The sequence below is a fragment of the Miscanthus floridulus genome, chromosome 10, assembly GCF_019320115.1.
Source record: "Miscanthus floridulus cultivar M001 chromosome 10, ASM1932011v1, whole genome shotgun sequence".
NCBI classification, from domain to species: Eukaryota; Viridiplantae; Streptophyta; class Magnoliopsida; order Poales; family Poaceae; genus Miscanthus; species Miscanthus floridulus.
In genome coordinates, this window is record NC_089589.1 from 19,163,995 (window position 1) to 19,236,083 (window position 72,089).

At 44.4% G+C, this 72,089-nt stretch overlaps 1 protein-coding gene and 1 pseudogene across 1 annotated transcript; one reads left to right on the forward strand and one right to left on the reverse strand.

The window, feature by feature from the left end:
• The first annotated feature begins 25,737 nt into the window (after positions 1-25,737).
• LOC136486326 (disease resistance protein RGA5-like) lies at positions 25,738-43,006 on the forward strand. Its single transcript, XM_066483194.1, has 13 exons — positions 25,738-26,009; positions 26,104-27,016; positions 28,143-30,212; positions 36,569-36,759; positions 37,014-37,117; positions 37,231-37,302; positions 38,074-38,335; positions 38,591-38,673; positions 38,772-38,876; positions 38,951-39,469; positions 41,021-41,397; positions 41,613-41,673; positions 41,794-43,006. The coding sequence occupies exons 2-13, from the start codon at positions 26,157-26,159 to the stop codon at positions 42,613-42,615; spliced, it is 5,526 nt and encodes a 1,841-aa protein (XP_066339291.1). The 5' UTR covers positions 25,738-26,009; positions 26,104-26,156; the 3' UTR covers positions 42,616-43,006.
• A 997-nt stretch (positions 43,007-44,003) lies between these two features.
• Positions 44,004-50,284, reverse strand: LOC136486327 (transcription factor LHW-like; annotated as a pseudogene).
• Positions 50,285-72,089: the final 21,805 nt, after the last annotated feature.

The window sequence follows — 72,089 nt, forward strand, 5'->3', positions numbered from 1 at the left end:
TATTATCTATTTTATTATGACTTATTTTATCATTAGAGACACTTTAATAATGAATTGTTTATTTTATAATTTATATAAATTTTTTGAATAAGATGAATGGTGAAACAAGATATGTCTAAAAATAAAAAAACTATCACTTATTTTGGGACGGGTACTCCGCGAGAGGAACACGGCGAGAGTACTTTACTCTTTTCTCCAAGCATCTTGGTCCTGGACTTCCGGTTGATTTTATATTGGCAAAATAGCAAAGATTCCCCGGGAGTCGCCTTAATTTGCATAGAGTAGCGTATAAACACACGATATATAAGTATTATAATAAGTTTCATTGATAAATTTACTACATACTTTTAGAAAATGGAAAAATTGTGGCCTGCTGTCGCACACACCCAAGTCTTACAAGTTTTAGCTCAGTTGCGAATCGAGAATAAAAGAGAAATGACAATAATAAATGCAAGGGAAAAATCATATGCAAATTCTATTATTGCTTCTCCATCCGTTCTTGGTGAATATGTCTAGAGTAGATAATCTCTCTTGTATCCTCATGCTGCAAAATGTCCAAAATCGCGCCTAGTGTGTTTCCCTCAATATAGCCTATATAAATGAAGTATATTGTTTTTTTGTCTAAAACAAGATCGTTACGTGTAACAAAATTGCCAACAAAGAGCTACGACCCCACAAAAATTATTTTAAGTTTCTCCATCCGACGGCCTGTTATCCATCTTCGAAACATGTGAGACATGAATCTTGGTGGGGTTAACCCAATAGCTATATGAACAATGTTTCAAATAGTTTTAGCGTGTTGCGGTCAAAAAGAGGTGTTTAATTGTTTCTTGACAATCACAGAGCAACACTTTTGGCTACCTATCCAATTCATTTTAGCTAAATTATTCTTTATTAAAATTACACCGCGCAGAAGGCACCAAAAGGAAAAATTTTAATTTCAAGAGGAATTTTTACCAAATTCCTGGCTTGATGGATGTATGGCATGTTAGGATGGCCCACATATCATTCTCTAATAAAGAGTCCTTGTATCCACTTACACAGGCAACTAAATATCTTTATAGGAAATTATTATATGTACTCATACAACCAATTAAATAATATTTATTTCAGACCAATGCATCCACTAACATGTACCCACCCCATGCAAGATTTACGGTGCATAGCTGTGAAAGGAACCAAACACACTTCAGATGATCCGATAGAATAGTGCGCACCCTAGAGTCCAATACAATCGATGCGTGCCCCACCCAGCTGCTGGCGCTTGATTCAATAGGACCGCTTCTTACCTCTGAAATAAATATTTTGGATACATCAAATGGTCCGATAGAATTAATGCGCACCCTACCCAGTTGCTAGCGCTTGATTCAACACGACTGCTTCTTCTTTCTGAGAGCAAGGTCGATAATAGTACTTTGGATATAAGTAAGTTATAAAACCTAGCGATCAGTTGTCTGGTTTTCTTAGGGTGGAACGTGTCCATCTGAGTACTTAACTTGGCACTGGTGTTTATATTTTCCTGGATTTAACGACGCTATGCTTTAAGTGGTAGACGATGTTTCCGTCGACAACGTTATACTGTGTAATTCTAAAAAGTTATAAAACCTGAGTTATACAATACACCCTCCATTCTAAATTATAAGACGTTTTGTTTTTTTAGATTCATTGCTTTTGTTACACACTTAGATACAAGTTATTCCTACAAGTTATGTCTAGAACCATAATAAAAACTATGTATCTAGAAATATCAAAATGTCTTATAATTTGAAATGTAGGGACTAATTGTCTTCTATTTATCTAAAAAAGGTTTTTTTATTATTATTATGTGGTACCATGCCTTACGTTCATTTTTATATTCATCATCACATACACTTCTATTTAGGCTCACAAATGCCTATGCTTTGTGTCCAGCTTGTTGCTTGTGTGAGAAGCTGAGAGCTAAACTCTTATCTCCGCTCTCTTCTTTCTTTCACGTTAAGAAAAAATATTGATTAACTTAGCTATAAAAATATTATTGTACTTGCTACGAAGAAATGGTCTGATAGAATCGATGCGCACCCCACTCAGCAGCTTGATTGAAACAGGACGGCTTCGTGCTTGCGAAGAAATCTCTAGGATACGTCAAATGGTCGGATGGAATCGATGCGCACCCTACCCAGCTGTTGGCGCGTGACTCAACAGGACTGCTTTGTCCTCTTTTTTTTGAAATATCGAACTGCGTTGTCGTTTTTCAACTCAAGGAATCTGTGTTTGGTTCTTTAATCGCTTCTAAATTTCATGTTACATATTGAATGTTTAGATACTAATAAAGAGTATTAAGTATAGATTAATTACAAAATCGATTACATAGATGGAGACTAATTTATGAGACGATTTTTTAAGCCTAATTAATCTGTCATTAGCACTTGTTTACTGTAGCGTCACTAATTAGGCTTAAAAGATTCGTTTCGCAAATTAGTCGCAAGTTGTGTAATTAGTTTTGTAATTAGTCTATATTTAGTACTCCATGAATGTGTCTAAATATTCGATGTGACGGGAATTTTAGGAAAGCATGTAGAAACTAAATAGGGCCTTAGACACATCAAAGGGTCCTTGACGGAGAAGAGTAGCACAAACGTACTAACAAGACGACCAAACATAAGAGTTGTTTGGTTTCTGATCCCTCTCATAAAATAAGTGATATTTTTTACTTTCTAACATCTTATTTGACCGTTTATCTTATTAATTTTTTTATATAAATATTATTGATTTTATTATGACTTATTTCATCATTAGAGACACTTTAATAATAAATTGTTTATTTTATAATTTACATAATTTTTTTGAATAAATCGAACGGTGAAACAAGATATGTCTAAAAATAAAAAGCATCACTTATTCTGGGAGGGGTACTCCGCGAGAGGAACACGGCGAGAGTACTTTACTCTTTTCTCCAAGCCACTTGGTCCTGGACTTCCGGTTGATTTTATATTGGCAAAATAGCAAAGATTCCCCGGGAGTCGCCTTAATTTGCACAGAGTAGCGTATAAACACATGATATATAAGTATTATAATAAGTTTCATTGATAAATTTACTACATACTTTTAGAAAATGGAAAAATTCCCGCCTGCTGTCGCACACATCCAAGTCTTACAAGTTTTAGCTCAGTTGCGAATCGAGAATAAAAGAGAAATGACAATAACAAATGCAAGGGAAAAATCATATGCAAATTCTATTATTGCTTCTCCATCCGTTCTTGGTGAATATGTCTAGAGTGGATAATCTCTCTTGTATCCTCATGCTGCAAAATGTCCAAAATCGCGCCTAGTATGTTTCCCTCAATATAGCCTATATAAAAGAAGTATATTGTTTTTTCTCAAAAACAAGATCGTTACGTGTACACCAAATTGCCAACAAAGAGATACAACCCCACAAAAATTATTTTAAGTTTCTCCATCCGAAGGCCTGTTAGCCATCTTCGAAACATGTGAGACATGAATCTTGGTGGGGTTAACCCAATAACTATATGAACAATGTTTCAAATAGGTTTAGCGTGTTGCGGTCAAAAAGAGGTGTTTAATTGTTTCTTGACAATCACAGAAGAACACTTTTGGCTACCTATCCAATTCATTTTAGCTAAATTATTCTTTATTAAAATTACACCGCGCAGAAGGCACCAAAAGGAAAAATTTTAATTTCATGAGGAATTTTTACCAAATTATTACCGAGAGTAGTACTCTGATTTATCAGATATTGGTATATCGATAGTACTGAGAATTGACCTTTATTTTGTAGGTCCCAATGAAAAAATATTTCTCATTGGAAAGTTGAATGGTGGATTCTTTAGCTACAAGATTATGCTAGGTAATCATTTTATCTCCAACTAACGCTCTGCGAAAAAAGATATTGAGAGGCGTTTGAGTCGTGACAACCTGTACAGTAACATGTGGGTAATGGACTCTTTTAGGGGGTGTGGGCCCTACCCATGTATCTTTCCAAAATCTAGTTTGTGAGCCATGCATCTCTTTATTTTAAAAGTCACACATTCTTGAAAATCGTCCCTAACCTTTAGAAGGCATATTCAAAACATAGAGCTCCTAGGTTTAATCTGTACCTGAGTGAGACATTTGGAGCTCAGATATTTATTTCTAAATAAGGTCTGTCAGGTTTCATCTTCGTTAAGCAATTTAAATAACCATTTGTTCAGGAGACATCTATTTTTTATCCAAAGGTTTGTTATTCACAGGCCACCTTGATCATTGAGGCAACAAAGGTTGTTCCACTTGGTGAGATGATATTTTTATTAGCGTTGTTGCCTTACCAAAAGAATCTTGACCGATAAAAATCCAGTCTTTTGAGGACACCTTTTGGGATTTCGAAGAACAACATCGTGAACATAGGTAGGTTACTCAGAACTAAGTTAAACAACACCAGTCTGCCACCATAGGATAAATATTTGGCATTCTAAGTACTTAGTTTCCATTGAAATCTTTCTTCAATCGCACCCCACTCCGCGTTGCATAATTTACAGTGGTGCATTGGGATTCCTAAGAGAGTGTTTGGTTGAGGAGCGGATGGGGATGGGTCCAACCTTTATATCTGTTTGGTTGCAAAACGAGTGGGATGGATTTTTTTTTATTTTTAATACTTTTTTAAAACTATTTTTAAAACTGACACAGTTTATTTTTTTTTTCAAATCTAACACTTTTGGCCGCGCCTGTTTGCACGGCGCGGCGAAACAACTCTGCCGCGCCATGTATGGGGGCGCGGCAGGGGTGCGTACGTGGCAACGTCCTGCCCCGCTGGTCGCTGACGTGGCAGGCCTGGCCGCGCCACCGATTAGAGCGCGGCTGTGACGCGCCACCCGTCAGGGCACGGCAGAGCCAATAAGGCCCGCGACCCAGTCCCTTTCCTCCCTCTCTGTTTCACTCCGCGCCGCACAGCAGCCGCCTCTGTGTCGCCCAGCCCCCTCCGCCGCGCCTCCCAGCCCGCACCACCACGCCATTGCCTCCCGGCTCCCCCACGGCCGGCTGCCGAATTTCCCTCCCTTGCCGTTCCCCTCCCTACCTTCCCCGAAGCTCCTCCTCGGCCTCGTCAAGGTAATGAAGCTCCTCCTCGGCCTCCACGGTGGATCGAAGGATTTGAATGAGTAGTTAGGGTATGGAGGAAAATATGAGTTCGTTAGAACGTTGGATTGAAGGATTAGGATTAGGATTGCCAATGTTAAGGTTAATTGGTTAGTTAGAATTATGATTACCATGTATTCTAAGGTCAATTTTTATATGAATTTTGCTTGTTTGAGTTTGCACCTCAACTTTTATATGTGAATAAATATATAGACACACTGTTGATGTACCAAATTTTATTTTTTACTGACCAAAGTATAGTTTTTATATAGTTTTTATGTTTGCATCTAAGATAGAGTTTGCACTAAAGTGTAGGTTATATTTTATTTGTTCTAATGCAAATGGTTCTCATTGACATTAATTTGTGATATTTTGATTTTTGTTTGTTAAATTACAACCGTTTTGTTACATGCAAGAAATGTATAGGGAGGAGTTTTGACGAAAACGGGGTCATCCTCGAGAATTGTACCCCGACGCGTCTAGCAAAGATGCCCCCGTCCCTCCTGACCTTCCTGTCCCTAACTGTGACTGTGGTTTCCTGGCCGACGTATTTCAATCGAGACATCCAGACACAGCGGCGCCTCACTTCTACATATGCAGTCGTTTTAATGTAAGTAATTATTTTAACTATCTTTTTTTCTTCATTTGTGTAAGTAGGCTACTAATATTTTATTGGACTATTGTTGTGTAGGACCATGAGAGGTGCTTTTTCTTTCAGTGGATCGACGGTGTAGAAAAGTTTGACCCTAGGTACCTCCTTTTCGACGATTGGTGTAGAGGGAGACATCCACATGAGCACTTCTAGCGGTGGGTTCCACCCCCCTAACCCCCCGCCAATGACGGCTAAGGAGAAGCACCTAGCTGTAGTTAGACGACTCGAGGAACCTCCTCTGTGCGAATGCGGAGATTGAGCTGTGATAAAACCTGAGAATATGTTGGAGTTTGTGTGTCCGAATAAACACGAGGTAAGTGGAAAGTGTATCTGTTTAAATGTTTATCTCTATATGTGTGCGTGTACTAATGTATTCTCTTATAGCGTTGTGGATTTGTGAAGTGTCGTTTCAATGAGTGGCTCTACGGTCCTAAGAATCAATGGCCGGAGCCACCAAAGGCAAAGGAAAAGAAGAAAGAAAGGTTAATTTACAAAGCACCTCCAGTCAAGTGCGAATGTGGTGTTAAATCCAACTATGGTCTAGTCCCTTCGAAGCTTGGAATATGTCATTATTGCGACCATATGGTTGACTATGATGAGATTGGTTATTTTTATGGTAAACATAAAATCATATTTTATTTCTTTTGCTAAGACATATATGATATAATTTTTTGTTTGAACAGAGCACTAGGAAATGCAGGTGGGAATGTTATGATGATCAAGCTAAGTTCTTGGATGAACTGAAGGGGAGGCAAGTAATTGTACGAAAGAGGGGATATGGACCTGACTACGTCAACCTATTTGTTAAACATTACAAAACAAGATGCGTGAGTTTGCTAGATAGCGCGGTATTCGTAACCCGATCGATGTTGGGCTTAACAAATGGGGATTGGAGAGACAGGGCGTTAGAGGAGAGGGCAAGGAAGGAGGCAAGAGAGGAGACAAGAGTATAGATGTAGGTCTTGAATGACCATGTTGCTACATTGTGTGCCAGTGAGTGCTTGAAAGCCTTTTTATTTTCATTGCCTGATTTTAAATGTAATATAATCACGTTGCTAACTGGTTGCATTTTATACATGAAGGGATTGAATGCGGCGAGGACCATACCACAAAGGTGGCCTGTACAAGGTATGAGGAAAAGAAGTTAGATGAGCACAGAACGTGAGCTGGTCGCATCGTTCAATCTCTGATTGTGTTGTTTGATGAGGGCGATGAGGATGAGGATGACACTGCCAGGTTGAGCGATCTCATCGCTCTTGTTGAGGCGGGCTTATAGGCGGAGGAGGCTAAGGATGACACTGGCAGACTGAGTGAGCTCATCGCTCTAGCAGAGGGCTTGCAGGCGGAGGAGGGTGATGACACGTTCTTCACTCATGCCACAGAGGCCGCAGATGAAGCAAAGGCCGTTAACTATATGCGACAGACAGATCAAGGCAATGTAGGTGAGCCTAGCCACATAAGCCAGACGGAGGAGGACGCATTCTTGACTCAGGCCGCAGAGGCCACAGGTGAAGCGGAGGCAGCTTACTACAGGCGATAGGCAGATCAGGGCAATGCAGGTGAGCCTAGCCACAGCAACGAGGTTGTGGTAGATGACTGATACTCGAATGATGAGTTGCTTACTCAGTATGTTTCAGACTGAGTATTGGTACAGGTGTGCTAGTTTAATGTTTTAGATTTGGTATTTGTATCGTAGTAGAACTTTCTCGGTGCTGCATTGTGTTTCATTTGAACTATTTATGTATTGTACCCATATAACAAACACTGTTTAATTTTTATAACAGACATTGTGTTATCTCATAAAACTTTTGCCACAAAAATGGTATTACAATGCTGTTGTTGATGCGCTCAGAAGGGAGTCTGGCTAGTGCCCAGCATGGGTTTGCCGCACCACCGTCCAGCAGCCATGGCGCGGCAAGGCTGACGCGCCCCCAGCCATGGCATGGCGGTCAAAGCGATAGCAAAAGGAACAAGGCACTTCTGTTATGTCGTCGTGTTGGTTTAACGAATAGGTCAATAGGAAGGTTAAGTGCACGAGACAATCAATACACAAGTTTAGCAACACTAACTTGTACACGTCCCAAGTTCATCGCAAGTTTGACAATACCATTGTTCAACATTACTCGACATACTACATGTTCCATCAATATATGGGTGTCCGAGTACAAGTGCATCATGTCATCCTAAAGAACTCCTACGACCCAGGAGTATATGGGTACTGCGGACGTCGCTGCCTCTTCGGACGTGAAGGCAGCACGTTAGGGGTGAACCCAATGTCGGTACGGTCTCGCTAGCAGTATACCCGACAGTAGTGCTGAGTGTAACTAGGACCCTACAATTACAATATAGGCATCGTTACTTACAATGTTTAAGTAATTGTGACGTATTTGGCGAAGGGTTGTTTCAAGTACCTGTTCGTTGAAATGTGTAGGAAATGAAGCATCACCAAGCTGAGACATCCCAATCTCATCATAGTCCTCCTCCTCGTCCTCTACAACATCATGCTTTGCAGGACCCTTGCCTAGATTGTCGGGAGTACAAACATAAGAGGTCCCACCAGCCATCGTGTCGGAGGAACCTGCTCGTGTCGGCATAGTGCTCGAGCTAAGGAACTAGACATGTCCGGGTCATAGGGCATCTCCCATGAGTATCCACGTAGCTGAGCTTCTGTGCCAGCTTCTTGCAGCTCCTCCTCACTTTCTGCAAAAAAAGAAAACACGGATGAATGAGTCATGTGAACCATTTAACCACTGTCATGGCTTTGAGAATAGAACGTACATCGACGAAGACGTGTAGAATGTCGTGCGGCTCCCCTCTGGTCTCGTGAAGTCGCACGGCTGCTTCGTTGGATAGACTTGTCAACTGTGATGCCTGCATACACAAGCGAGCTAAGTTCGTATCACTACAATTCATAGGAACGCCGACAGTGCAGTTGTATTGAAATTCAAATTTCTTACCACGTATCTCTGTAGCGGGGCTCTCTGAAGCTGTGTCTCCATCCTTGTCGCCTCGTCGTACGCATCAGCGATGTCATCCTCATCTTTGTCCTCATCAATTGGCTTGTTAGTGTAGGGGGCATGCATATGTGTGCGGGTACTCCTATGCAACCATTGGAGGTAGCGGTCGAAGTTGCGTTGGTCGTGTGGTGGTATCTCGGCGATCAGGACCCTTTGCCGACTGTCCCATTCGTGGATGAATGTGGCGTGCGTCACGGCCCAATTCTTCTCCTTGTACCTATTCCTTCGATCGTACCTACAAGTTTAACATAAGTTAGTGGTTGTATGTATGCACATGACTGCTAAATTATTATGTTTTAGTTGTCGCACCCGTGCAACTTTCTGTTGGTTGTGTACAGCGGCGGTGGGCATGGCTGCAATCTTCTGAACTGCCTATACACCCTTATAGGGTAGTGCATCTCGACCACGTGGAAGAAAATTAGTGGCCCGTTAAAAAGCCACTCATCCGACTCTTCCTCAGTGCGAGGACTCAGGTACCCCTCTAGCTCGAATCTGGACCAAGGACACCAATTCACCTAAAAGTTAGGTAACTACAGTTAGGTTTTTGGAATAATAAAAAAGCAACAACACCGACTAGCAGTATCAAAGTGGTCATTACCTGGTGCTATGTCAGGACGTCTAGCGTGTCCGAGTACTAGCCTGTACTGCCGCTTCGGGTTCCCTCTAACTACCTCCGCTTCTTGCCAGACATACAGAGCAGTCGGTCCTATGTCCACGTGATTCCATGCCTGCATTGAATAGGATAGTCAGTCACAAGTGCGGCATCAAGTTTGAGGAAAATAAAAAATCGATGCACTTACAGGTAAACCGTGAACAACGGGCCTCCCGACTGGCCATCGCTCCCAACACCAAACCTGTAGTAGGTGGGAACTAACCTCCTAGGTTGGCACCTCCTGTACTGCATCGGCAGGCAACATAGAGCTGACGATAGATCCATGCTAGGACCGCGCTGCCCCAGCTGTACGCTCCTATATTCTCCCATGGCTGGCTCAGTATGTTGAGGAAGGCCCAGCTGATGGTGTTACCCGACGCATCGGGGAACAGGAAGGCGCCTAAGAAGTGCCACAGCCACACCCTAGCATACCTCTCGATCTCCTGCTCTGGAGCATTTGGGTGCAGCGGTGCCCCGAAGTTTTCTGTTATCCAGCTCGAACTGACACCGGATGTTTTCCTAAAATATTTTGCAAACATTAAATTAGAGCTGACACCGGATGTTACATGAGAGCTGAGGGAACAAAAACAAACATTAAACTAGACAAAGACAATATGCATCATAAAAGTTATGTAGCTACACCCTCCATGTAAATAGCAAAATAATTTGCAGAATATGTGCTGGTGTCAAAATGGTAAATGTTTGGAACGTAGAAATTCTTACTTTGCTCTCTTAGCATCCTCGTCCTCAGGGTGGTCTTCTGCCATAGAACTGCTCCACCAAGTCCATCCAGTGATCGTTATCAAGGATCCCAGTCACTGGAAGACCCCCCAACCGTAGACACAGAATCATCTTCACGTCCTGCATCGTGATAGTCATCTCATCGCACGGAAGGTGAAAGGTGTGGGTCTCTAGGCCTCCACCTATTGGTTTTTAATTCAATACAAGAAGTTTTTTAATTCAAACAATGAGACAAATCAATGCTTTGTACTATCGCAAACGTGTATCAAATCATACCTATCGACAACAGCAGTGAGAAGTGTAGGGTCGAGGATCGGTAGCCCAGTGTTGAAGACCCGGACGATCTCAAGGAAGCCGGCACGCTGTATGTATGGCCGGTATCACTCGTCCCAGCTGGTGCGGCTGGTGCGTGCAGTAGTCTAAGAGGTACCAAGTCCTCCTGAAGCTCCGACAGGCGCTTGGCTCGGTGGTCCTTGTCGTAGTGCACCTCAAGAATAGGGTACTAGGGATGATGATCCCCCATCCTGGTTCAAATTTCAAATGGATATGTTAGAACAAACATTAAGAGTACTATAATATGATGGAACATTAGTGCATAAAAACAAAGTAAATGTAAAAGGAATAAACTATTATGCAAAATTAGAGAATAAACATATATCATAATAAACATAGCTCCAAGGTTCCAATGTACTAACATAGTAGTTTTAAATAGCATAGCAAACAATTAACATTAATATAATAAAATGTATGCTATATGCACCTGCTGCCCTTGTCTTCTATGCCTGCTAGCCTTGTGACCAGGTTCTTTGCAAACGGAGCAAAGATTCCTGCCACTGGGTCTCGTTGAAGTCTCCCCCTCCGTACATGTCTTCGCCGTACCCTCTCATAGCGTCCATGTCCCCCTTGAGTCGCTTCTTCTTCCTCCTACCCTTGCCTACCTTCATTAGATCTAGATGCGGCACGTAGTCATAACCATGATAAGGTGGCCACTGTGTCGGGTCAAGGTATGGCTCGAAGCTCCTCTCCCAAATACTAACGGTGTTCGAACAGAGATACAAGGGTGACATATATGGCAGATCCTCATAGTTATACCCGTGAACCCTGCAGGCCGTGATCATATGAGAGCAAGGGGCATGCATGATCTGAGGGACGTTGCAACTGCACTCTACTTTTTCAAGATCAACTCGGTAGTTTCGTCCACCATAACGTTCGCCGCCCAAGCTTGTGCCACCCTTGCCCCGTACACTAAAGATATGGCTGGAGGGGTCCATATGGCTCGGCGGTGTGCTGCTTGGCCAATTCCTCGGCCTCCTTCAAATGTTCTGCTCTGGCCTTTCTAAAATGCCCCTGCTCAGCTATATTCCTCTGCGCAAGTTCCCACCTCTTGACAAAATATTAGTTGCACTTATGAAAGGAGAACTCAACAATTCTAGACACTAGGCAACGATCGAACTCTGGTGAATACACTGGTTGAAAGACTCTGAGGAGTTAGTGGTCATGATGCCATACCTAAAACCCCCCTCGTCATATGCTAATGCCCACTGAGCCTTCTATTCCATCTGCGCCTCTAACCAGGCCTTTCCCGCTTCATTTAGCATCTTGTCTAGTTCTCTCTTTGTCTCCTTGAACTGGTGCTCTGTACGTACACAACATAGAGCCTTTACCTTATCACATACCTCCTTCTTCCTCTGACACCACCAGAAATTAGCGGCAAAGTGTCTCATGCACCATCTGTGCACTAGAGGTGGGAACCCATCTATATGCTCAGCTAGCAGCATTAAGAAGCCCTGGGTGATGGTCCGAGATCAAACATATAGTGCGAGATGGGCCAAGCACTTGTACACGTAGAAGCCGCATGAACCATGACCATGATTCATTGTTCTCTCCCTCTGCCAAAGCAAAAGCCATGGGTACTATCTGGTCCTCAGGATCAACAGCAGCAAGCCATCATCAAGGTGCCCCTGTACTTTCCTGTCAGGAAAGTGCCATCAACAAGTACGACTGGCCGACAAAACTAGAATGCATGTTCCATTTGCGCGAATGACCAGAACACACTGATAGAGGACATGCCTCAATGGGTCCCGAAAATACATCCCTCCGGTGTCCACAAACCATTTCAAGCCAGGGTTGTAGTAATGCATTGCACATAAGATGCGGGGCACCCTATTGTACGCTTCCTCCCAACTACCCCAACGAATCGCCAGGGCAATTTGCTTAGCACGCCAAGCCTTTCGTACTTCACATCATACTTAACGAATCCAGGATATGGACTGTTGTAATGAAGACACTGAGATGTCATTATTGTCATCAACGAGCCCCAATATATGACGGGCAAGGTAACGTGCAGTGAGCTACTGATGATTTTCCTTCCCCCTATTTGTTAGGCAAGTGTGGGGTTCGACCACTTTACTTATCCTCCACTTGCCATCACTCTGTCTCTTTCATGCATTTAACCTCCACATACAACCATTTTTGCATATCACGTGGTACCTCAACTCCTGGTCCAAATGAGTGACGCTTATACGACCTATGATGATACACAGCATAGTCCTGAAGGAAGAGCTTCATCTCTGACATTGTATTGAATATCATCCCCTTCCTAACGGATTTCTTTCTCATGGTCATACAATGATTTTATACACATCTGGAGACCGGTGTCACAAACTGCCATATCCGTCATGCTGACATCCCTATAGTTCAGAACGCCCCTGAAAGGTACGTTCATCGACTTTAGTTGCTCAAGCTCAGTCATAGTGTAAGGTGGTGGTGGAACATACTGTTGCGCTTCGCTAATTCTGCTCCATGAATCATAGGGGTATCATCTGCTGACAAATCTGTGACTAGTCTACCCTGAGCCTAGATAGCATGCAAAACCTCAATTGGTACTGGTAATGGCATACCATGAATAGGTACTGGCATGGCATCAACTGGTGTGGGCATAGCATGTCTACCTCCCTGGTCATCATCTGAATCATCCAAATCACTGCTAACTACATCACCGATCCTGTCCTCCTCCTCCTGCTCCTCCTCTTCCAGTTCGAACTCATTCACATCAAAGTCATTGCTTATACAGCCTACTTAACTTGAATGAAACTGCTCCTGCGTCAACTGACCGTCCAAATCCATGTTACCCTAAGTTGCTTCCCCTTCGACCCCCAATTCTTTGCTCATTGCCTCCAACACCGTCAATGGACGGCCCATCCAGGACACCCTGCATCCTGTATCCATTCTCCACCACCACCTCAGCCATGGGCACATTGGAACCTTGGAGCACCCTATTATAGCGGGACCAGTGAGCAAGGTCACGCAAGGGCATCAGGACACAGTGTGCTCTAGTCTTCCTAGTATCAAACCTCCCCTTAAGTGTGAAATCACCGTCAAACTTTGCATTCAAACGGAAACAAAGGTCGTTGAAGCTAAGAGGTTCATCAAATCATTCCAATTCTTCTTTTATATCCTCAAACATACCATCTTCTCTCCTAACACCTCCTCCGTAAAAAACTCTAACACAACAATCCATCTACAAAAGCATTTCAAGAAACTTCATCAAGTCATTGAAATTATCGTACGTACTGTCCATAGTAATATTAATACCTATTCTAACTATAACTATACTAACTAATCTAATATTAACACATATACAAGACTAACTACAACAACTAATTATACTAAATACAATAACTAACTAGACTCACTAACTATACTAACTAAACTAACTAACTTTACTAACTTACTATACTGCCTATACTAACTTTACTAACTATACTAACTATACTAACTTTACTTATTGTACTAACTTACTATACTAACTAATCATTCAAACTAATTTTGCATCTTAACCCTAAGTAACAACAATATCGATTCAATCAACAAATACATAAGGGGAGTACCTCGCGGTAGCAGCGTGCTCTCGTCCTCGCAGCGGCAGCGCTCGTCCTTCCGGCAGCAGCGTGCGCTCATCCTCATGGCGGCGGCGCCCTAGACCGGGCCGAGAGGCGGGTGGTCGCGGGGGAAGGCGCGGGCGCTGGCCTCGACGGCGGCGGCAGGTGGACGTGGGATAGAGGGAGGTACGCACGATAGTTGGGAGCGGTGTACAGCGGCGGCATGGCAGTGAGGGCGGTGGCGGGCAGGCGGCGGGGGTGGTGCGGTGGCGTCCGTGGGTGGCGGGCGGCCAGCGTGCGGCCGAGGTGGGCGCAGACGGCGTGCGGGCGGGCGCAGCGGGCAGCGTGCGGGACTGCGTGGTGCGGTGGCTGCTCTGCTTCAAACGGGCCGAGTGATAGAGTGAGAGAGCGAGGCCAGGCCGTAGGCCTGTACATGGGTCTGCCGCGTCGTGATGCGTGGCGCGGCAGAGCTGGACCACGTCACCAGTTAGTGGGCCTGGTCGCTGCCACGTTGGCAGCCTCGCCACGCCCCCATGCATGACACGGCAGATTGATTTCGCCACGCCATGTGAACCGGCACGGCCAAAAGTGTTTGATTTGAAAAAAAAATAAACAGTGTTAGTTTTAAAAATAGTTTTAAAAAGTGTTAAAAATAAAAAAAAAATCCTAAAAGGGAATATGCTGCTCAGATTCGGGATGCACTCGCTCTCTCCCATCGATCGAACCCACTCGTCCCTGCAAGACGCCATCTTCTCTGTCTCTCTCTGTCTGAGTGTCTTTCATGCTGCAGAGCGAGCATGCGATGGCGAAGCAGGCAGAGCGAGCACGTAGCGGCGATTCGAGCATGCGGCGACAAAGCGAGGAGGCGGAGATGATGCGAGCACGCGGCCATGGTGCGAACACGCTGCGGCGATGCGAGCAGGTGGTGACGCGAATCACACTACGGCAGATCTAGCAGCAGGCGGCGGCGCATGCTTGCTCAGAGGAGAGGTAGCGCAAGCAGCGGTTATGGCCGTGCACACGCCAGGGCCACCGGCCCGAGCAGCAGCGGGCACAAGCAGGGGGCGAGACCTCGTGGAGGCGGACCGAGTAGCCGCCAGCGGGCACGAGCGGTTGAAGAAGCGAGAAAGTCGTGCGGAGAAGAACAGAGAAAGGGAAGAAGCATATGATAGGTGGGCCCATAGGTAACAGGGTTAATTGCTCTGTTATCTGGTTCACCACGTCCCTCCAACCAAACATGAAAACAGAATCATTCCGTCCTTCCAAACAAACGCTAGAATTGAACCATCCTAGCCCTAAAACCAGGGATAGAATCATTCCATTCTACCCTGCTTTTTAACCAAACGCACCCTAAGTACCTGAAGGGGTATGACCCTCGGTCACAGCCAAACGGTTCGGTGTACTCCCTTTCAAACTATTTTTCTTGTCCAAAATAAAATATCTAACTTTTGTGGAAATTAACTTTTAGACCTCATAATTATTCAAAAACAGTGAGCAACAATTTCATATTCTTCGCTTGCTCTAAATCATGATCTAAAAAAGATGGTATCATCTGCATATTGTAGTATAGATAACCCATCATCCGAAAGATGAGGTATTACTCATTTGGCCATCATCCTTTGCTCTCTTGATTAATATTGATAGCATGTCAACTACTATATTGAATAAAATAGGTAACATGACATCTCCGTGCCTAAGTCCTTTCTTTGTCTAGAAGAAGTGTCCAATGTCATCATTAATCTTGATGCCCAGTGGCGGAGCTTGTCCAATAAAGGAGGGACCAATGTGATATGAGATGTAAGGAGGGGCAAATTAGTATTTCATTATGACTTAAAGTGGTGGAACTATGACATTCATTAAGATTTTTTCTAGCTTAGGGGGGCATGGCCGACTATGGTCCTCACTAAGCTCCACCATTGTTTATGCCCACACTTCATCCTGATACACATTTATCAATCCAGCTACACCATTTTTGGTTCAACCCTTTCATTCCAAGGGTTTGCTAAAAAAGGACTATTTAACCTTGTCAGGCGGCGGTAGCACCTCGCCGGTGGCGATTTGGTAGTGGATGTTCGCTAGCATGTAGAACATCTGGTGGTGCTCCGACACGGTGGGGTTTAGGCCCAAACTGAGCCGGGTCTGCTGGGACCTCAAGATCCGCTCCTAAGAGGTCCAACCAAGGGGACGACACTAGGGACTCATTGTCCACCAGCGCGGTCTCCTTGACAGGGTGAATTTCGCCATAGTAGTCGATGAGTAGGCCAGGCTCCCAAAGTTGAGAACTTGGCCAGGGGCGAAGGTGCCGGCTGCGACGGAGATCATGTCGGGGAGGTGGACGTCGCTCGCTCCGACGACGAGAAGGGGTGGCTCCGGCCACCGTAGAGCCGAAATCACACTCGATGAGCTCCCTACCTGGCATGCCAGCTATCGTAGGTTCATAACCATGACAAGTATCGTGGTTGTTCGTCGGATGTCGGAAGTTTGGGTCTCTGGTGGCTTGGGCACTAAAAAACACAAGGGAGACACGGTGATTTGTCCTGGTTTGGGCTATCGGGGCCCTATGTCCTACTATGAGGTATTCTTCATGTCTAGGAGCACCCAAATTCGGGGTTACAACGAAGGAGAATGGAAGTTTAGTAGGGTGGTCGCTCTATGCTATCCTAAGGCTCGTCAACAGTGAGGTTTCTTCCTAGTGAGTAAGGGACTAGCCCTCTCTGTTGCTGGGTTGCCAGGGAGGAACGCTCAGCTATTCCTCTCGGTTGCTCTCTCGTTCGATGGTTCTCCTATCCAATCGGCCTCTGAATGTCTAATCTATCGCTCCCTTCTTGAGCCCCCTCTCTATAGGAGTCGACCCTCCCCTTAATACTGAGGAAGGTCGGATACAATTCTGTTTGGGGTTTCGGTCTATGGTCTTCGTGCGCCGGGTGCAGGACGGTGCTGCCGCGGCGTGGATGGACCTCAGCCTTATCATGGAGTTGGAGGACCTGCGGGTGTTGCCTGACATCACTGAAGCCCCTGACACTTGACCATCAGAGGTTGTGTCACTACTCCATTTAGACCTATCACAAGCGGTTCAAAAATGTTATCACAAACACTTTTTGGTCTCGGTGGTGAGTTGTCGTTGGTGATGACATTCTCATCACAGTCGGTTTTGCAACCGGCGGTGATAATAGCTTATCACAATCAGTTCGTATTATTAGCCGACAGTGATTTGAATTTCTAGAAATTCCAAAAATGGGCCAAAAAATTGCAAATTTTTTTGTTTCAATCTCGGGAAGCCTCCACCAACTAACCCAAGGCCAACCCAACCCAACCCATGGTCGCGTAATTTTTTGTGCTATGCGGTGCTAGGATTCAAACCTGAGACCATTGTCCTTGCGCTAAGACCATTGTCCTCGCACGTAGCTCCTCTAAGAGCAACTCTAATAGACTAGGTAATTGTATTCTTGAAGCAATTTATAGCTATTGTGCTCCAAAAAAGCAATCCAACAGCTTGTCTATATTGTTTTTCATTTTTTCTAGCTGGCTATCCCATCATTCTCGCTGGCCATATTTCCCTAGCAGTCCTGCTTGCTATCTGGGTTTTCTAATTTAGCTAGGCTGTTGTAAAACTCTATATTCTAGATGGGCTTTCTATTTTACATAATGGCTAAATCTCATAATTTAGCATCTAATTTTACCAAGTCTCTTGGAGTTACTCTAACCACTCCCCTCAAACCACTCTACCCCTAAATCACTTGTGTCTATATAGCATATCCATTCCCTAAGTATTCACTTTTTAGGATTTAAATTGAATATTTAGGACCCTAAACGGCTTTAGATGAAAAAGTCATAAACTACAAGTTTGTTGTAATTATCGAGATCTACGACTTTCATTTTGGTTGTTTCGCCATCCGAGGTCGGTTGATAAATTTGAATTCCAAAACGTCAAAACTTCAGCCAGATTTTTGGGACCACAAATGATTTCAAATGAAAAACTCATCAAATACAAAGTTGTTGTTCTCATTTAGATCTATAACTTTGGGTTTGGTCGATTTTCCATCCGAGGTCATTTGAAAAGTTTGGTTTTTTAAAATTTTAAAACTTCATATACTAATTTGAGACTATAAATAACTTCTAATGAAAAAGTTGTCAACTATCGAGATCTACAACTTTGGTTTGGTCATTTTTCCATCCGAGGCCACTTGTACAATTCGAAAAAATTGAATTTTAAAATTTGAGCGCCTCAAACAAAATTCTGGGACTATAAATGGTTTCAAATGAAGAAGTCATCAACTACAAAGTTGTAGATATAAAGTTTTGTTTCATTCGACTTTATTTGAAAAAGTTATGAATTTTATTATGCTGAAGCATGGTTATCACCGCCGTATCATACAACAAGCTGGAGGTGAAAAACATCTTCACTACCGGGTCATATGATGAGGCGACAGTGATGAGGAGCACATCATCACCGCCAGTTGGTGGTGCAAATCGGCTATGATGATGGATTATCACTGCCGGTTGGTAAGACGAAGCGGCGGTGATAGTTATCAACCCGATCGTTCTTACGAACTGGTGGTGATACTATCATCACCAACGGTCCGTTGGTGATAACTATCACCAACGTTTTTAATAATACTGGTAGTGATAGAGGCGTTGGTGATAGGTAAAAATGTAGTAGTGTGTACTGCGGTCCGGCCTCCAACGGGTGAACCTTCCTGAGGCTTCCTTGGCTGCGAAGGAATCTCGGCTTCGGGAACAAGTGGTCCCTAGAGCCCCGCGTCCCTAGAGTTGGTGAAGTCACTTGTGCTGTTGTGTCACGCCGGCTGTGTGACCTTATCGAGGAAGTGGCTGACAACACCTTGCGTCGGTTGAACAAGCTGGCGTTGTGGAATCTTCGTACTTGCTAGGTCTCAGATGCCCAGTGGGTTGGTCATCGCTCGGGACGTCGGTTCCCTAGCCAAGCTTTGGCTCGGGTTGGTGCTGGGCTAGAGTTAGGCTCGGGCTACTATTGGTCTGGAGCCTAGGACCCTGGCGAGCCCCTGAGTAGTGGCCGTGGGCGCGCTCGAGCTCTACCTAACTCCTGACCAGAGGGTGCGCGCGAGCGTACCCGATCATTATAACCCTCGAGTGAAAGGATCTAGCAAGCGTGAATATGCCTTTTTCTAAAAATTAACTCACTATTAGACTGTGAAGCCTCCGCACTCTCCGGGGATCAGAGTGTACATTCAATCTACTGCGGAATTTAACGAATGAAACTTAGATCGAATGTGATACCAGCCTTCCTATGGAGTGTGTTGAGCTATCCAAACAAGTGGTTGCACCTAGATGTTGGGAAACTTGTAGATTAGATGCAAACCTTAGAAATCAATTTAAATCACAAGTAATAGCAAGAACAAGCACAGAAGCCTGTTGGGCAGAAGGCTGGGCCTAGACACCTAGTCGCTCGACCCACGACAGGCCAAGATGGGCAGGGCACCCCCTGCGGGCCTCGAGCCGGTGTCTCCTCGTGTAGAGTCCTGATCCGACTAACGCTCAGTCTCAAAGCTGAGCGCCCCGACTGATGGCCATGTGTCCCCAAATGGACGATTGAAACACGCCGGCCACGGTCGTGGCCGCGACAATCGTCCCCGTTGTAACACCCTAAAATTTGGCATAGTTTTAAAAACCACTAAAAATTTGAACTTTTTAAAATTTGCAAAGGAAATAATATATATAACCAACCTAAATTATTTTTACAAATAAAACCACATAGGAACATAAAACCTTAGGTGTGCAACTTTGTTTGTGAATGTTTGTTTGGCTTATTGAACTTAAGGTGGCACCCTTTTACACACTCATGCATTCAAATTTGAATTTTAAATCATTCAAACATATACACATAAGAGATAGGAAATAGAAAAGGGAATTACAAAATAGGAAAAGCCACTTGGGCTCATTTCCTCCCCTTCCTTCTTTTCAGACGGCAACTGCAGCCCAGCCCTTCCTCTCCCCCCTCCTCTCTCCCACGCGCGAGCTGGCCCAACAAACCGTGGCCTAGCTCAGCCCAGCCTCACCCGCTCTCCCTTTCTCCCCTTCTCTCCCACCGACGCCCCGGGCCCGCCTGTCAGCTTTGTCGTCCACCCTGAGCCGGCAAGCCATACGTAGCCCCGCCGCGTCGTCAAAGCTCGCCAGCGCCACCTCGGTGGCAGCGAAGGTCAGCGGAGGCACGGCCACATTGGGACCCCACGGCGCCCCTCTCTTCTCCTCTCCTCCCTCTTCCCCCACACTATGAACGCGTTAACGACAGCGCCATGGTCGCCGCCGTGCAGAGCCACCGGAGTAGACGCCAAGGCAACTCCGGTGTGCGCACGGGCAAGCGCCATCCATGGTGATGCGACCAGACGAGTTCAACGACGTGGCCATGTGATGGATAAGGACACCGGCCTAGCCGGCCTATAACTAGGCTCGGCCGATGATGCTCTCGCCTCGCCCTCTCCACCATTAGCTCCACCGCGGGCAGTAACACCCCATCTCTCCCTCTTCTTCCCCTTTCCCCTCCTCCTTCCCCCACTTTCTCATTTTTCCCCTTTTGGGAGTTCACCGGCGCCATTAGCGTTGCCCGCTCCTTCCTTCCTCTCCGCTGCGTCTCTGACCGAATGGAGTGACCGGTGAGTCCCTGAGCCCTCCCTTTTTTCTTTTGCATTAGGTATTAGGTAGTGTAGGCCTTTGTGTAGCGCTGCCCGCGTGAGCCCGCTCCGCCAAGCCACCATGGCCGTTGGCCATCGTCGGCGAAGCCACCCTGTCACCCCCACTCCACTCCCCTCTCGTCCCTTTTCACGTACACGTAGATAGATAGTTAGGATAGGGCCACTAGGGCTGTGTTTAGAGCACGGCACCACCGCAACCACCCCGGCAAGCCACCATCGCCGCCACAGGCACCCGCTGCCGACAGCAACCCCACCACCAGCAGTGGCTTGCCCCAGCGGACCCCATCCACCCCTCAACCACCTCTCCCGAGGGCCAATGCTGCCACGCGTAAGCCGCTCCAGCAAGCCTTGCTCCCCTCCCCTGTTTTGTTGCTCGCACGGTCACCACCGACCATCGCTGTCCCCTCTCCCCCTCTTCTCTGTCCGTGCCAGGTGGGACCAGAAGGCAACGATGTCACTGTCCCCATCCGTCCTAGTCCGTCTTCTCTCTCTCCCTCATTCTCTCACTGACACACGGCCTTATCGCCGACGTCGTCGTCATTGCTGATGCCAGCACGGGACCCACCTGTCACACACACAGCACACACCGCGCGGGGTACGCTTAAGAAAACGCTGGGTACACCCGGCTAGTGTACACAGAGTGTTATAAATACATTTTCCTAGCTTAGAAAAATTCCTAGAAAATTTATAAATAAACTAGATGAAATAATAAAATTAATTATGTAGTTTGCACCCATTTTCATGCGCTAGAGAATACATATAAAATTCCATCTAGATTAATTAGCTATAGGATAAACTTCTAAAATTCATAACTTTTAAACCATAACTTCCGATTTGCATGAAACCACTTCTAAAAATCATCTAAAATCAAACCCTATCATATGCACTTAGTGCCACCATATAGTTCAATGTTTGCTTGGGTCCTTTTTCTTTTGCAGATAGCGGTAGTCTTATGCGACCGATATGTTCGACAGACGACAATAATCGTTAGGGGGACGAAGACCCGAATTATGTGGACGTGCCAGAAGGTGACGACAACGAAGGCACATCCGAGCTCCCCTCCCTACCATCTTGATTTAAAAATCCTAAAATGCTAAAACTTGACTATGAGACTATCACCCAATAAAATGAGCTCGGTTGATGCGATATAGTTAAGATAAATGGTTATCTTGTTATTCTATGAGCTCCACATTACGATTAGAATTAGGGATAATAATTGAACTTAAAATTTGTTAAACCTAAACTAAACCCCAACATGGGGCAAGTGGTGGTAAACTATGGAGGTAGTTTATCATGGCAGAAATACCTGGATAGGGTTCCTATGGGAGATACTCACCTCGGTCACATAAGGACCGGTTCATAGTCCCTCTCGCCCAGTGAGTCTTTTCATACAGCCACATATCTATATAGGTAGGCTTGATCCCACACCTCGTTAGATAGAAGTATAGTTTCTACTAGGAGGCCGGTGTAGGCAATGGAAGATCAGGAGCCAGCACAGGGGATAGGTTTTCTTCTGTGTCTGGCTGGCGTGGATGCTATGTGATCTTCCACGTTAAGCGTTAGGTTTTTAGGCCATGTTCGAGCCACTGTTTTCTTGGCCGTGTTCGAGCCATGTTTTCCTTTTGTGATGATTTGGTATCATCACGTTTGGGGGGATTTGACATCTTCCCGGTTTTGTGTTCCAACCCCTATGAAACCGTGGTAGAGATTATATAGAAATCTAGGTTAGCTTTCCAAGCTGGTAAGGGATCTCGTTAGGTCTATTTTGTCCACTAATTATGGATGAGGTTGCACCTATCGTGTGGGGAAATTTGTACACCTCTGCAGAGTTTTATTAAATCTATTCGAATAGCCACGTCCTTAGAATGGGCAAATGCTTGGATGGGATACTATGATTAGCTTTACTTTTTATGTGCAATGAAACTGGTAATTAATTGATGATTAACCCGGGCACTAGTGGGAATGGTAATACTCCACTAGGATCCACCCTTAAATTTTAATCAGCACTACACTTTATTTCCACCCATGGTTGGGACTTGCTGAGTACGTATGTACTCACCCGTTGTCAACTCACAGACCTTGGCACAGAAGAAAACTAAGATGAAATGTACCGTGAGGAATAGGGTTCCCGTTAGGAGATTCGATCATAGGATTGTAACATTAAGGCTAGGGTTTCGTCCGCGCTCTAGTTGCCTGTGGAATAGGATGCCGTTTCGCTGTATCATAATCCTACTTTAGAGACCACCAATAATACCATTTCACGGCCATAGCTTTATGCCAACTCTGTAGCCTATGACAATGCCCTTCGGGCCATTGTTGTAGACCTTATTTTAGATATCAATAAAGATTGAAACCTTTTATAATATATCTGTGTACCATCCGTATGATTAGTGCGTGATCCTGGCACAAATATGGAAGCACTGAAGACTCTCAAATTGAGGGGCCGACACCCGTCATAGATGATCAAAATTAGCCCCTCCATCACGAGCTCGGCCCGGTAGGCCATGAGGGGCTCGGAGGATCCTAACGAGAGTCAAACATAGGGGGTATGTTAAGTCCCCGGGAGAAAGGCCCTCGACCGATAGATCCCTCGATCGATCCCTTGGATCGCTTGGGGGCTCGGCTCCTATACCCATCGGAAGCACTCGCGCGTACCCTCCAGTCGGAGTTGGGCTGAGCCCGGGCTCGCCCAAGGCCACTGCTCGGGGCTCGGGGGCTCGACAAAGCTCCGGGCTCCCGATCGACAGCAGCCCGAGTCTGACCTTGGCCTGGCTCCAACCCGAGCCAGAGCTCGGACAGGCGACCGACGCCCCGAGCATCGGCCAGTCCGCCGGGCGCCCAATGCCCCGGTAGGTACGGGGATTCCACGGCGCTTGTCCGTTCAATGGGCAGGAGGCATTGCCGACCACCTCCGCGATAGGGTCACGCAAATGGCGTGACACAACAAGACAAACTACTCCACTGGCTCCGGGGGTATGGGGCTCCTGGGCCCGCTCATCAACCTCCTGATCCGGGGCGCCTTCACTGCCAAGGACACCCGGTGGAGGCCACACTACAGTAGACAGCCCCTGACGGTCAAGTGTCAGGGCCCCCACCACGTCAGGCGGCGCCTACAGCTTCCCCGGCTCCACGACAACTCCAAAAGGTCCATCCACGCCGCTGCAGCACCCTCCTGGACCCAGGCGCATGAAGACCATAGACCGAAGCCCCCCAAACCGCCTTTAACCCGACGTTTCTCGGAATATAAGGGGAAGATTGGCTCCAGTAGAGAAGGGGCTGGACAGACATAGAGTTCAGTCGGCAGGATAGACTCTTCGAGAGCCTCCACACCCCGGCAACCCAACAAGAGAGAGGACCGATTCCCTTACACGTTGGGAAGAAACCTCACCACCGACGAGCCGTAGGGTAGCACAGAGTGATCCCCTTCAAATTTTGTTTCTCCTTCATTGAAACCCCCGATTTGGGTGTTCCTGAATACAAAGAACTACTCACTGCTAGACGTAGGGCCCCGATAGCCTGAAACAGGATACATCGTCGTATTCCTCTTGTGTTTTTGAGTGCCCGAGCCACCGGAGACCCACACTTCCGACATCCGACGAACAACGATGCTATGAACCTGCGGCACTTGTGGTTTACCCGTTTGCCACCTTTGGTGTCAATAGCAATACACATATCTGTATTCATATATCCATTTGTTATCCGATTCTAGATCCGTATTTGATAAAAATATGAAACATCTAACATTTATCCGTATCTGGGAAGTAGTTATGATGAATCTATTTAAAAGTTTTTTCCTCCATGATTCCTGACTAATTATCTAATTTTAATATTACTAACAATGCATTGAAACTATTTAATAGTATATCTATATAACTTTTCAGTATTAATTTAATACTACTTATGGTACATAAAGATTAAAATATTTTTAGTAATTTTCTTATTTAGTTTACACTAATTTATTTGTTGTTGTAAATTATTTTAATACTTCAATATATTCTTTTTACAGATAATTTATAATGCCATGATAAATATTATATAAATAATGATTGATTAATTGATATATTTATTATAAATATTTCTGATAACTATATTTATTAATATTTATTGATTAATTTAGATGTGTATTTTGATTTTATTTTGCTTCCATTATCGATGAACTTAGCAGTATAATTAACAATATGTACTTTGGGTGGAATTGAGTAAATATTCGAATAGAAAACATCGGTTTTGTATTCATATTAAAAAATTCATATCCGTATTCAAATTCAAATTAAAATATGATAAAAGATAATATCCATATCCGATTCCATACAATTGATCCGTTTCTGTCCCTAGAGGAGAGGGAATGAACCGATGGAAGGATATGAGTCGAATCTTTTTTTTCAGGGGACATGAGTCGAAACTTGATAATGAATGAGGTGATGTTTAGATCCTGGTATAAAGTTTTAGATGTCATCTCGGATGTTACATGGAGATATCGTATGTGGTGTTCGGATACTAATAAGAAAATAGATTACAGAATTCGTCAATAAACCGCGAGACGAATTTATTAAGTCCTAATTAATCCGTCGTTAGCGCATATGTTACTGTAGCACCATATTATTAAATCATATGCTAAATAGACTTAAAAGATTCATCTAAGGGCCTGTTTAGTTCCTCTCCAAAACGCCAAATTTTTCAAGATTCTCTGTCACATCGAATCTTTGGACGCATGCATGAGGTATTAAATATAAATAAAAAATAAAACTAATTACACAGTTTAGACGAAATTCACGAGACGAATCTTTTAAGCCTAATTAGACTATGATTGGACACTAGTTGCCAAATAACAACGAAAACGCTACAGTACCATTTTGCCAAAAAATTTGGCAACTAAATTGGGCCTAACAAAATAGTCATGATCTGTATAATTAATTATTTTTTTAGCCTATTTAATTCTCTATGTATAGTATTGGACAATGGCTGAGCACCAACTTTCGTCTCGGCCGGGTTGAGGAAACGAGGCCATCAGGACTGGACGCAGAGAGAGAAATGCATTTTTATTTCTGGAGCCCACCGTACTTTTTGTGCTGGAGTCTACAACTTTGCTCTCTCTCGTCACGAACCGGTGCACGACTGTGGATGCAGAGAGAGCTAGTAGTTAATAAATCATCAGCTACCACATTTTATACGAAAATAAACTACTACTTTCCTCGCTGAAGTGGAAGAACAGTAGCAACCATCTCTGGGAGAAGAAGCAAGCAACCATCTCTGGGAGAAGAAGCTATGATGTCTTGTTCTTGACACCAGCTGGTGAGTCGATGTTCTTCAATATTGCTTTCCCTCCTCCCATATGGTTGACTGCTTGTCTTTGTATTAGATACATAACAGATGTGAATATATGCAGCTAAACTGTTCGCATCCGTGGGTGAGTTTACTGGAGTTCCCGGATCCGGAGGCATGGAGTCGCCGATCAGTGCTTCGCTGGGGGCCATGGGACCCCTTCTCCGGAAGCTCGACATGCTGCTTTTGGGGCCTTCCGAAGGCCTTCTTCAGCTTCACAAGGGGGCCAAGCGCTGGACGCACCTCCTCAAAGACGACCTTGAAGAAATCACCTCGTACCTTCAGGACCTGTCAGAGGTGGAGGATCCTCCGCTGACAGCAAAGTGCTGGATGAAAGAGGTGCGTGAGCTGTCCTATGACATCGAGAATTACATCGACAGCTTTGTGTTGCCTGGCCATGTTGCGAACATCAAGACTAGATCTGGCCGCCGCCGCCGCTGCTGCTGCCGTTGCCGCCGAATCAGAGTTAGGCATATTAAGGTCACTCGCCTTCTGGAGACGAACAAGAAGCTGAATCGACGGAAACGGGTCGCTGCCAGGATCTCAGATTTCAGAATCGATGCCCGAGAGGCTCTTGAACGGCACAAGAGGTATGAGCTCCATTGCTGCGCCAGTATCAGGCGCGGATTATTGCCCGCTGCTGGGAGGCTTCCAACGACATGTGAAGAGGGTGCCGGTATAATCATTGACGACCGGATGAGGAAATTTATGGATTCGATGGCTGACGATAGGGATCCGCAGCTCAAGGTGGTCTCTGTTGTCGGATCTGAAGGAATCGGCAAGACTACACTTGTTAAAGTGCTGTACCACAAACTCAAAGGACAATTTGATTGTCAAGCCTTCATCCGCTTGACCCGGAAACCTGATATCAAGACAGTTCTGCGTGACATCCTCACACAAGTCCAGCAGCAGCCTCATAACCATTGCGAGGATTCTGACCTTCTTGGCAAAATCAGGGAGCATCTACAGTATAAAAGGTACTGTGCCCTTTTCCCCATGTTTATCGTCATTCACAATCATCAATCATATAATTGTGTGGCCGAAACATATGGTTCATCTATTGGTAATGGGTTTTGCTCACAAGACATGTGAGACATAAGTAACATCATGTGTGGGGTACGGGTAAACATGCTTTAACCATTGGATGTGTTATGTGTGTGTGTGTACTATTTGTGTCAAGAAGAGATAGTGATAGGGAATTCCCACATGAATATTTTTCCACTGTCCGGGGCCTCGTGTCATTTTCTCCCCAACCACATCACCGCAGCCCTTGACATAGATATATCTAATATATTTTTCTTAAAGGAACATGATTTCATTGCAATAATAATCAAAATGGCATATATAGCTAAATCATGCTAACTCATCTAGTAAAAAACAGTCGACCCTTGCTCCAACTCCACCATACCTATGCATCTTCATATGCATTTATCATTATTTATTAACACGGCATCATATTTCATGGCCAATGTTTTAAAATAAAATGATAATTGCGGAACAGGCCTTACAATAGGAAGTCAAAGCATGCATATTACTAAAAACGTAACATTTGTTGTGATACTGGCGCCTAACGCGGAAGTGTTTGCTTGGATCTACCTAAGGCGATACTCACGGGAGATCACACAACATACCTGAGACTCGAGATATGTTAACGAGGTTCAGCTGAAGTCTACGTCCTCAGGGCATGCTTATAGACGCTCCTCCCTGAAACTACGACACCAGCCACCCGGGTGTCGGCCAAAGCTGCCAACACCCCCCACGAGCCTACCGCTATGTGGTTGTGTTGTTTTTCTCTTACATAGGTTACAAGTGCAGCACCCTCTTTATAGACAGGCTGGATTATAAGAGCCCAACATCTAGATCTACTTAACCCTCCACTACTATTTACAACACAAGTTCAATGTAACCCTTTTAGTAGAGATTAAATATTCGACACACTTCTAACAACATCCATTCTTGGTGAAGAAATAATCCATGAACATCACCTGACATGTTGTGCTTATGTCCTCCCCGTGTTCCTCTTTTTCCAATATCTCCCTGTGTTCTTTCCATGCTTGTGCTTGAAAACAATGAGTGGCTTATTCATATATTCTTGGCATGCAGGTATTTGATTGTAATTGATGATTTATGGTCAGCATCAATATGGGATGTAATCAGTTATGCTTTCCCGGGAGGCAAAATGTGCAGCAGAATAATAACAAGTACTCAGATTGAAGATGTAGCATTAGCATGCTGTTATTATCACTCAGAATATGTGTTCAAAATGAGACCTCTGGATGAAGATCTCTCAAGAGAACTATTTTTCAACAGCCTTTTTCGCCCTGAAAATGATTTTCCCAAAGATGTTTTGAATAAAATTGTTAAAATATGCGGTGGGTTGCCACTAGCAACGACCATTATTGCTAGGCTTTTAGCAACCCATCCTGTGATATTAATGGAGCAATGGACATACATATATGATTCACTAAGCTCCAAGTTGAGGACAAGTAGTTCTGCTTCAGAAGGAATGAAACTAGTAGTAAACTTCAGCTACAATAATCTTACTTGCCATTTGAAGACGTGCTTACTCTATCTTAGTATGTATCCAGAGGGGTGCACAGTATGTAAGGATGATTTGGTGAAGCAGTGGGTGTCTGAAGGTTTTATCGATGGATCAGAAGGGCGAGAGGTGGAGACTGCAGAAAGCTATTTCCATGAACTTATTGGTAGAAGATTCCTACAACCTGAACGTATCAAATACACCGGTGAGGTAGCGTCCTGTTCAGTTCACGAAGTGGTACGTGATCTTATTGCACAGAAGTCTTCAGAAGAGAACTTTGTTGTGGTACTTGATCGTTATCGGAGGAATGTATCACTTTCTGAAAATGTCCATCGACTATCTCTCCACTTTCCTTACACAAAGTATGCAATGACAAACATCAGATCATCACAAATTCGGTCACTTACTTGTTTTGGATTATCTAAATGTATGCCTTCTATTAAGGAGTTTAAGCTTCTCCGTGTTCTAAACCTCAATTTATCTGGTCATGACGACAATGATGATGGCATAATAGATCTCACTGGGATTTCTGACCTATTGCGATTGAGATATTTAAAGGTCGCAAGTGATGTCTGTGTAGAACTACCAAAGCATATGGGAAGGTTACGGTATTTGGAAACCCTGGATATCAGTAAGAAAGTCACAGATGTTGCATCGGATATTATCCATCTACCATGCCTGTTGCACCTCCATCTGCCTTTGGAGACAAATCTGATGGATTGGCTAGACATGACTGGACCAGCTGCCAGTGTGTGGAGCCTTGGCAAGCTGTCGAACCTGCGGTATCTTTATCTCACCTATTCTATACCGGTTCCTGACCATCTGCAGAGAAACATGGAAGCTCTGGGATCTTTATTTAGAGGACACGGAAGCCTGAAAACTCTAGCCTTCATTCTTAGCTCTGTTCATAAAAATGCTGTGGCTCACAGCCCTTCAGAAGCAACCATTACCTGGGACTGGGATGACTTCCCACCTCCCCTCCTTGAGAGGTTTGAATGGTTGCTGCACAGCTGCAGCTTTTCCAGAGTTCCCAAGTGGATTGGAGAGCTTGGCAACCTCTGCATTTTAAAGATTTCAGTAAAGGAACTGATGAGGGATGGTGTTAACATTCTAGGAGAATTGCCTGCTCTCACAACTCTGTCTCTCTATGTGAAGATAGCACCCGTTAAGAGGATCATCTTCGACAAGGCAGGATTCTCAGTTCTCAAGTACTTCAAGTTCATGTGCAGTATAGTACCTTGGCTGAAATTTGAGGCGGAGGCAATGCCTAACCTCCAGAAGCTCAAGCTAGGCTTCAGTGCTCACAAGGTGGGTCAGCAAAGCACTATACCTATCAGCATCGAGCACTTGCCTAGTCTTAAAGAGATCTCTGCAAAAGTTGGCGATGCAAGTTCCGATGCAGAGTCTGCCTTGATGGCTGTGGTCAGCAATCATCCAAGAAATCCTAGAATCAGAATGCAATTGGTGGATTGGAACTCTTATGGTCACGGAGTTTGGTACACAGTCAGCAAACAGGAAAACCCCCTCACTCTAGAAGAAGATAATATCCCTGACCCTGAGGAAGGCCTGGATGATCACTTTTTTCCTCAATACAAGGACTCAAGGGACGATCAGAATAAAGAAGCTTATGTCAGGTACGAATTTTCCTTGTTATGCAAATGGCAAATTTCATAAAATTAGACCTGCCTGCACATGCGCATACCATTGCCAAGGAACTAGTCGCTTACTTTACCCAATTTGTAAGGAACTGCATTTCTGTCAACCACGGTTAGAGCAACTCCAGCAATGGCCCTCAAAAGGGCCCCTACTTTTCATTTAGGGCTCTTGCTACTTTTGAGGGCTCTGTTTTCTAGGTTGCACTCCAGCAGTGGCTTTCAAAATACAGCCCTCAAATCCATTCCAACGGAGACTCCCTGAGACCCACTTGTCACTTGTCATTCACTTCCCCAGCCGAAACACTATTAATTGGAGATAAGTTGGTTAGGTTGGTTTGCGCAAGGTTTTTATGGTCATGGGTTGGAGTCCAACCAATTGCTGCGTGTATTTTGCATGAAAAAACGCACAATCTGCCAAGTATATAAGTTAAAAAGCCACACATTTTTTTGTCAAATAAAAGTTCAAAAACATGAAAATGTATTTTGAGATGGTCAGCCTAATGATCTGCTTCTAGAAATGCATTTCTAGGGACATGCCATCCAATGGACTGCCCATAAAATTCATTTTCACGGGCAGTTGCATGGCAGTCCCTAAAAATATGTTTTTACTACAAATACTTGCTTAGAAGATGCAAAAATCGCCTCTAAAAATTAATTTTGGGTGCATCTAGAAATAGTTTTTTTGTATTGACTAAAATGTCGATATAACATGCTTGACCCACCATGGTGAACTTAAGAAAGTCCCAAGAGGGAGGTTGAATTGGGTTCTATAATATTAAAGCGGCAACTTTTAGTCTATTCATTCAAAAACTAACGCGTCCCTTGAACATTAAAAGGCCCTAGAACTAAACAAGGCACACTTAAAATAGTCTTCAAGGCCACTACACTAAGTCAAGTCCTTAAACTCAAACAAACTAACAAAAAAGTCCTTAATGTGAAAAGGAAACCTATCAACTAGGAGCATACTACCACAAGAACAATCCTAGATGTCAAACAAGTACCCCTTGCATACAAAAGCACAACACAAGATCAAATATATGAAGGAATGCAAGAAGTAAAGAGTGGATAATAGACAACCGGATTTTTTTCCCCGTGCAATCAAGGTGTTAGAACACCCCCTAACCTACGTTGCTGCAACTACTCAGAGTAGTCTTGAGTCACCAGGACTCAAGATCCACTAAGAGTATCTGTTTTCCATCTCCAGAGTGGCGAATCTCAAACCACGTACAAATCACCAAGACTTGTAGGCTCTAATAAGAACACCAAGATCTCTTGAATCCATCACCAAGCACCAACACCATCTAGGTGCTCCAAATCATTAGAAGTAACAATAATGAGAAGCCCTCACTAGCTCACTTGACCAAACAAGACCGAGAGCTCTATGATGCACACTTGTCACTCTAATTTCTCTCTTGACTTTCCAATGTGTAAGGGCTTGTGAGCACCCAAGAGAGGGGTGAATTGAATGTCTAATCCTATGACTCAAATTAAAACTACCACTAGAAAAAACCATAAATTACTCTAGCAAGATGTACACTTAAGGTTTTTCTAGTGTGCTCTGACTTATCCTTAACCCAAAAGAGTTTAGCAACCTAGGGCCAATCCTATCAACTAGCCTATAGCTAATCTAGAAAGGTAAATGTCAAAATCCAAAAGAGTTTAGCAACCAAGGGCCAATCCTATCAACTAACCTATAGCTAATCTAGGAAGGTAATGCTCACACAAGCAAAACACAAGAGGAAGCAACAAACAAATAAGTAAAAAGCTAAGGATAGATAGGGCAAACTCCCGGAGATGCGATGATATATCCCGTGGTATTGGTGAATTTAATGCTCTAGTGGGAATATTCCCCTAGGCGCTTTTGTTGATCTAATTGTCCGGCTCATTGTTTTCTTATAGCCAGACTATCCGGTCCGTTGATCAGCATAGTGCTTTGGCACTGAGGGTGGTTGGACTCCACACACGTTTGTCCAATGCATGTAAATCACTTCGCCGGACACCATTCGCTGTGTGCTTCTTCTACGCACTAAATCATTTTTGCTTTGTTTCTTCATTGGTCTTTGTGCCACTTCTTTTCTTGCATCCCTAGGGCCTATCTAACACATAACACACATGTTAGTCCTAGGCTTGTGTTGTCATCTCAATCACCAAAACTAAAAGATGATCGTGGGCACATAACCCTTACACAATGATGTGGCTATCTTTCCAAGGTGTTAAGAGACCTCAAATGAATGCCCTTGAGGTGTTTTTAAAGTCATAAACTTCATGGAAGTTGGTTAGGAGCTGCTGCCAAAGTACAGGAAAAAGGGAATAAAAAATTGAGTAAACTTGACAATCTGGTCAACACCGCCAGACCGTCCGACCAATGCTTTTGCACAGTGCCTGGCAATGGTCATGTGATGTCACTGATTGTCAGGCGCGCACTGAGTTTAACCGCCTGACTGTCTAGTCCATTCTTTTGCACAATACCTTCCATACTGTTCCAAAACCCCAAAGCTCTACGGGCTGTTCACTCAAAGTCTGGTGCACACAGTGGTAAAAAACCTCAAGCTCTACGGGCTGTTCGCTCAAAGTCTGGTGCACTGTAGCACCCGGTTTTAAGAACAAAACCAGATACGCACCATATGTGAGCCCAGAAAGTCAAATCTCACATATAGCTACAAATAAGGGTAATATCAAAAGACAATGCTCAATATATAATGTACTTAATATAAAGGATATAACCTTAGACAGCAAACAACGGAAAGACAACTCCGATCTTCGGGTGAAGACTTCAATCCACAGGGACAACTGACTAGTTGATCATAAGCCTAACTCCTCCATACTAGCAATTTGGTACCCATCCAGGATTTTTTCAAAGATTTAAAAAGTAAAGTAAGCATAAGTACATGTCGTACTCAACAAATATAATATGGGGCTCATGAGGCTCAAAAGGCTGACACTGGTTAACTGCGATTAGCTTTTAATGAGTCGTGATTTTAGCAATAGGGTGGCAACAAGTTTATCCACAAGCCCACATAAATACATGATCAGGTAAACATGAATAATGAATAGCATAAACAATAATCATTAGTGAACATCTTTATCATCAGTATCATCAGTGTCCATCATCTATTTCGTAAGGGTTCCAAGGCCACTCGTGACCGTGAGCACGGCTGTTATAACAGTTTTACACTCTGCAGAGGTTGTACACTTTCACTGAGTCGTGATTTACCCTTTTGCCCGAGGTCGCGAGCCTCTTAACCCACTACCAAGGAAGGTCGACAGGGTTTACAATGAAGCCTTTCAAAAGTTCGTCTAACAAGTTAGGGCCGCTAGGTTTCCCCATCAATAAGCATGAACTCCCCTCCAAGGAGTGACTGACAAAAGGTCAAGAAACCAAAATGCACTCAACCTGGCAGGCAAAGGTCATACCTGTCAGAGTCCCTCTTGCGCCATAAAGGTAACCACTAACATGCTAGAAAAGGTCCTCATACTTGACTAAAGCCAGAGCCATGTAGCCCTCACAGTTGTACTGTAAGTCCCCGATGATCACTTACAGATAAGTCCTTAGGGAGGAATCTAGAGCACCATAAAATAGCCCAATGCTCTAGCCCCCTTGTTCCATGTTGCTAAAAAACATCTTTTAGTGTTTATTGCATATACCATTAGTCAAGTTACAAGATTATGGTTTTAGTTGAGCACTAGCATCATACTACCCAATGCAATACCCCAAAGGAATCCAAGATATCAAATAGCTTGGAAAATTACTACGGTTGTCAAGGTAGACACATGCATATGATTAAAATGATATTAAGGTGAATAGGACAACAAGGATGATCCCATGCTATACTTGTCTTAAACTCAGATCCTTCTTCTAGTCCAAACCTTCAATGAATTGTTTTTGGATTCACCGCGTATAGCTCACCGACTGGACATGATCATAAAACACCACAGAAACATCCATGCTATACACGAAGCAAACAATAGAAATAAATTAGAACAATACATCAAACATAATAAACAATAGGTAAAAATGTTTTAAAGATGTTCTACACGTTACTACGAACACACAGACGCGAAAAGCACTCTAATCGGAGCTATAACGAAAAAGTTATGAATTAAACAAGATTTTCTTTAATAAAATAATAGATTAAATCTAACCTCGAATTTTAAAAGTTGAAAATATGTTTAACAGTAGGATGAACACGTAGATTACTCAATTACAAATCTAACGCAACTTAAATGGATCAAAACGGAGTTAAAACGAAGATTTTATAGCCTAAATAAGACTAGTGGCAAAACTGTAAATAGATAAAAGCGTATTTTGGATCTACCCAAAGAAACTACGTTTTCAAAAGAAAACGTATTTTGAATCTAACAGAGGGATTTTACGCTTTCTGAAAGAGAAAACGTATTCTGAATCTACTAGAAAGAAACTGTGCTTTCGGAATAGGAAAACGTATTCTGGAAGTGCGCCATGGAGTGCGGGTTATATTACGCGAAACTGCAGGGGCTCTTTTGCAAATAAACCCGGCGAAGGGGTACGGGCGATCTTGGACCGTTGGATTGAATCTGGACGGTCTAGATTAGAAAGAAGGGGGAGAGAGAGTCACCGGCGGGAGAAGAAAACCGGCGCGATGGAGCTCCATTACCTGCGGCGAGAAGCTTCCCGGAGCGCTCGGTTTGGGCCCTAGAGGCCACGGTTTGATGAGCCGAGAGCACAGGGAACAAGAGGAGAAGGCGGTGAACTCACCTAGGGCCTTCTTGCGGTCGACGGCGGGTCTATGGCGTCGGGCGGCGACGGCGACGGCGAGAGGAGAAAAATCTAATTTACTGCACGAGGGATTTTCCAAATGAGGGCCTTCTCTTACGGTAGTTTTGGTGTGCTTTGCCCAAGGGGTTGGTACATATTTATAGGGAGAAAAACTCCCCACATCTACATCATCTAGCAATATGGTACTAATTGATGTTGCACCCTCCACATTTACTAATGGACCTAAATAATCATTAAAGTCTATTAGTAAATAAATGCATGGGTCTTTGAGATTTATTAGGATTATTGCACATGGGCTTTGAGAGTTGGTTGAAAAATGGGATATATTATTTATTTTCGGAATTAATTAATTTCACGAATAAAATAATTCTAGAAAAGTCCAGAATTGATATTTAAGCCACTAAAATTACTCCGAGACCTCCGAAAATTTGGGAAAAAATCCCAGAGACACTTTGGAACATGATGAACCCAAATAAAGTATTTGGAGCTTATGAAAAGATTGTTGGGAACTTGGAACATAAAGATTAAGGTGTAGGAGGTAGGAATTAAATTCCAGAAAGAAGCTGGAAAATTCCTAGAGATAGATATTCATCTCCTAAACGTATTTAAAAAAAAAACACATTTTGCACATAGAAACACAAAGTGCGACCGGCATGAATGCAACAAACACGTTTCTACCTTAAGATAAATTTTAATCTAATGAAAATTTATTATTTCCCCATGTTTTCATGAGCATAAAAATACAAAATTAAATCATTTTAGCTCTATTTCAAGAGGAGCAAATTTTAGGGTGTTACATGCACACAGTGCCTTGACCACTGCACCATCACTCTAGTGCTCTTGAACAGTGCCTTGAACTGTGTCTTATCTGGACTTAGCTTCTATTTGTTCGGCTATTAGATTCCTTCCACTGCCAGACTATCCAATCCATGTTTTTGAACAGTCCCACCCACGAAGGGCTTGGCTGGACACCAAATGTGTTTGTCTGGTGCTGTCATTAATTTTCTATACTTGCGGAGTATTTGGCCTATGCATTTTTCTTGTTTTGACTCCAATTTCTTGGTCCTAACTCAAAATTGACTAAAACTTGTTTTCCTGGTTCCTTTCTAGATCCCAAGTGTACGTCACTAAGCTCATGAAACTCATAGGTCAAGCTACTAGCTCTCATTCCTCCCTTTATAGTACACTCGAAGATTCCAAACTAGCAAAATCTATTTACCCCTTGTTCTTAGCCTTCAATCCAAGTTCTTGATCACCTTGAAATAAAAATTGGGGGTCACATTCCTCTTGTGCTCTTGTTACCCATCTTTGAAATTGTTAAAACAAATCTTAGTCACAATAGCACGCAGTTTTCATTAAGCACCAATACATACCTGTTACCTAGGGGCTTAGATCCTTCCAGACTTTATTGTTCATTGATACATTGTGCAAAAGTAAGTATAGTCTCTTCATTCAGAAAGGGTGAAGTTAGTTCCTTGGTAATTTTGCACATTCATCAAATTTTCTGAGAAACATTTTGCATGCTAAACCTTGTGACGTACTTCAGAACCCATATATCTTATCTTCAAACTGACACTAGGCATGATGACGCCAAGAAGCATCGGAAGGAGAACAGCACTGAAAATTTGGAAAACCTGGACACCTCTACTTCACTATCCGTTATAGAAGGATCCGTACAGAACAATTGGGATTTTGAGAATTTTACTGCTTCATCATCAAATGCTTCTACAGCGACATATGCCTCTCCACCTCCAAACATTACCAATAAAGGCAAGTCCTATGCGTCTTAATGCTACTTCCTTATGTAATGTTTTAAACGTTGGTGCGAGTACAGCTGTACACGTTCTACTTGGGTAAACATGCTATACTGTTAGATTTGAAGAGTTTGATCCATTATCAATCACTGTATTGGCAACAAAAGTAGATCATTTTTCTACCTAACAATAATAAGAAAGCCTTTTAGCTCCAAGCAACTTTTTGCTACCGACAAAAGAAATTAAGAATTGATGTTATTTTAATTCCAGATGGAAGCTCTGGTCAAGAAAAGAACCATGCCACATCACAGATACCTGCTTTGGCGTTGGAGTATTTGGCACCATACTCACAGCTGGAACTGAACCAATCAATTGTGTGCACCCTTCTCTATGGACTCTGTTTCTTGTCTGTTTATGTTTCCATTTTCTGAGAACTTGTAAGGCAACGTGTTTCTTGTCTCATGTTTATATATCTTTCCTTGTGTAGGCTCCTGGAGCACATCAGTACCCAGATCCTTACTATGCAGGCATGGTTACTACCTATGGAAGTCAAGCTGTGGTACTATTTTATGCTGATTTAAGCATTAGAAATCATGGGGCCCATTTTATGCAAATTTTAATTTTAATAGCGCTAGTCTAAATAACAGCACTAGGTACTATGCTTTACTCAGGCAAAATATGAAATCTGAGATAAAGAATTGAAGACAAGTGGAGAGTGGAGATGTATTGAACAGTCGTCAGTTCTTAAATATGAGCATCCCTATTAAAATTACAGAACATAATCCAGAAAATGGAAGCAGAATTGAATTGAATATACTTGGGTTCATTTGGTAAAAAATTGCTAACCTATGGTAAGCAGAAACGTTTGGTTGTGTGCATGTGGGTGTGCGTGTGTAGGGTTGGTGTGTATGTGCACATGAAACGACACTACAGCTTGTCCCATTAGAGGTATCAAAAGAAGAAGAAATGTTCGGTTGTCATAGCTATGGAAGATGGTAGTGCTCAGATGTCTTTGGATCAAGTACAACACTCTGAATAGACGATTTCATCTTCAGTTATACAATTTATGTAATTATGTATATATCAACACCTCTATGTTCAAAGCTCGATCGAACTGCCTGAATTAACTTGAAAAAACAAAGAGCACTGCTACACGTACAACCATTTGAGTACAACTCAAGATTCCGACTGTTAAAATCACGTGGATGGGAACAGTTTAGATGCATGGTTGTACTTTAGCTGTAGTCAAATTTCCCTTCCTCTTGTGTTATAGTTATAAGTGAAGTATATAACTTGACAGCTTGCTAAGAACTTGCATTTGATATTGCAGCCATATCTTCATGAGTCTCGTCATCTTCACGCGATGAGGAGGGCAAAAGGAACTGGGGGACGCTTCCTAAACACAAAGAAAAGTGACAATGGCACTCCCAATAGTAAAGCTGAACCTAAGAAAGGTAGTACAGGGCGTACCCAGTGCAGAGAGCTCCCGCTCTGTGCGGGGTCTGGGGAAGGGTGTCAGTGGCAAGCCTTACTCTCGCCTATGCAATGCGAGGAGACCGCGACTCGAACCCGGGACCTTCCGGTCACAGGCGGTAAGACTCTACCGCTTGCACCAGGCCCGCCCTTCTCAAGTAACCGTATAGTGAAGCTACTAATTTGAGTGTAGTGGATTTGTGCACACGTTAGTTTTGTAGTGTGTCCATTTTGTGGTTCATCTGTACATGATCAACAGTTTGAGATGAACAGATTTCTGTAGATAATATTAGCCAATTAATAATCTGGATCATTTCTTTCTTGAACTGTCTTGCATTTCTTAGAGACATTTTATTTGTATATATGTTCTGCAGCTGAAACAGCCCCAAGACCTTCATACCCATCTTCAAAGCCAAAAAAAGACTGGGATAAACTGGAAGCTGAGGTAAAAAAGGAGGTATGATCAAGATTCCCACTTATATATGTACCACTCTTATTGCTGCCACTTAGGTTTCTCGAATATGTATGGGGTTGCATGATTTGTGTCTGCATCAGGAGAACGAAGAAAAACTTGATGGCGATGCTGCATTGAACAAATTCTTCCGTGACATCTACAAGGATGCTGATGAAGATATGCGGAGGGCCATGATGAAGTCATTCGTACGTGATCTTTGGCCCAGCTAATACTGGTTTTGGAACCAACTATATTTTATGTATACTCACGTATCCTGCAGGTGGAATCTAATGGCACTGTTCTCTCAACCAATTGGAAAGATGTTGGATCAAAGAAGGTGGCCGCTGTGGACATGTCGTCGCCGCCGCCGCAGGCACAGACTTTCGGCGGCGCCGCGGCGGCTGGGGTCAGCGCCGTGCTCAGCCTGTCGTCCCGAGAGGCAGCGCCGCCGCCGGTCATGGTGGCCGCGGTGGCCGGCCCTGGCTGCACCGACGAGGGCAAGTACCTGGGCGTGGCGGCCACGTCGCAGGGGCAGATGGTGATGAGCTCCAAGTACCTCAAGGCCGCGCAGGAGCTGCTCGACGAGGTGGTGAGCGTCAGCAAGGGCGTCGAGGACGCCAACAAGACGACCAAGAGCCTGGCGGCGGTGAAGGAGGAGGAGGACTCGGAGGGCGTGTCCAGTGGCGGCACCGATGACGGTTCCGGCGCAAAGAGCGGTGGCGGCGCGGCGGAGATGTCCACCGCGGAGCGGCATGAGCTGCAGATGAAGAAGAGCAAGCTTATCAACATGCTTGACGAGGTCAGTAGTATATATAAATAGCACAGTTTATGGCTTCAATTCATACTACTAAGATTAATTTCACAAGTTATTTTCCATTTGATGTATTTCTCTCGATCGTGTTCAAAAATAAGATATTTTTAAAAAACCTGTTTTTAATTGCTGTTGATGAGGCCTTGAGGGTCCTTGATTTTTCATGCAAGTTTTTAGTTATGTTGCCTCAAATTTGACAGGGAGAGATATTTTGTCTTGTTTTTGCTGTTTGCTTGCTTCTACAGTCTAAGACAGTGTCACAGTGTTATGTATTAAAAGGCTAGGAACCATTTGCCTTTCGGTTATCTTTGTTATGCTGTTTCTTTTTCTGAAAGATGAGTGACACAAGTTGTTTGGAACAGTGCATGGCTTTAATTTTAATTTGATGGATATATATCATCAGACTTTTCCCCCACTTTAAATCCTTCTCTTAATCAAGCATCCATGCTGTATCAACTTGCTGTAGTAGTATCAATACCAATTATTGTTCCCCTACTTAATTCTGTGATTTCCACCTCGCAGAAAACACTAGTTATTATGTGGTTTAATTATTACCAGCTTATTACATACTTAGAGGATTCTTATTGGTACACCTTATCACCACTTAGGTTCTGTTCTTTTTTTCCTTTTGAAATGTCTTAATTTCATTTTAAGCGTATGGGGTAACAACTAAGAGGTTCGGTTCTAATAGTAAAATGAAAGCAATAATATATATATTTTTTTGTGTGTGTGGAAGAGAATGAAAACAATATAATCCAAGACAAAGTGCCATATAGAAGGTATAGAGTATATATATGAACATATTTAACTAATAACATAACAAGTGGCAATGAAAACCATATCCTCTACTATCATGTACAACGAAATATATGGCAAGTGGAGGTCTTTCAGCAAACAAAATAATCCTTAAGAGATGCCCTGTTCGCTTGGCTGATAAGCCATGGCTGAAAGTACTGTTGGCTGATTTGTTGTGAGAGAAAAATACGGTTCGTTGGCTGAAAAAGTACGGCTTATAGCGCAAATAAATTAAATTCAACTACTTCCATTCTTTTGGTTGTACTTTGTCCATGCCAGTACAAACAAGCTTCAATTCGCTGCTTCATCAGATGTGTCTCTTTTTGTCTGCAATAGCCTGCTTCATGAGTGTACACTGTACTGCCAGCTGAATCTGAATGCGAGTACTACCAAATATCAATTTTTATTATTTTTATTAAAAGAAAAACATAAATTTCACTATCTCGTTAATTTTCCCCATGTCTTGTATATATACATCATTTCTGTGCATGAGTAGACATATCATATCAGGAGGCGTGTAGCAGTTGCGATTGCACCGATCAGCATTGATAGAGTTTGTTGACGAACAGTTGGTTGGATGGGATCATCACTAACGAGCTATACTTATAATCAGCTAGTAGGCCAGTAGCTTGCTAGTAGTAGCAGTAGCACGCCCTGATTAATGAATTAGAGTGGTCAATGGCTGACTGACACTGTTGTGTGTGCATGGTGGCGATCGATGTCGACAACAATCGACAATGGCAGGTGGAGCAGCGGTACCGGCAGTACCACGGGCAGATGCAGGCGGTGTCGTCGTCGTTCGAGGCGACGGCGGGCGCCGGGTCGGCGCGGACGTACACGGCGCTGGCGCTGCGCACCATCTCGCGGCAGTTCCGGTGCCTGCGGGACGCGATCGCGGCGCAGGTGCGCGTGGCGAGCCGGGCGCTGGGCGAGGATGCTGACGCCGCCGGGGGCCGCACCGTCGGGTCCCGCCTCCGCTACATCGACCACCAGCTCCGGCAGCAGCACGCGCTGCAGCAGCTCGGCATGATGCAGGGCGACGCCTGGCGGCCCCAGCGTGGCCTCCCCGAGCGCTCCGTCTCCATCCTCCGCGCCTGGCTCTTCGAGCACTTCCTGCATCCGTGAGTCCCATCTCATCCTCCTCACTGCACAAGCTGCAGTATAGCTGCCTAGCTAGGTAGCTCATCATGAGCCCTTGTACTCTTCGACCTACTCCATTGCTCTTTGTTTGGCCCTTTGCTTGCTTGCTTTCGTGCCCATGGCGCCATGCATGCAGCCTCACACCTCATCGTGTCCGCCTCTAATTGGTCCGCATGGATCCTGTGTCGTCATGCAGATACCCCAAGGATTCGGACAAGATCATGCTCGCCAAGCAAACCGGGCTCACCAGGAGTCAGGTCAGTAAATAAAACTGATGAATAGCATTTCTTTCTTCTCCTGTTTATCATCAATTTGACTGTTTTACTGGCTGTGTGTAAATTAACTTTCAAAAAAAAATTGTTCTTGATTTCTGTTAGGTGTCGAACTGGTTCATCAACGCAAGGGTGCGGCTGTGGAAGCCCATGGCGGAGGAGATGTACCTGGAGGAGACCAAGGACCAGGACGGTGGCGGCGGCGGCGGCGGCAATGACGAGGGCAAGTCAGGTGGCGGCGGGAGCAAGAGCGGCGACACTGTCGACGGCGTCACGCTGAGGGCGGACGCCATGTCCAAGTCCGCGGTGCGCGTGGGAGGCGGCGGGGCGGCGGAGAGCGCGTCCACCAACAAGGGCATCCATGGCTCCTCCCTGCTCGAGCTCGGCGGCGGCGGCGACCACCAGCAGTCTCACGCGGGGTTCTACGACGACGATGAAGACGACGGCGACGACGCGATGGGGCGGAGGCTCAAGAAGGCGCGCGGGGACGAGCCGGCGCTGGCGTTCCACCACGTGCACGACATGGCCGCGCTGCACGCGCAGGCCATGGCGGCCGTGAGGCAGCAGCAACGGGAGCTGTTCATGAAGAGCATGGTGAGCAGCGGTGCTGGCGCGAGGGACCACCACCACCACCACCACCAGGACGGCGGCGGCGGGTACTCGCTGTTCGCGCCGGGGCCGTACGGGCAGTTCGCCACGGAGCCCGCCGCCTTCGCGTTCGCCGGGAACGGCGGGGTGTCGCTGACGTTCGGCCTCCCGCACGGCGCTGGAGGCAGCGCCGCCGAGCAGACCGCGTCGTTCCTCATGGGCAGCACCACGGCCGGCGCCGACAGCGGCAGCCACGGCGGCGCCAGCGGCGGCTACGACATAAACATGCAGAGCACTGAGTCGGTGGCGGCGCAGCTCATGAGGGACTTCGTGGCCTAGCTCGTAGGACACGTAGTATAGCAGTCGTCCGTCCACGCAAATTAATCAATCTCTCCATCGATTAATTAATTTAGAGCTTGTATAGAAATAAAGGGTTGTTCAAGCCTAAATATGCTTGCATGTATAAAGCAGTTAAGCTTGGACTATAGGTTTTGGGAATGTAAAGATGGGATAAATATCATGGGGGCGATGTATATAGGTATAGGATGATAGGTAACTAGTTGATACCCAAACATTGTACAAGATTTTATATGTAGATCATAGGGATTGGGGGGTATACAGTAAAGTATGTGAAGGGGTATATTGGAACTGGACTTGGAACTTGGAAGTGTATGTGGTAGAAGCTAGCGAACTAGTATTATCTGCAGTAATTCAGTATTTGTTTTGCTTACTGTAAACAGATCACATTCCAACTCATTGGCAGCACCACCATGTGCTGCTGGATGACATTGTGGATAACCATGCTCCAGTAGAATCAAGTGATCTACCTCTGAATGTTGGCAGGCAGCAGCAGCGAGTAACAACTAACAACACAATAACCTGATCAGAGGAATGACTCAGAATCTGCTCATATAGTTTTTTTTTTGTTTTTTGTTTTTTTTTTTTTGGTGAAAGATCCGGGATGATTACTTGCTTATTATTAATAAGATGGGAGAAGAGTTACATGCGCAAGGTGCGCCTACAAGCACCAGAACCAGCAGACTGCTGGGTCTGGATGATGACTAAAGTGGATTACTCATTTGTGTACATTGCAACTAGGAAAACAAAAGCTTCTTTCTCTACCGATTTCCCCAAGTAAGCCTCATCGATGATTTCAGAGAAATTAACCGGAGTTTTTTCGTTTCTCTTGAAGATTTTGTCTTTTCTTTGCTTCCAAATGGACCAGACTGTTAAGATTGCCAAGGAGTGTCCTATAATAGCGCCTTCTCCTGATATGTTCAGCAGCCATTCAGCACTTTCAGCTCAGATAGTTTTTCACTAGTCATGCTAACTGAGTCTGATGTGAGGTGACTTATAACAAAGGTGGTATTCCATCTTTTTGTTGTGTGAAATAAACCAACCCAAGAATTTCCATTCTAAATAACAGTACAAAAAATCCACTAATAGGCGACCAAACATGGCTAACTAACAAACAAACTAAGATCATACAAACAAAACATTGCCTAATGATCACCCTTGCGTTGTTTTCCTTCTTCCATTTCTGCGATCTGGTCTCATGAAGGATGCCACATTTGCACAGATTCAGATGTCTCGGGCATAGTTTTTACGGCGGCATGGCGAGACGCGGCGACCCACCACCTTCACACCTTTACAGCGTCTATGGCGCGCGGCGTGGCAACGCCATATACACATCGGCGTGGCGAATACATACATTATAGTCTAGGATGTTAGGAAATTATATTGACAAATGGTAATGCAAATGTAGCTTAAAAGGTATAGTCTACAATATTAGCAAATCAAAATAGCAATGTAAATGTAGCACAAAAGACATAGAACACAAATGTAGAAAAGGAAAACTGGACTCAAATCATCACTGTTCCTTCAGCCCGACCAAGAAATCGGCCCGGCCTGCCTTGCACGCGCGCGCGCGGCTCCCTCCCAGGCCGCAACCTAGGCCTGGGCCGGGAAAGCGGCTCGCCTGCTCGTGCCCGCCTGGGCCGGTCTCCGGCCCGTGGATTCTGCGCTGTCGATGCAGATCGGACGGCCGAGCAAGCGCTTTGGAGGATCAAAAACGTCGACACAGCGCCGGCTCCCAAAACCCTAGCTCACTTCTCTTCGCCCTTTCTCTCTCAGTCCAGCGAGCGACAAAGCGCAGCCGAGAGCTCACAGTAGACGCGACGCGGGGATGGCGGCTCCGCCGTGGCACCCCTCGCCGGCGCACGCGTGCGGCCGGAGCCGCGCGCGGCACCGTCGAGCGGCACCACGGTGGTGCCCTTTGGCCCGAGCCTGAGGCGGAGATCCAGGCGGGCGCTGAAGCTTGAGGGCCGGCGCCTCGGGAGATCCAGGCGGCCGACGGCGGCGGCGGCTCGGAGGGCTGCTTGCGGTTGCGTCTCGGGCTCGGTCTCGGAGGGCTCCAATCGGCCACTCGGCCTATACAGGTACCCTCACGGCCTCACCCTCACCCTCACCGTCTATTGCGCCCGCCACAGGACGCCAAATCGGCGCCACGGGGACGCCACGGCGCTATGGCGGACGCCATACACGCCGGAGCCGTGGCGTCGCCGTGGCGAGAGCCAGAAAAACGCCACGGCGATATGGCGACGATATGGCGTCGGTATAACGACGCCTTAACAACTATGGTCTCGGGAAAGCAGGTGGTGCACTGGCATATTGGTGATGCTAGTCATGGCAGAAGTTAGCTGAGCTCCTGCTCTTAGCACTTGGAAGATGCTTGAGGGTTTGCTCTAGTCTCATTGGATGCGGCCTGTTGCTGGGATGACAGGTTGGCACACCAAACCAAGAGGCATGTTCATGTTGTTTGCGTTCTCTGCCACTCCACTGCCGTCACAATTTGGCTCCAATAAGCGCACTAGTGACAGAAAGATTTCCATTCTGGTTACGTCCCGGTTTGCCTGCACCAACAGCCTCAATCAGTAAGGAAATTGACAAATCAGCAGTAGTATTCATCAACATCATCTCATTACTTTGGATTTCCATTCGGGTTACTGTTTATTAATTTCGATTTTGAACCGAAAGAATCCTAATTATCAAATTTAGCTGTATTACCTCAACAGTAAATCGTGCCCAGATTTTACTTTTGCGCATTTCCATCACACCCCTCAAGATAGTCAATCCAAGTCCTTTGATGAAATCAGCTATCTCCAAGATGATTCCTCTATCCTCGCAAAGCATCTGCAGAGGCAACCAAGTCATCACAATTACATGTGGTCTAGGAGAAACATTGTACCATAAGCAATAAGTAGTAGAATAGTCATTACCTCCACAAGCATCTGACGAGGTCGGTCAAGATCCTCAACAATGATTGGACATGTCATAGACTGAGAGCCGACATCGAAAGCCCAGGTTGCTCCACCTTCGAAGTAGTCTTTCCAAAGGGGGCCATTTTCACTACCAAGTATCTGGTTCAAGAAGACTCTTTGTATTAAGGACATTTTCCAACTATGGAGGATTAAGTAAAATATTTTGAGATTCCCCCTCGTCAGGTAAGCTATATCATCACTATCTTATCTTAGACATATCATAACCCAAAAGGCCAAAACTAAGACTGTAAAGAATGTGCATACCTTAGACTCAGTAGAGTCCTTGAGCTTGTCTGCATTCTTCGTCACACTTTGTAAGAAAAGCATGTGCTTAACTGTCTTCTCCAACAAACCATCAATGCTACACTATTGACATAAATTTGCAATTGTTAGTACACTATCGCCGATAGTTTGTAGATAAGATATATGATTCAAACTCTCAAATTATCATCAGAGAATTCATGCAAGAGCATACCTTTGCTCCATTCGGTACAAACTCACGCAGCTCTCTAATACGGTCCTGTATCAGTTGCCGGTCCTTAGGTCGTGGCTTAGGACTTTCTCCTTCTCGAGATCTCTTGCGATTTGCCTTGCTTAGCGTATCAAGACCTTTGCTATTAGAAGCCGAAGCACTTTCACATTTCATGTTCTGACCGCTCTCAATCCAAAGACGTATCTGAGATTTGTGCATTCCATTATTTTGGGAAAGACAACCCTCCTCAGATTTATCAAAGAGACATGGCTGTTTAACAAACTGTGCCAATTCGTGCTTAATTAGCATGGAAGGAACGCCGGAGGACTCACATTTCTTCAAGTCTGCTGAACCAAGATGAGATGTGCTAGGAACATCCGTCAATGCAGTCTTGCAAGAAGCACTATCATCAGTACACTGTTTACCACTTGGATTGACATTTGAGATGACAGCATCCAATAGCTGATCAGTATCAGTTAGTGATAAGATACCAGAATAGTGAAGCTCATTGTCTAGTGAACTGAAAAGGGGTGAGCTAGTGAGATATATTGATGATTCAGGGACATCTCTATCTGAATTCTGAGACTCTGTACCACTCCAGGTGACCAAATCAGCACCAACATTGTGGGAGAACTGATGAAATTCAGAACCAAACATATCAAACAAGTCATTATCTGCAGCAAGCTCCACGAGCAACGAGGAAGCTCTCTCAATGGGCATTCCTGTCTCACATCCATCCCTGTTCTTCATTCTCTGCGTGCTGACATTAGCACTTGGATCACTAAATCTATTAATCTTTTGGTCTTGTCGGACATTGTTTGACCTACTCAATAGATTCTCTTGGTCCATGTTGAAACTGTTAGAAACCTGACCATCAGATTCAGAAGTTCGAACTGAAGGAGTTTGAAATGGCCTACTTTCAGGGTTCTCCATTTTCTTAGCCAATTCAGAAGATTGGGGAACCTTGAACGGAACTAGAGACTGTTTCTGCTGCAATGTTCCTGATGTGTGGTCCAATATTTGACTCGATACACTGGTAGATAAGTTGGCTCTGCTTGCTCTGGCACCTACAGGGAGAAAATCAAAATTCCCAGGACCATTTAAATCATTGGATACCACATATCTTCCATGATGCATATTCATGTTTGTATTTTCACAGACAGAAGAGTCCTGGCGCACAAGGGATTTTAATATGATATCTCTTGCCATTGCCAAATCTGCTGATGAATGTGCATTATTATTCAACTGTAACTGCCCAATGTTGTTCATCAAGAGTGACTGATTTTTAACTGATGTCAATCTTGGGGAGGTCAAACTTGAGTTCATACCAACACTCCGTAAATTTCTTCCAAATTGGCTCTCGCGGAAGGATGCTTGTTGTATAAACCGAAGATCAGGCTCAGCATAGACAGTGTGCTCTCTAACAGGGTGACCATTCTGTTGCACAACCTTAAGCAAAGATGCATTCAGCAATGCATGTGGCGGTGTGCTAGTTGACACAGTTGCAGTATCAGGACGTGACTGACCATGCTGACTTGAACCAGTTCTTAGATGAAGCAGATACAGCCATGCCTGAACGGTTGTTTAGCTGAGAACACAACTTCTTTGCAAACATCACAAAATTTGTGTTTTCCATAACCTGCCATAAATCAGCTGATTATTTCAACTTTCAAATATTTAGAGAGCAAGCAAGAAAACCCTACTACCAACCATCACAGGGAAGTTGAAACAATGATTTCGAGATCTTTTATGTTCTTCGCAACAATTTCCAGCACTAAGCACAACAAAGGATACAATGTATAGTGGGAAATTTTTATGTGCCAAGGTTTCTAGATGCTCCATCATGAATGAGGATACGAGAGATGTATGTTATGAATTTCACCATGAATTTGCAATGGACATTCCAAAATTTGCAGTAGCAAAGATAGGTTTTCAGATTTGGAGCAGCATGGCCCAAACATCATGTCTTGTAGTTTCCATATCCAAAATTTTGAATGACATGTACTCGTTCAGCAATGCACTATTGTTTTCTTTTCCACCTTCCACAACCTGAGAATTATTTTTCTGGAGCCTAGTGTGATAGTTATATTCTCTACTTCTCTAGCATGATCTAGAGCTTTGTGGCCTTACCAAACCAGTAGAGCCTAATTGTAGTAGGACACCCCGTGGCAGCACAGGAATGATCGCAATAGTCTGCACAGCAAAAGTTCAGAATGAGGTCCAGAAGCACATGGCCACTACATACTTTTTACCATTTCAGTTCTACCCACCTGAATGCCAACCCTGAACTGATTGTTCATCTCAGCAGCAACCTATGAAAATGGAAACATGGTGTAAAATCCTGAAAAGCAGTTAAGAAAACACAAAACCCAATTGGACAGAAGATAGTTAAAAGATCTTCACATAAGTGACTTGGTCCAGTCTAGTAGTCAAAAGACAAACTTGGTGTAAGATCTTCTTTTTTTTCACATTCATAATTTACAACAGGTGCTTGCGTCATTTGCCACTATTTTTGGTGCAGTGTGAGCAGACCAAAATTAAAGCAGCTCGCTAGCTGACAAAAGTTGAAGGACTGAAGAAGGCTATACTACCCCACAGTGCTTTAAATGAGGTGGCAGCAAAATGGAACCAGACAAAACTGAACTGGGTTCGCATTTATTTCACTGGAGAATCGACGCCCTGCAGGCGCTGCCTGGCCCAGGCGTGTTTCCCAGAGCTCCATCCAAACTAGCCCTCAGTACTGGCCGTACCTCGGAGGAGAGCCCGTGACCATTGGCAGTACCGTGGACGATCCATTGGTGATTACCACTGAACGCGGCACGGCCTACGGTCCTGCCAAAACAAAACACAGGGTATAGCCGCCATGAATCCGATAATCCAAGAGCAACCAAACCAGGAGTAAGAAGATGGAGTGGCCAAACCAAGAAGGTGAAGATTCTGTCGAACCAAAAAATGCGGGGAGGAGTAAATAAGAGAAAGAAATGGCTGCGGTTGCTTTTGCTTACCCTTGTCCGACGACATGAACCTGCGACGCCATAACGTTGTTAACAAGCGAGCAGATGGTGTCAGCAGCAGGAACAGAGCACCCGGCGGCGTCGCTGGGCAGAGATTCAGAAGGCTCAGATCCGACAGGGCATGACGTGTGGCCACAGTAGCCGTCCTCCCGCACCAAATGCCTGCGCATTTCCAAGGGGAAAATGAGATTGAGAGGGAGGAAACACACCGGTGACAGGAAAATGAGCCGCAGTAGCTAAGCTCAGAGGCAGAGCCCCCCAACTATTCAACCTTAGGAATCTGAAATTTGCAGGAAATTGTTCGATTTTGAGCTCAGATATTCCCATCTTCGAAACTTCGAGCTTGCATAACAGAGTAGCAACGAAAACTTGACGCTTGGAAAAAGAATGACTGAATGAGCACAAAGACCCCAAAAAACCTTTCTTACGAGGACGACCAGGAGGACACCAACGAAGAAAAATGAGCACAATGACAAAAAGCTTAGATTTTTACAAGATTCAGCAGGAGCACAATGGCAAAAAGCTTAAACACCAAAGAAAATCTGAGGAAACAGTGGAGGCGGCGGCTTACACGGGGTCGGCGGCGCCGATGGCCTTCCAGAAGACGGCGTAGGACCACCCGATCTCCTCGCACAGCCGTCGCAGCGCGTCCCCGACCGCCATATCCGTTTCCCCCCTTCCTCCAGCCGCTCCGCTAGAACCAGAACCCCGGCGCCCCTCCGTGCCAAAACCCTAGCCCCGACTCGGGCTGCGAGAGAGACCGCGTCCAGGCGCTCGCTCTAGGCGCCGCGGCAGCTGGCGCGCCCGGCCTGCTTCGCGCGGAGACCGCCGCCCCTCCACGCCGCCGCCTCCGGAGCACCTACGCCTCCCCTCGCCGCCGGGGCACGGGCAGCAGCCATCAATCACAGGGCGGGGCCAGTGGTCAGCGCCTTTGCCGCGCGGGGGTCGTCCCCCTCCTCGGGAATACAAGACGAGCGCCTCTCACAATCGGTGGCGGCGGCGCCTGCGACGGCAGCCACGGCGGCTGCGGCGCGCGCTCCTCTCGGATTCAGCCTTGTCGCTAGCTGCTGCCGCCACTGGGACTGGCGGGTGCTCTAGCTCTCAGCTGACGGCGGCTCAGCCTCGCTGCTGCTGGCTTCTCTCCACTCTCTATGGTCTGCTATGCTGCCTCTCCTTGCTTTTGTGGTGGTGTCACTGTTGTGTGTCTCGCTCGCTTTCGTCCTCCTTGCTGCTTTGTTTATTTGCCTTCCTTTTTTCTCCTCCCCCCCGCCCTTTTTTTCTGCCTTAGCGGCTCCCGAGACATCCATCATTCCGTCCACAAAGGGCAAAATGGGAAATTACTTTAGCTGCCCAGCAAATCCATGTTTTTGATGACCATAGTCTCTTTTTTTTCCCTCTCGTAGATGGCTAATCCATGAAAAAAAATCAATATAAATAAAACATAGAAAAAATTGGTAACCGGAGTTTATATCAACTAGAATATACATTACAGATTATATATATGATTATTATGTTAAAAGGGACAGAAACTACAAAGATAAAAAAATTTAATTGGATGCACAGAGTGGGTCCTAAAATTTTCACAAACTTCTAAACTCGTGTCTCTTAAAATTGTAGCCCCTTAAGAAAACGGCTTAATCAACTTAGTTTAAAAAATCATTAATTAGAGTCCACAGATTTGATCATTTCTAGATAAAAGATGTCATTATTTTTTAATGTAGGGAGTAATCAACAGTTGCACCCTTATTCGTGAGACCTTTTGGAGTTGTCACACTCTGGTTGCATATTAGCTAATGTCACTTTTTGCCGTCTTTTTGTCTTACATTAACCCAAGGCATCAGCATCACGTTAGTTGCCCTTATCTTGCAGTAAACAAGAACAACAGCTGGAAAATCAAGATCACTGTCCCCCTTTCATTCTTGTTCATTTATCTCCAATGCCATTGCCATTTTAATTTCCACCTGTCACAACTTTGTGCAAAGCTTTACACCAGTACAACTGCTAAAAGTTGCTTCAAACAAGACAATATCTGGATAATATAAACAAGAAAAAAGCAGCACAATTGGAATATGACATGTGTCAGAAACACAAAACTAGAGTATTGCTAGTTGCTTCGTGAATATATATATATATACATATATATATATATATATATATATACATATATATATATATACACACACGCACACACACTCCTACTACATAGTTGTACACATTCTGATCTACACCCTCATCATACTGAGGAGCATTAGCAATGATGACTATATGGACCTTCAGAAAGGCGTTCTTGGAGTGCAAATTCACTACCGGAAACAGTGACTTTATCGTGTGCCACAGGCATTCCGCAAAGCCCACAAAACACTTGGCAAAGGATTTGTCGAGTGTAACACTCGATAAACAGCACACGGCATCTACAGTGCCGTCAAACGTCTCTTTGCCGAGTGTTTTTCTATTGGGCACTCGGAAAATACTTTGCCGAGAGCTGAAACCGACGCTCGGCGAAAAAAGTAACGCGACGGCGCGGAGACGGTCACGGCACGTTTGCCGAGTGTCCCGGACCTGACACTCGGCAAACCTGCCATCTTTGTCGAGTGTCAAATCCCGGGCACTCAGGAAACCTGCCTTCTTTGCCGAGTGTCAAATACTGGACACTCGGCAAAGACTGGCCCAGAACATACAAATGTTGGCTTCTTTGCCGAGTGTCCAGTATCTGACACTCGACAAATATGCCTTCTTTGCTGAGTGTCAAATCACGGCACTCGGCAAATCTGCCATCTTTGCCGAGTGTTAAATACCAGACACTCGGCAAAGACTGGCCCAGAACGTACAAATGTTGGCTTCTTTGCCGAGTGTCACAGCGCAGACACTCGGCAAAGAAGCCATTTTAGCCTCAGAATGCACAGATTTTGGCCATGTGTCCTCTTTGCCGAGTGTTTTTACCCTGGCACTCGGCAAAATGCCCCTTTGCCGAGTGTAACACTCGGCAAAGCGACCATATATTCCCTGTTTTTATTGTTCGGTCACGTATAACGTACCCCACTTAAATAAACATTACATGCATCACATATAGTTCACAATAAGCATCACAGGCAGTTCATATAGATATATCAACAACACATAAATGCAAATAAACTTCAGAATCACTAGTAGGTTCATTCACAACCATAAATAGTCACAAGTAGTCATAGGTAATCCACAAATGCAAATGCAAATAAAATCACAAGTAGCCACTTAGGCCACGAGTTCCACTGCGACCACACTGGGTCATGAGGCTCATTTGATGCCGTCGATTGATTCTGCACAAAGGAGAAGAGATTGCATGTGTGAGACAAGATTGAACAACACGTATGGTCTCTCCGCTGCCTAACTAGTATAACCCTTGCAACTATCAGCAATATCTTTTTAGTTGCATTGTGCTCTAGTATGATTGCTTAAGTACTAGTTGGTAACAAACATATAGCATTAGTCACTAAGTTTCTAGTGTCTGGGCATTTAAGATTGATTCTGTATAAACTAAATACGGTGATTATAAGGTTGTAAAGTGACTCACAGTTCCTGAAACAGTATTTGGAGCAGGTTGAGGAGGAGGGATTGGCATCGATGGCGGAGGTTGACCGATTGCAGCATAAACACCCTCATATATTCAAACATCTGCAGCCACTCTGCCTCCATCCTCTGCCACTCTGCCTCCGCCCTCTGCCTCTGTCTTCGCCTCTAGCTCCTCCCGGCGCCTCGTTTCTTGTTCCAGCTGAGCCTACAATATGTCATCCCAATGTTACAATGCAATGCAAAAGTATGTAAAAATCAATGAACGATGAATAAAACAGAAATAACCTAGAGTGCGTTCATCTGGAACCGTGTAGAGTCCGGCCGTGGGCGTATCGTCGGGCTGGAACGAGTGCTCCGTGCTCGAATCTGGGAGAGAGTGGGAGTACTGGCCGTGTCGATTGTGCCGTCGCCAATCCAGAACCGGCCATGCTTCTTGCCTCCTCCCGCCCTTATGACCAGTTCTCCATCAAGGTCATGGGCGCTCGGATCGTACTCTGGGCCATGGACCACCCTTGCCATTGATGTGTATCCATCGAGGCGGCTGTGGATGGACTCGTTGCTGTACGCCGAGGGTGGGTCCTCCGGGTTGTAGGCGACGTCGGCCATCGCCTTGCCTTTGTGGGCCAAAGCATATGCCATAAGCTGGGAGCAAGGCTCGCCACCATGTGCCGTCGACTGCAAAAAAAAGCAATATGATTTGAAATTATGCAGAGTTGAGCGTTAGAATAAAGAAATGAATTCGCGTACCATTCTTGCAAAGATGTTTACCCATGACCACCTTTGTTTGTCGACGCGTGTTTGCACAAATGCTGCAGGGACACCAAGTGGCACGCGCTCCATTAACCCTTGCAAATGCTAGTTCCAAGAAAGCATCGGTCTTCTCAATCCATTCATCGGTGAACGAACCCTGACTAGAGTGGCCCGTGTACATCCACTCACGGTCATCCATCCTCTAACATATCAGCAAGTAATATAAAAATCAATTGCATCTGTCTAATAGGTGAAGATAGGTCCTAATCCCACCAGAGGATGTGTAGATGGGGTTAGTTTCCATGCTCTACTCCTATCCTAGATAGAATTTCAGCAGCACCTACCCGCTGTTCTCCAAATACACGTCCTGGCATGGAGATTGTGTATCCGGAGAACAACAGGGAGATGCTGCCGAAACTCTGTCTCGGATCAAAGTAGAGCATGGAAACTAACCCCATCTACACATCCTCGGGCTGTCCAAAAAACGTGGACAATTTAAAACAGATACGGTTATAGATATGCAAAGATCTGTATATTTCCAACCGTATCTCTTTCGAACGGGAGACGCCTAGCTAGGTTACGTGATATACGAACATCCTATGTTTCACATCATATGGAAAGAGGGGTATAGGATACCTCACCTTGCTGTAGGGCAAAGTGACGAGTCGAGGACGGTGGGGAACCATCTTTGCAATGGCCTCTCCTGAAAAGGGAACATAATAGTGTCAATTATAAATTTTGGAGTGGACTACTAATACTAAAATAATGCAAGCTATATCTTCTTCCTTCTTTATAGGATGAACAACCATCACTGCATTGCTGTTTCCCTGCTGCATTCAGTATAGGATTCAAATTCTGAAATACAATGCTATGCGTCCTAAAGTACAGCCCAAGAAAGATAATTGTCTCCTACATCGTCACGTGTGCGCTTTGCCATTCGGTTTTCGTTATTTCTGTACTGCACCTTATCATTCTTTCCATCTTTGGTTCACCACCAGGTCCGGTACAGGTAAAAAATATGTTAACATTTTGCTTCGTTATCAGTCTGCATAAATTTTTTAAGCTAGGTTTTACTGGACCACAAGATATATTTAAGAAGACTGTTGCTTTATGCTATCCACTATAAAAAACACTTTTTCGCTTCATTGCCTATTTAGGAAGATTGTATTCCCTCCAGTCTAACCTGTTGACATAGCTTTTAGCCGTTCCGCTATTTCTGCCAACGAAATCCCATTACTTGATCTCGAAGCTACATTATTGTTATTAGCAGCCAATATTAGTCAGAACAGACTATTACGGTGGAATCAAATATTGTGGTGAATCTGCTCCCAGGTAGCATACTATTTGAAGACTCCCTTCGCAGAGAAATTGGCCATATGAAATAATTAGTTCCTTATAATTAAACCTGGAGTTTATTTGCAGACTTGGATACAACAAATGGCAGCATATAGAACTCAGCTGTCAAAGATATTGATTTTGCCTCGGTTCACGCTTATCCTGATACCTGGTCTGTATCATTCTGTCTTCCTTAATAAATTCAGTTGTACCATGTCATTGATGCACCTTTTTTACAGGCTACCAAAGCCAAGTATGGAAGAAAAAGTCAAGTACCTTTCTGTCCGGGTTGATTCACACTTGAATGATAGTGAAAATGCTCAGTTTTTGTACAGGATTTATCTCATCTAGCCATGCATCATATGACTCTCCACGGCAAAGGTTTATTTTTGTACTCATTCATCTTATTTAAATTTTTGAGACTCATTTCCTTCCTATGTACTGACATGTAAATATTCTGCAGTTGGATTTTTTTTCCCGTATAGTTTTGGACTGATGCTTCAACTAATCAGCAGGTCTATTCATCTGCACAGATAATGTTGGCCTCAGGATACTAGCAAAATGAACGGCTTCTTTTATGGTGCTGTTGTAGACTCAGCTTCCTCTTTATGCCACCAAGGTACATTATTTGCTTTCGTGTGTGCGCTCAGATTTTTCCTATCTGTTACAAAATTCCCCATTTTAATTACCCAATGTTACTGTTCTTTGCGAGATCACATATTGGGATTCTCATGTACGCGTTCTAAAACATAGGCAACTTGCCTTTGCATTCAAACATAATTTTAGGACTGAAACCATTACTTAGTTTGTACTACCTGTTTACCAGATCCAGCTCAGTTCAATACAGCCATATTTTGCACCTGGCTACCTAATGCCAAATTATGTAACACTGCACGCTTTGAGCTTAGAAGCATTTTGGACATTGCTAGTAATATTGCTACTGTGTTTGATGCCTATGCAAAATACGGCACAAGCTATAAGCAACATTTCTATTACTTCCAGGGAACACTATCGACACACACAATCAAGTTTCTGGCATCAATTGACATTGCTAGTGATCAACACAAAATTGCTGAGGGCGCACTGGGAGGAGGGGCTCACTGGCGGGGGGTGGGGTGGGGTGGGGTGGGGGGGGGGGGGGGGGGGGGTTGCAGGGCCGCCGGCCGCCGAGGGGCCCAGCACAGAGAGAGCCCGGGCGGCCCAGCGACGGGGGCCGGGGTGGCCGCGGCGGGCTCCCCTATATGACACTCGGCAAACCAACTTCATATTTCATGCATATTTCTTCTCCTTCTTTTCCATAACGTGTTTTACTAAATTTGTTCCAATGTACTTTGAAAATACCTAGTCAAATTCACTCAACAATGCATATTTGATTTTTCTAGGAATATTATTCCATTATTTTATGCAGTTATAGCTCAAATTCAATTTATATCAATTAAAATTCTATAATTGCAGTTAATAAATTAAAATTATCAAACGGATCCGAAAAATTACCAAAATTTGGCATGAACCAATCTATGTTGTCTATTGCCTATACAAAAAGTTTTGAAGTCAAACCCCAATTCGACCGTCACTTTGACTCCAAATCTTACCGAATCCTTCTCAACGCTATGATTCTTCTTCTGAGATGCTTCGGTTTGTAAACATCGTACATGACAGATTGTGCGAAACCTTCTCAATTTTTTTACCACAGCCTCCACCTATGATATCATGAGATCTTGACAAATCTCATGATTTTCGGACTTCGTTTGCTTTTTTAGAATTTAAAAACCATTCGGCCACACGTTCATGGTCGTATTTCCTGAACAAGATGTTCGAAATTTCTTTTTATTTCCCGGGTAAGGCCTCACACTGGACTCAATAACATGAATATCATTTTCCTACTTATTTTATTCTATTATTTGAATCACTTGCGGTTCAAATTTGACTTATACCAAAAAATTCCTTGAAATGCAATAAATTAATTAAATATAGCAAACAGATCCAGAAATATACCAAATCTTAACATGGAGTACCACATGTTGTATATAGAGAGTAGAAAAAGTTTCAAGGCTAAAAGTGAAAAAAAACTTATTTATTTGCCGAGTGAAAAAAAAACACTCGGCAAACTTATTTCTTTGCCGAGTGCCGGAAAAAAACACTTGGCAAACTTACTTTTTTGCCAAGTGCCAGCAACGGACACTCGGCAAACTCCTAACGGCCGACACACTAACTGATGGATGTCCACGTGACGGTTTTTTGCTGAATGTCTCTGTTTTGCCGAGTGTTTTTTCTTAGTTTGCCGAGTGCTGAAAAAAGCACTCGGCAAAGAGTTTGTTTACCGAGTGCTATTATTTTGCCGAGTGTGTTTTTTGCAGCACTCGATAAAGAGCTTGTTTGCCGAGTGCCCGATAGAATGTACTCGGCAAACATTTTTGCACTCGGCAAATCTGCTCTTTCCGGTAGTGATTATGCGGTGGTGTATGCTTTTGAGGGGGTGGTGGGACAGTTTAGATTTTTAACAAGTATACTATATAGTATAGTATTTCTTTTTCTTGCATAAAGGCAAGGGAAAGCAAAGTATAGAGATAAGCCATTCAGATGACAATGCTGCTTGTGCCTTTGCTAGATTGGAACCTTTTCCAGTAAAGTTGTACACTACCCCAGATCTGGACATCACTGCCGGTTCAAAAACCCACTTCACTGTCGGATTTTGATCCGACAGTGGCATACCGGCAGTGATGTGGGGTTGACATCACTGCCGGTCCTTAAAAACCGACACTGATCTACAGGAAACCATGTCGGTTCCTGGCTCCACCCGGCAGTGTCCAGTTGAACAACACTACCGGTTTGTAGTGCCAACCGACAGTGACGGTTGTTTCAAGAGTGTCGGTTCTTGGCTCAAGCCAGCAGTGTTGAGCAAGCCTATACTGTCGGTTCATGGATCAAACCGGCAGTGTTGTCGTAACGATTAGTGTCGGTTGATGTATCAAACCGGTAGTGTTGTCGTAACCATCAGTGTCGGTTCATGGTTCAAGCCGGCAGTGTTGACCAAACCTACACTGTCGGTTCATCGCTCAAACCGGTAGTGTTGTCGTAACCATCAGTGTCGGTTGATGGATCAAACCGGCAGTGTTGCGTAACCATCAGTGTCGGTTCATGGTTCAAGCCGGCAGTGTTGAGCAAGCCAACACTGTCGGTTTGTTTCTAACTGGCAGTGATGGTTACGACACTAACCGGCAGTGATGGTTACGACAACACTGCCGCTTTGTTGCTAACCGGCGGTGATGGCCCATTCGTATTTTATTGTTTTATAATTTATTTCAATTTGTATTTTTTCTGGAATCAGGTTTCGCTTTATATACGCTACGTAGACGACATGTCCATCAATATTAAACATTACAAATGTTACGGTTACAATTCAAATATTCTTATCCAGATCTCGATCCCTCAAAATAAAAAAGAAATGTTCTCGGACTTCATAGATTGTGCAATGCTTCTCGAACTTCTTACAATAATCTGGCGAGCCGCTCTGGGCCATACTGGTCCTTGTACTTCACGGATTGTGCAATGGAAAATAGTCCATCTTTTTCCAATACCTCGGCTAAGATGAATTTTGCCAGCTCCGATTGTAGTGCGACGATCTCCATGTCAAGCAGCCTTTCGTGCTTAAATTTCTTGCGCTGTCGTTCAAAAAAGATGATATCCAAAGAGGAACAGTAAATCATTTTGTTGAATTATTAACAAACATAATTGAAATAGGGATTATACACACCAACTTATCGGCTTCTTCCGATTTTCTGCTGATGTAGCGAAGCATTGCCCACATTACATAAAACCCGCATTCATTGTTTCCCGCCGGCTGTGATAGATACTTCCCCTCCATTTCGACAACCTTGAATGGGACCGGCTTCCCACCGATATATCTTCTTCGGACATTGAGCAACATTAAAAGGAGAAACATTAGAAAGCGGTATGTGTGATTTGAAAATAATATGTTATTAGGATCGCTTACTAATTCAGCACTGACACCAGTGCATCCAGATGATGAAATGGTTTTTTTCTTCGAGTCCCACACCTCGAGCAGATTTTCGGCAAGATTAACACAAATGAAGACGAAATGGTTGCTGCAATCACATAATCCTAATTATCGAATAATCTTAATAAAAAAAGAAGCATAAAATTAAAAGCCGAGAACACATACTCGCAGTTGTAGGCTAGAAGTATGTGGGTTTTCTTCTTCATCGTGAATTCGTCGAAAACAGCAATCAATCTCTGTTTCAGGTCTTCCACATCACATCCATAGAGGCCTAGACATGTCCTCTCATTGACTCGCATGGGGTCCAAGAAGCCTATGTAATCCCATTTGCTTTTTAGAATGCAAAATTTTGCTATACACCTACATAAAATCATGGGAAGTGCTCAAAAGTTAACAATTTGAGTCTCAAGAGAGTAGTTAATTGTAATATCATGCGTGTAGGGTACTTACATAGTCCACAGCGTCAACAGTTGAACATCGAGATCACGTTTCTGGTATAGCTGGAACAAGCACTCCCACTCGACATCGAACTTCTCTTCTTCAGGATAATTGAAAACATGTGGTGAACGGATAATAACCTCAAAACCAAAGTTGTCCGTCTCTGTTGCTTGAGCCATGTAATATTCATGTAAATGGCGCATATATGTTGTCAGATTTTTATACTCATGATCGGAAACCAAAATATTGGCCCTTACATACTTCATTGCTGGTGTTGCCGTCCCTTGTACATCATAATAGATGGTCGCGGCCTCTTCCATGGTTAATCCTGGGTTGTCTTTGATGTACTTCTGTATGTTCCTTAAATCTTTATTGTGTATTTCTTTGTCTCTTGTTGTAGCGTATTTATTCTGTGTTTGCCTTTCGAATTCGGACTTCAACATAAATGAAGGCAGTGAGGTACAGAGATTGAAGAAACTAACACAATCTTCCTTCGAGACATGTGCTATAAATTTTTCTTCCATCAAGGAGGTAACGCTGCTAGTGAACGGCCTTTTTCTTTTCTGTTGGTCCACTTTGGGAGCATTAGCGACCGAATCCAAGGACCTTTTCTGCGACTGCGAGGATGTCCTTGATCTTGTTTTGGGCTAAGGTGGAGGAGGAGGAGGATGACGATGAGAATTCTATTTTCCCGACGCGGATGAAGGAGGAGGAGGAGTCTCTTTTCTTGGGGCTGATGAAGATGGAGTCGGACGAGGAGGAATAGAAGGAGACCTCTGTCTTCTCGGGGGTGATGGCTCCAGATGAGGAGGGGAGTGATCTCTGTTTGGAAATGGTGAGTTATCATCGCGGGTGGGCGAAGACTTATAGTCGTCCTCATCATTAGAGGACAATTGGTGGTCAAGCTTAATGAAGCGCTTGCGCTAGGCCACTTGAGAGCCCTTGTTATGACCAAGTTTCGGCCTGTCTTCCGCTACGGGGTACTCAATGGGTATCTTGTTATACTTCTTATCAAGTATTCTATCAATGGTGACGTGAGCGTACCCCAGTGGAATTGGGCGGCCATTAATTGTCCTGTCTCCCACAGGCCAGGCCTGGCCGAGCGCCACCTTGTCCTTTGTCCATTCCTGACGGATGTACAACCTGACATTGATGGGTTCAGTGATGTCGTCCACCGGATGAGGCACATTCACCTCTTCTTTGTCGAGCGGGGTCGGTCCGCAGCTGTTGCGACCCCTAAACTGTGGGCTAAAGGTAGTAGGAGTAGGGTTTTGTGGTACTGCTGACCCCTTGGACAGCAAAATTTGCTCGACTCGCGCTTCAACGGTCGCCTCAATCCATACTTCCATTTTGTCTTCCATCTCTTTTAGTCTCCTCAAATACTCTGCCTCATGTTCCTCTCTACCCCTCGAGTGGCTCCGGTAAGTGTTAGATTCTTGGGGGAATGCTAGTTTCCAAGGAACAACACCGGTTCCTCTAGTGCGACCACGGTGCTCCTTGGTTCTGAGTGCTGGGGTGAGCACACCTTTCTCCGTATTAGAAGTGCGAGTCCCTTGCCTCACCTCCTTAGTTACCTGAGAGATCCTCTATATGAGTTCGCTCATGGGTTGATTTGAGGAGCTAAAGCTCCCGTCCTCGGCGTGCCGTACATTCCTCCCCATACAGTATATTACCGATCTGGGCTCCCAATCGATGGTCTCAACCTGAACACCTTCCTCAGCAAGGCGATCCATCTTTTGAAGTTCTGCTTTAAATTCTAGCATCTTTTTGGCGTAGCCACGAGAGCCGAGATGATGAGGATTCGTCGCTTTCTGCGAATTCTCCTTATTCTTCCCGCTCAGTTCTAAGTACTCCTCGGATAACTTGTATTCCTTGAAAGCCTGCCAGAAGTCCTTCTGCTTGCTAAACTGTCCACCATCGAAATCTGGCTCTTTATTTTGGAGGACAAAATTCTTGTACATTGTCCCCTTGAAATTCTTGAAGCATGTCCCCATGATTTCTTTTGTTTTTTTCTTGACTAACTCCCTGTCATACTCGGCTGGGAAAGTGAAATACTCTGGGATCTTGACATCCCATATGTAATTCTTCTCACTTTCGAGAACCCTCCACCGGTCATCATCTTTCCCAATCCACTTCCTGTACTTAATCGGGATGAAGTCCCTAACAAGTAACCCGAGGATAGTCTTGTATTTGGTAAAAGCTATAGGCGGTGAGAGTGGATCCCTGAATTCATCGAACTCAGTAATGTGCCAGTGTGCATTCCTACCAACAGGAATCTTTGACACGCCTCGCTTGGATCTAGCCTTCCTGCTACCCGAACCCTCTGGCTCCTCGGCCGGCGGAGGCTCCTACTAGAGACACCAAGTAAGCTATGACCCTCTCAATTGATTAGTGTGTGTGGCTACATAGTGACATGATACCAAAGTTACCTGGCCATCTTGGTCATTTTGACCCAGATCGAGCAGGCCGGATGGGGTCCATGGCTGCTCATTCTCACCGACCTGATTGACACCGTCACCGTTTGTCAGATCATGAGGCTCTCCCATCCCAGCGATATCAGCCGCTTTTTGTTGCCGATCAGTTCTTCGGCGACGGGGTAACAGGCGACGATGAGTCATGGCTGTGACACGATCGTGGTTAGTTTTGGCCGTGGACAACTACTAATAGCATATGTTCATATATATATAATATGTTTAATGCAAAGTCTAATAATAAGTCCACATACAACAAAGTCAAATAATAGCATATGTTCACCTAGAACAAATTCATTGTTTGATTGACCACATACAACAAAGTCCACCTACTGTTCTATGAAACTAAGCCTACATCAACTTCCAAATAAGAAAAGCGATGACCATAGCCATAAATAAAAGCATGACAACTTTCCAAGACCAAGGAGCAATTCTCCTAATCTTCACATCTCCGGCGGGTGGCTTCTCTTCATTCTCCAGTGCCAGCAGATGGCCATGGTTTGCATTCATTGGACCATAGTAGGCCGGTTGCCCATGGTTGGCAAGGTAGGCTAGATGACTATAGTAGGCCCTCAAAGCTTCAGCTTCTGTGTTGTATTTTTTATGCAAATTACCAGGGTAGCGATTGACTTGAGCATAGCAATCTTCCCAGGTTCGATAAATCCCAGGCATGTGACCAACATGCACTACATACCATGCCATGGTTGCCTATACATTTAAGTAAATTAGGCATGTGGTAAGTGGTAATGGTAACTCACTGAACAAGAGTTATTATTCAAGTTATATGGCCAAACTAAATTTATTTAATGTTCTTTATCCTTGACATTCCATCAAAATCAATTGACACTCTACCTATAGCGATTATACCTGTACACATTTGACAAGAATCCATCATTGCTTAAGCAAGAGCAGAAATTCTTATCTAACTCTTACACAAACAGAACACTCCCTACCGTCTCAAATAAGACGTCCATAGTCATTAACGTGTACCTTTGACTGCTAGTTTCCATTGCTTGCAATAATTACAAAGTACAGAGATATCATAACATTATGCAACTACTATTCGAGATAGATATGCTCATATCATTGTCACATATTCAATCTAACTATGTCAAGAGGTGTTGATGATCAATGTTTAAATACTTAGACTGCACACAGCGCAAAAGGTCACTTAGCTATGACTCGAGGGAATAACTTGTTGCGACAACATGCAAATAACACCAATGGTTCTTAAACAGTTTAGGGCCATGATTACTAGGTCCTCAACAAGGTAGCATAATCTTTTCAGGGAAAAACTAACTGGTTTATGTAGCAGCATGTACATATAAGGATAGCTAAACCAAGGAGTAACAACATGTAACTCAATCGAATAGGAATCGGCTACTATTAGAAAGACAACAACCGTGGGGCATTTCATCTAACACTTAGCGGGCAGTGAGCCACGCACTCACCATGGGGGTGGGAAAGCAGCTGTCCGTGCGCGCTCCTGAAGGCCTCGGTGGTGCTCCGGCGTCGGGCGGTGGACGGCGTGGGGAGTGCTCCGGCGTGGGGTGGTGCATGGGCGTCGGCGTCGAAGAAGAGGAGCACGGGGCTGGGAACGGCGACGCGGGGGGCGGTGGATGGTTGCTCTGGCACGGGGCGGTGCACAGGCCTCGGCATCGAAGAAGAGGAGCGTGGGGCTAGGAACGGCAGCGCGGGGGGCGGTGCACGGGCGTCGACATCGAAGAAGAGGAGCGTGGGGAACGGTTGGCGTGGGGTTGAAATTTGGATAATTTCAACCCGCGGTGGCCTTTTATACCAGACCTCATCACTGTCGGTTCTTATTAGAAATCAACAGTGATGGGGGTACATCACTGCCGGTTGTAAGTAGGAACCGACAGTGATGGTGGTACATCACTGCCGGGCCGTTGTTTAAACCGGCAGTGATTTCTGTGTAGCGGTTACAGCATAAGTAACTTATCTTTTCCACTTCTTTCGAATACCTCCTACTGGCTCAACGCTTAAAACCCCGCAACTTAGCCCTCGATACCCGTGTTCGAATCCCGGGCGGCCCAATTTTTTTGGTTTAATTTTATAATTTATTAAGTGGTCTAAAGGTAAAAAAGATAAAATAAATGTTTTGCATCCCTGAATCGAACCGAAGCCTACAAGTTCCAGAGCAACGGACAAACCATTGAGCTATCACTTGATTTCGAAAAGTTTGAATGAATTTATTCCTTTGAGTGATTATCTGTCCCTGCTTTGCGCGTAGGCCCTTCAACTCCCTGGCCACGCTGGTCGCGCGGTTCCCATGAAGAGCCGCGGTCCTTAGACTGGTCGCGGCCCTTCAGTTCCCTATAAAGAGGCGCCGCGTTTACCCAGGAGTCCATCGGCTGCTCGTGCCGGTTCCCAACGCAGGCGCGCTCCGTCTTCCGAGGGGTGCGAGTTATTGCACCGTGATCAGTTCCACCCACGCCGACATGCCCATATATAAGCCAGGCCCCCATGCACAAGTCGGCCACCATTGCACCACCGTGCATCAAGAAAGCAAAGCACCCTTCCCACGCACACCTCGCCCCAGCCCTCGACGTACCCACCGCCACAATGCCTCGCCGCTTGAAGACAACATGGGCGATGCTGAACCCATCGTCCTCACGTCGCCCCCGATGCCTCCACTGACGCCATCATCGTCCTCCGAATCGGACCTTGAGGTGAACCTTGAGGATGATCCGGACCGTGAGACCACATCGGAGGAGGAACCGGAACCTCTTCCGGTGGAGGAGGTCATCTTCAGCTCGTTGGAGATGGCTCGGAAGGAGGAGGAGGACCGGCACCTCCACGCCATCACACAGAAGGAGACCAATGACTGCATCCTGAAGCACGTCGTCGAGATCTCCAAGGAGGAGGAGCGCCGCCACGAGGAGGAGGAGCGCCGCCGCCAGGAGGAGCAGACCGAGCGGCGTCTCGCGATGGACGCGGAATGGCGCCGGCGCAGGGCTGAGCGAAAGAAGCGCGAAGAGGAGCACAATCGGCAGCAAGGGGACGACGCATGCGGCAGCACCGGCAGTAATTAGTAGCACTAGTGATTAATCTATGTCTTAGGTCGATGTAATAATTCACTGGTGCTGAAAAAAACCATGTCGTCGAATCCTTTGTTTGATCATCACCACCTTGGGTTGATATTTGCATTGCATGACCTTGTTTTATTTGCTTACATTCCACTTCTTTCGAATACCTCCTACTGGCTCAACGGTTAAGACCCCGCAACTTAGCCCTCGATACCCGTGTTCGAATCCCGGGCGGCCCAATTTTTTTGGTTTAATTTTATAATTTATTAAGCGGTCTAAAGGTCAAAAATATAAAATAAATAAATCTTAGCACACATCCTATACTAGCGCAACGGTTAAGTGTCTGAACTCTGTAGCCCGAGACCCGAGCTCAAACCCGAGAGCTGGCACAATATTTTTTTAATTTTTTATATATCATTGCCGATTTTCAAAATAAACCGACAGTGATAACAAGCATCACTGTAGGTTTTTTCTCATCACTGTCGGTTTTTTGAAACCGACAGTGATGTTTATATATATATATATTAAAAAATCTTTTATGTACTGAATAAATAGAAGCATATGTATTCCTTTGTCGAAATGGCTTGAATTTTTTTTGGCAAGCTTGTGCACCCAAATTAAGATCCCACACATGATCTTAGGTTTTTCTAATCATTTTTTTTATTAATTATATTTTTCTGTGTGCAGAATGAGACAAAAGAGGGTGAATTTCATCTTGGACCCAATAGATTTTTTCATCACCTCCACAAAATTCTTATCCCTAGGGCACATTAGATCCTGTGTAAAAGTTTGGCGTCATTCCGGATCTTTTTGTGGGTAGACTCAGTTCAACCTATAATTAAATAGTCTCGTTGCGCGGAAATTCAATTAAACCTCAGAAAGTAGCAAACCATCTCCGAAAAATCCAAAACCTAGTGTTTCCTTCACACGTGGCATGTGCAAGCCTAAGAAAAAGTTTGAGACCAATACAACACCGGAATGCATATGAACCACAGAAACCTTGGTAACATATGTGTATAGTCATGGTTCGATGAAAGGGCATATGTACCTCTGTGAAGCATGTATACTCCGCCTATGTCGAAATGGCTTAAATTTTTTTGGCAAGCTTGTACACCCTAATTAAGATCTCACACAGGATCTTAGTTTTTTCTAATCATTTTTTATTAATTATATTTTTCTCTGTGCCGAATGAGACAAAAGAGGGTGAATTTCATCTTGGACCCAATAGATTTTTTCATCCACCTCCACAAAATTCTTATCCCTAGGGCACATTAGATCCTATGTAAAAGTTTTGCACTATTCCGGATCTTTTCGTGGGTAGACTCAGTTCAACCTATAATTAAACGGTCTCGTCGTGCGGAAATTCAATTAAACCTAAGAAAGTAGCAAACCATCTCCGGAAAATCCAAAACTTGGTGTTTCCTTCACACATGGCACGTGCAAGCCTAAGAAAAAGTTTGAGACCAATACAATCCCAGAATGCATATGAACCACAGAAACCTTGATAACCTATGTGTATAGTCATGGTTTGATGAAAGGGCACATATACCTCTGTGAAGCATGTATACTCCGCCTATGTCAAAATGGCTTAAATTTTTTTTGGCAAGCTTGTACACCCAAATTAAGATCCCACACAGGATCTTAGGTTTTTCTAATCATTTTTATTAATTATATATTTCTCTGTGTCGAATGAGACAAAAGAGGGTGAATTTCATCTTGGACCCAATAGATTTTTTTATCCACCTCTACAAAATTCTTATCCCTAGGGCACATTAGAGCCTGTGTAAAAGTTTGGCACCATTTTGGGTCTTTTCGTGGGTAGACTCAGTTCAACCTATAATTAAACGGCCTCGTCGCGCGGAAATTCAATTAAACCTCAGAAAGTAGCAAACCATCTTCGAAAAATATCAAACTTGGTGTTTCCTTCACACGTGGCACGTGCAAGCCTGAGAATAATTTTGAGACCAATACGACACCAGAATGTATATTTCTAATTGCCCAACAAATGTTACACGAATTACATGCATGACAATAATTAAACACACAAAGCCGTACATATTAAAATTAGAACCCAATTAAACTATGACCTTAAAAACCTAGCTAAATAAACATTAATTACTATCGGAATCACTGTCGGGATCGATCGGGCCACACACACTAATATGTCTCTGTAGCCATATATGGTAATTGATGTCACGGATTATGTATCCGCTTGTATCGATGAAGTCCAATGCCCGTATGAGTGCACTCTCTCGTGCCTCACAATACCGAAAGAAGGGTCAGCCATAGATGTAACCTACTGAACGACCACTGCCCCTGTTAGTAATCCTTTTGCAGTACTGGCGTCCTTCTATAGTGAGCTGGCCGAGGTTTCCATTACAGAAGTCCCGATCGTACCCAAGTTGCTCCGTAGCTTGGTCTAGAACGGCCCACAAGCCACATCCATCATAGGTAAGGTCATGTAGCGCAATCTGCATGTGGAGAAAAAAAATTAGAGAATGTTATTACAATAATAAACAACAAATAACCACGACTCAGGTATAAGTGACCATTTTAACACATTCGTATGGTTGTAGCTTGCAAACCATTCGCTTGCTTGCGGGACGGGGATATCACCAGCATTCAAAGCAAGTGCCTTGAAGTGTGAGAAATCAGGCACATCATAGCAAATACATCGAAGTGCCTCTAAACAGATGCGCACGACACTTAATTGGGCGCTTATCACGTCCGGGCTCTGTATTCTCGTCCCGTGGATATGGTTCCGATGATTTGAACCCCTCATAGGGATGAAAAAACTGAGTTCACACGTCCATAGACGACCACTTGCATTAGATGCCATGTTCTCGACGATGTCCGAGATAAAGAACTAGCTAAGTGCTGTTCACAGCCAATCTATTGGGGATATAGTCTGTGACATATATGCATGCAACAATGATATTAAACTAATTACACTTATTTGTTAGCCTCAAAAAACAAAAGATGTTAGAAAATATTTCATACAATAGCTAGAACAGGGAACCGTGGAATGGCCACATTAGGAGCGAATGGCTCATCGCCAGGGTGGAAACCTGGTTCTTATGGTGGGGGAGGTCCGTTGTTCATACCACCTGATCGATATAAAATGCAAAAAAAATATGAACATAAAATATATGCACAAAAAAATTCTTCCAAGTAAAATGTGGCAACATAATTAAATATAGATCGAATGCAAGGAATAAGAATATATATAAATGTAGAATGCAAAGAAACATGAATATAAATATAGATCAAATGAATATAGATAGAATATTAGAGAAGACAACATATCAATACCATTGAAAAATGCAGGAGCCATGACCAAATCATGTAGAGAGAGAGAGTGGATGTCTTGAGAAGTGAGAGTGAAACATGAGAAATGAGACTGAGAGTTCGTGGGTGGGTGGGATCGATGTATATGACCGGCGGTTTGTTTTATATAGGGGGAATGTACATCACTGCGGGGTTTTAAATAGAACCGACAGTGAAGGTGGATATCACTGCCGGTTTTTAAATAGAACTGACAGTGAAGGTTACTATCACTGCCGGTTTCTAAATAGAACCGACAGTGAAGGTGCATATATGTAAATGATATATTTATTTAGATACTACAGTGGGAAAGTTTTAACAACAATAATATATTTATTTAGATAGTAATGAAATACATCAAAAAATTACAAAAAAATTAGAAATAAGTTATATATACGATAACAAAGACCTTACACTAAAATTTCATATACGATAACAAAGACCTATTTGCGTACAGGTCAATATTACCATCAATGTGTATCAACACATTATAATTTAACCACCTCAGTAGCATTCTTCTAGCACCAACTAGGGTCAAACAACAGCACCGAGGTGGTCTACGAGCTATACCGGTTGGAGATGATAAGGTGGCATCGATGAATCCATGCCTCTGCTGTACATGGCCTTTTTCTCGGTATAGTCCAGAGCGCATCGGATTCAGCTCGGCACCGCACCGATGAACCAATGCCGCTCCGGGATAGGAAATTGCCGAGAGCACACCAGGTCTCTGTGGACATATAGTCCAGAGCGCACTATAGCGGATGGCTCTGTGAACCTCGTGGCATCTCCAATCTTCGGCGTTGCTCTATCTTCAGTAGCATTCTTCTAGTACCTCATGTGTGCACCATTTTGGTGGACTACGATGCATAACGATATCTGTGGTTTGTTGTGAGAGGAAACATTGTATCATGGCTGATAAGGCCTGGCTAAAACCAACATGCATGGAGATGCTAGCTCCTAGCCGAGGGCCATTTTATAAGGGCTAGCAGTCATGGTATATTTTTATTTCTGCACTAAAGTTGTCGCGGTAGGTGGGAGCAGTGTTCCAACTGTTGTGGTCACGGGAGCACTGTTGGCATGTGAGGAGCAACCGACTGTGATAGAAGCTATCACTGTCGGTTTTAAAACCAAAACCGGCAGTGAAGGGCCCTGCAACCATCTTTTAGTAAAAAAATATAAAAAAAACATTGTCGGTTTGGAGCCTGCCATCGCAGCCTTTTTGTAAAAAATATAAAAAAGTTTGGCCCGCCTGAGATTCGAGCGCGGGTCGCGGGGTCGAGAGTGTGCGGCCTTAACCGCTGAGTTAGGATAGGGAGTTCGGTTAGAATGGTTTTATTTTTTTCTTTTATCCCATCATAATGCACTACTAAATAATAAATGCAAAATCAAAAAAAGTTTGGCCCACCTGGGATTCGAGCGCGGGCCTCAGAGTACAGAGTGCGCGGCCTTAACCGCTGAGCTAGGATAGGGAGTTCGCTTAGTTTGCTTTTTTTTATTTATTTATTAATAGAAATAATGCAGTTAGTTTATATTCTAAAATAACACAAAAATTTGTGTCTTGATTATTTAATTCTATGATAATTATTTAATGGTCTATAATTATCAAATAATAGTGTTTATGAACATCATCTTAATATTTGATTACATAGTCAATAATTAAATTGTAGAGATGCACACAAAATATAAATTAAATATTCAGTGCGAATTACTGATACAACGTCTGCATATTCATTACATAGTTAACAATATCTAACTATCTTTAGGTGCATCAACAATGAAGGCCTCATTGTGATCAATTCGTACGTAAGCAGGTTCGTCACCCTCTTGAAGGATAGGTATGGCTACGTTCGCCCCGAATGGAGGCATTTCCTGATAGCCCCTATAGTCTTCTTCGTCCGTCACTCCATCGACACCGACAATCTTTCTTTTCCCTTCTAGGATTACTTTTAGCCTTCCTTTTGTCTTGTTGTCCCTTGCATAGAAGACTTGCATAACATCTCTTGCAAGGACAAAGGGGTCGTCTCTGTATGCGGTCTTAGTGAGATCAACAATAGTGAACCCTTCGCTGTCAGTGTTGATTTCCTCGAGCCGGACCCACTGGCAGCGAAAACGAGCTGCCTTCAACAGACCATAGGCTAGCTCCCATATCTCCTCAATGAAACCATAGTATGTCGCCTGCATGTTGCCGTTTTCGTCGTGAGCATCAAAACGAACACCACAATTTTGGTATGTGCTCTTTCCATCTTTCTTTTTTGTGTAAAATGTGAATCCATTGATCTCATACCCTTGGTACTTAAGATATGTACTCGAAGGTCCCTTGGCTAAGGCATCCAGTTGATTACCCAACTTTATTCCAAGCAAGCGACGTCGCAACCAGGTGACAAATTCCTCCTTATGTTTTTATCCAGCCAAGCCTGTGACTTGCTCGGATACAGAGTTTGCAGCGATTGCCTGTGCTCATCAATGTATGGCATCACACCCTTGGCTTGCTGGAGAACAACGAACTGTGCCTGTCTGAAAGAAACAAGGTCGTCTACTGTAACAGATTTCTCCCCGACCGTTTCTTTGCCACGTAGTCTTCCCTCGTGACGAGATTCTGGAACTCTGACCCTTTTGATGTCTAGATAATATGTGCAGAACTCAATGGCCTCCTCCGTTGACCATCCTTCAACCATGCCCCCTTCTGGCCTAAATCTGTTCCTAACATACCTCCTGAAAACTTTCATCAATCTTTCGAAAGGGAACATCTGATGCAGGTACATTGGGCCAAGGGCTCTAATTTGGTCAACAAGATGAATGAGCAGATGCAATGAGATATCAAAGTAAGTCAGCGGGAAATGCATCTCAAGCCTAACGAGAGTTTCGGCTATGTCCCGCTGCAGCTGCTCTAGCGTGGACACATCAATGACCTTTTTTGAGATCACGTTGAATAACGAGCAAAGCTTTATGATTGGGGCGTGGACCTTTGGGGGAGGATACCACGCAGGGCAACAGGGAGCAGCTGAGTCATAATGACATACAGTCATGGGCCTTCATAGGGCCATAGTTGAACTTGAGTTCTCTCATGTTCACTAGCCTCTTCGGGTTCGCACAGTAGCTCGTCGGGACTTTGAGTTCATTGAAGAAAGAAATAAGCGCACGCTTTTCTTCCTTCTTCAATGTCCATGACGCAACCGGAAGTTCGAACTGGCCATTCTCTAGCTCCACGGGATGCAGCTCCTTCCTGATTCCCAAGTGTTGCATGTCCAAGCGTGTGGCTAGTGAATCCTTCGATGCCCCCCGGTGTCCATAAAGGTGTTAAGAGTGTTAGCGCACATGTTTTTAGTGATGTGCATGGGATCAAGACAGTGGCGTACACTCAGAAATGGCCAGTAAGGTAGTTTCCAGAAAACTGATTTTTTTTCTTCCAAACGCTCCCATCAGGCGCTGCTACTGCATTGTCCCCCTTCCCAAGGACAACCTCTAGTTTGTTGAGTTCTCGAAGTATCGCAGGCCCGTCTCGATATTTTGGAGCTAAGCGTTTCTCAATAGTACCGTTGAAATCTTTTCTGTTCCTACGGTAAGGGTGATCCTTAGGTAGGAACCTACGGTGTCCCATATAAACTATCTTTGAGTTATTTGGCAGATTTACCGTATCGGTGTCGTCCAAGCACTCGATACATCTAGTATAGCCTTTTGTCTTCTCTCCCGACAACGAACCTCGACCTAGTAGGTCGGTGATTGTAGCGATAAGTACTCCCTTGATCGTGACATGTTCCTTTTTGTACTCATCCCAAATATCTGGCACACCCTTTTCAAACATCTCCACTAGTTCATCGATCACTGGTTCCAGAAACACATCGATGTCATTCCTAGGTTGTCTTGGCCCTTGGATCAGTAGTGGCATCTGGATGTACAACCGCTTCATATAGACCCAAGGTGGAAGGTTGTATATACAGAGCGTCACTGGCCAGGTGCTATGATTGCTTCTAACCTGGTCGAAAGGATTCATCCCATCTGTGCTCAAAGCAAACCAAAGGTGCCTTACCTCTCCACCGATGTCCTTATAGAACATAGTATTGACAGTCCTCCAGTT

Bases quoted from the DNA above. Each gene is read 5' to 3' on its own strand.
- LOC136486326 (XM_066483194.1), top strand. From the start codon at position 26,157: ATGGAGTCGCCGATCAGTGCTTCGCTGGGGGCCATGGGACCCCTTCTC. The intron at 36,760-37,013 runs GCAAGTCCTATG...TTTTAATTCCAG, and splicing joins TCCAAACATTACCAATAAAG to ATGGAAGCTCTGGTCAAGAA. The intron at 38,336-38,590 runs GTAAGACTCTAC...TATGTTCTGCAG, and splicing joins GGACCTTCCGGTCACAGGCG to CTGAAACAGCCCCAAGACCT.